Source organism: Babylonia areolata, chromosome 18 (genome assembly GCF_041734735.1).
Source record: "Babylonia areolata isolate BAREFJ2019XMU chromosome 18, ASM4173473v1, whole genome shotgun sequence".
Lineage (NCBI taxonomy): Eukaryota > Metazoa > Mollusca > Gastropoda > Neogastropoda > Buccinidae > Babylonia > Babylonia areolata.
In genome coordinates, this window is record NC_134893.1 from 72466049 (window position 1) to 72538137 (window position 72089).

The 72089-nt window shown below is 44.8% G+C and overlaps 4 protein-coding genes across 5 annotated transcripts in view; 2 read left to right on the plus strand and 2 right to left on the minus strand.

Moving 5' to 3' along the window:
* Window positions 1-3570: 3570 nt before the first annotated feature.
* LOC143293060 (innexin unc-9-like) lies at window positions 3571-16277 on the minus strand. Of its 2 annotated transcripts, none has more exons than XM_076603934.1 (4): window positions 16136-16277; window positions 12885-13092; window positions 10345-10653; window positions 3571-8748 (listed from the first exon to the last, which is right to left on the minus strand). In XM_076603934.1, the coding sequence occupies exons 2-4, from the start codon at window positions 12893-12895 to the stop codon at window positions 7764-7766; spliced, it is 1305 nt and encodes a 434-aa protein (XP_076460049.1). In that variant the 5' UTR covers window positions 12896-13092; window positions 16136-16277; the 3' UTR covers window positions 3571-7763. The 2 variants fall into 2 exon arrangements, with proteins under 2 accessions (XP_076460049.1, XP_076460050.1); XM_076603935.1 differs by having other exon boundaries at window positions 12885-13044; window positions 16136-16259.
* Window positions 16278-17130: 853 nt separating this feature from the next.
* Window positions 17131-33081, plus strand: LOC143293062 (innexin unc-9-like). The gene is made up of 3 exons (XM_076603938.1): window positions 17131-17209; window positions 26728-26804; window positions 29994-33081. Coding segments are annotated over exons 2-3 (1212 nt in total). The 5' UTR covers window positions 17131-17209; window positions 26728-26802; the 3' UTR covers window positions 31204-33081.
* A 15638-nt stretch (window positions 33082-48719) lies between these two features.
* LOC143293064 (renalase-like) lies at window positions 48720-59611 on the plus strand. Its single transcript, XM_076603940.1, has 7 exons — window positions 48720-49012; window positions 50217-50331; window positions 51570-51718; window positions 53018-53191; window positions 53592-53765; window positions 57253-57428; window positions 57862-59611. Exons 1-7 carry the CDS (start codon window positions 48877-48879, stop codon window positions 58027-58029), a joined length of 1092 nt encoding a protein of 363 aa, XP_076460055.1. The 5' UTR covers window positions 48720-48876; the 3' UTR covers window positions 58030-59611.
* Window positions 59612-68181: 8570 nt separating this feature from the next.
* Window positions 68182-72089, minus strand: part of LOC143293063 (uncharacterized) — a 17223-nt gene continuing 13315 nt past the window's right edge. Inside the window, exon 2 of the mRNA XM_076603939.1 lies at window positions 68182-71963. The gene's annotated coding sequence lies outside the window, so the exon portion shown is untranslated. The remainder of the gene's footprint in view (window positions 71964-72089) is intronic.

Below are 72089 nucleotides of genomic sequence, written 5' to 3' on the forward strand. Positions count from 1 at the left end.
CACTCACATCCCCACACTTTGCCTCCACATACATGCACATACAAACACAAACACATGCACACACATTGATCAAAAACAGACAACTTAAACAAACGATAGATCAACTGCCCAGCAAAGTATATAACTCATCCTGAAAAGCATGCTCGATACATTCCATACACCTTACCAATCACAGCACACTGTGAAGTAATGGCTATAGGCTCTGCAGTAAAAGTGAATTCCAACACCCACAGAAACACTGTCCAATCCGTGAGACCAATATTTATACAGGTACTAAAGATCTTGCAAATGCTGCTCCATTTTCCACTCACAAGTATAATGTGGGTAGCGTAAAAAGGTTCTGTTAACCATAAGTAAATGTTTAGACAGAAAGAAAAAGAAAAGAGATGTGTTGCTTTGGTGTGTTTTTATTCAACACTCTCCTAGTTCATCCATGCGTGTGCACGAATTCGCTGCCCTGATGGCAGTAAAATGTTATAGGACGCTTAAAATGAACCTTTTTATCGTTCAGGGGGTTGAGTCCTGAGATCAGTGCATATGCAAGACATTTTATAAGTAAGCTCACCGTTGAATGAATCCTTGAGAGACTGGGTTGGAAATGGATACCAACTAAGTTGATTTAGGGCAGAATAGTTCTTGACATATTTCAACCAAACTGAATACACACCAGAGGTGCATTATTCAATAGTCATAATTAAAGCTTAAAACTTATAGTACTGACTTTGACTGAAGGTCACTGAAGTTGAATAATTAGTAACACACACACACACATGCACATTCAAACACACAAACGCACACATGAAAGAATAAATCAAGTATTAAATTTTGGTACTCATAATGTATTTCCACAGATCAATATTTTGTAAACACACAAAGCAGCAAGAAGAGGCACTGCTTTGTTACTTGCCCCAAAAAACAACAACAACAAATTCATCAAGCAGAATAAACAAACAACAGATGTGATCATACTTTCTGAGCATGAAAGAAGCAAACCTGTGAAATATACTAAATTCATCCACAACCCATTAAAAAAATTTTTTTAAAGCCAAAAATAGGAATGGTTCTCTTCACCCAAAATTAAACCATAATGGCCATAACCATGCAGAAATAAAAAGCAATTATTACAAAGTGATATGAAAAAGTATATAACACTATTATGGGTCACAGAAACTTAACATTAATCTGGAACATGGGTATTCAACTTGTAACAGTCCACTGAAAACAACTTGTGTTTAAATAAAAATATTTTAAAAATGCTTGAAACTGAAATAACATTTTTTTTTTTTAAAGACATTTTTTTTTAAAGAAGGGTTTTTATCTTATCATCATCTGAACAAACTGTTTTCAACAATAATAAATTTAGTAATATCAAGAGAGGACGCTAATGCATACTGACTGACTTTTCAAACGAATCACAGTGTTTAACGTAACAAGTAAATCAGCTGAAACCATGATGCTACAGAGATTCAGTGGGAATAACAACAGTATTTTACAGTCTGCCATAATAATAAAAAATATATATGCAATATAAGTGATTTTCCTTGAAATGCAAGGAAGCAAAGCTTAAGCAATAAGAAGTCTTCTGTAATGGGTTTGAATTACACACACACACATACACACACTCTCACACACACACACATACACACACTCACACACACACACACACACACAGAATGAAAGGCAGAGAGACTGAGAGAGATGGTGAGTTTCTAATTTCATCTCTCTTAAAAATCAAACTTTGCCATAAAACTCATCAGTATCTGTACTTGCAAAATGTGTGACAAAAACAATCCATTGGACACACACATGGCTGCCATTCATCACAAAAGCAAAATGGAAGAATATTCAACGATGTGTACATGCTTCAAAACACCATAACGGAAATATATTAAGTCTCCATTATAAAAAAGAAAATTTCAACCACAGTCAACATAATTTAAGCAAATTCACTTTGTTACAGTCTCAAAAAAAAGAAAGAAAAAAAGTGAACAATTTCATGCAGTTGCTAAAATAAAATAATTTTTCAGTCCATAAAGAATTCCTTAGTGACTGAAATGTATCAATCACCCTGTCTGATGTCATCAACAATCAATGCGTAGCTCTGTTATTCTGTTCTGTTCTGGAGCCATCCTGCCAATACATACTCTGTCAGTCAGTTAACAGCCAGTGCCAATACCCAGACTCTGCTCCAGTGTTACAAAAGAATCATGCCTCCAGCCCACCCTTCCAAGTGCACAGACCATCTCCAAGTCTAAAATGAAATATTCAAAACAAAAAAAACAACAACAAAAAAAAGGAAAAAAAAGGACAAGAAAAGAAAATAGTTCCTGAAGTCAACCCGTTTCAAAACTAACCATCACAAGATGAATTATCATCATAAAGATTGCATGGTGAGCAACTGTATTTATCAATGGACTTTAACTGACTTTAAAATAAAAATATTTTATTCTCTGTTCCACAGACAGAAAAACTGTCTGACACAGAATATTCTACAGAATTTTGCCAGAGGACAACACCACTTTTGTTGCCATTGGCTCTTTTTCAGTGCACTAAGTGCTACACACACACGTCGCTGTCCAGTGGATCCCTGCCCACTGTGGTCTGGCAGGAAACTAGGAGGCAGACAGACTGGCCAAGTCTGGCAGCAGACTGGAGCAGACAAACCAGCCAGTCTCATACAGGGAGGCAAAAACTCTGGTCAAACGAAAATTCAAAAACACATTTCAGCAACAACATAGCCATCCACCTGATGACCAGATGCCTCACCTGCAGCGATTCCAGCAGACAATCATATTCCGACTATGCACGGGGCACTGCCGTCTGCGAGACCACATGTACCGAATAAAGCTGTCACACACTCCTGACTGCCTGTGTAAGACAGGCCTACAAACCCCGGAGCACATCCTGCAGTCCTGCCCCCTGTATCAAGATGCACAGACGCAGCAGTGGCCCTATGGAGCCACACTGGCAGAAAAGCTCTGGGGCACCAAAGAAGACCTCATCAAGACCACCACCTTCATTTCCAGCATAGGACTGCAAGTCTGAGACCATGATCACGGGGAACGCAGAAGAAGAAGTGCACTAAGTGCCTGCCACACATGGGACATTGTTTGTTGTCTCATCTGAGTGACTAGATGTTCACTTTCATCTTCCACTAACACAGGAGAAAAGGCGTGATCAGGATTCAAACCCAGATCCCCTGGCTTATGGCCACAATATTGGCAGATGAGCATCTTAACCATTCTGCCACCTTCGCCAGATGATCACAGCATGTTAATTAGGAAAGACACTTTTTTGGTTTTGTTCATATCAAATCTGCATTTTCAGTTTCTAATATGAAATGTCACTCAGTATTATCACAATGAACAGAGATTTATATAATTTGCAATGTAATCTACATGGGGAAAAGTTTCAGAAAGTATTATGGATCATAAATATATATTTTCTTAAAAACAGTTTCTAATATGAAATGTAAGTCTGCATTACAATGAACTGAGATATATATGTATATATATAAAATTGGAAATGTAATCTGTAGTGGGGAAAAATCATTAGGCATTGTGGTTCATGAATACTGGTCATGGACAATAATGCATTGTGCAGAAATTTTTATCTAAGTAGTATTCTTCCACCAAAGACTAGCAGCAATAACTATCAGAAAAACCACATTTTCCCTAAACATTTCTGATATCTTAAAAAAATTTTAAAAATTTTTAAAAAAAATCACATGTAAGGTGGTTTCTGAAGGGTTTATGGTCAGAACCATTGTTCTGATCAATGCATGGTGCCATTTGAATTACAGGTTCAGAATATAATGCATATGCATCAAATATAGGCTTCAGAAATGGTAAAAAAGAAAAAAAGAAAAAAAAAAGTAGGTTTCTTGAAACATAGTAGCCAAGAAAACATAAGTACAACAGCAAGAGCAAAAACCAAATCTAAAAGCATCACAGATTATTAAAACCATGAAATGGTCCAAACCAATTATCCTAAATTAAAATACTGCATTTCCTTACCTCTATAGTGTTGTCAGAGTAATGCCCCTCTCATTTAATTAGCTGGGTTTTGTTTTTGAATGTGGTCATTTAAACCAAATATTAAAACAAACATTTTAACCTGAAACAAAGAACATTTTCTCTGGAAGAATCCATGCAGAAATGCTGCTGGCAGAGTTTGCCTTCAGTGGTCTTGTCTTTCTGTGAGCACCAGATCAAAATGAACATGTCAAATCTTTGACAGCTGTACCTCAGGGAAATAAGATCACAATGGCATGTGTTTGTAGAGTAGTTACTACTTCGTGTGTGCAGATCAATGATGTAAATGATTTTGCAGAAGAAAAGTAATACAATCCTGTACAGAAGAAGTCCATATCAAAAAACAAACAAACAAAAAAGATAACTGACATTTGGATATGAAAGCTTTTGTTTTATCTCAGTGATGGTACAACCCTTCACTGATGAGTGTAGTCTTCAACAGCAGTCAAGGGATTAAAGATGTTAAACTGTAACCTGTTTAAAGATTTGTCGGAAACGGAATCAAATGAAAAGTCAACATGGGATGTCCCAGAAAACAGAATGCCTGTCTGAGCAACAGGGGAAGGGATACCTATGCATGTACATTCTGTGAACAAAGTTTCATTTGTCAAAACATTTGGACTGACCCATATATACACTACAACATATCTGCTTTTAAAATGCTAAAATCATGTGAGATCTTTTTTATTTCAGGAAAAAAACAACAACAAAAAACAGTATGTAGATTCTTTCACTTTAGAGACAGACAAAAGGTACTGTACAATATACCTCGATGTGAAAAGGCATGGGTATCTGGATATATGATATGTGGGATGACTTGCAGAACACCAAGCCTTCAGCAAAGTCTGTCAGCCTTGACAAAGAGTCAATTTGGGGGAATACCAGTTAGTAAGTAAGTCTGAATTACAATATTCAGTGTCAGTCAATACTGAAGCTTTATTTACAATCTTAATCAAAATATTTACACACACACACACACACACACACACACACACACACACACACACACACACAATCTCAAAAACACATAGTTCATTGATCAAGGCTTTCACAGGATTCTTCACCTTGAAAAAAAAAGGCAAAGTGACAAAATTTTAACTAAACATGACAAACTTTGTTATTAATTTGTAAATTATACAATCCAATGTCAGAAAAAACGGGGGAAAAAAGAAAGGCAACAAGCAAACCTTTCACCAATGCAAAAACATTATTATGCAGTTTTTGTGGTAAAAACAATCCCACCACTGACACCAGTAATCAATGTGTGTAATAATAATGATGATAATGATGATGATGATAATAGCAATGATAATAATAATGGTGTAAATAGATTAATTCTTTATAGATAATCATTACTTATTTCACCACAAAACCCCAGATCAAAATCAGCAAGAAATAAATAGTTACAAAGCAGCAAAAACTGGAAGGCTGACACGTATGGCATGTGCAAAATACATAATCCACAATAAACAATTCACAATACACAATTCACACATGTAAACACACACAAAAAAGAGGGTTCAGACATGAGTGCATCAGCACATCCATCGGCAAAATGAATTTTAAAAAAGCAAAACAAAAAAAAAACAAAAAAAAAAACCCACTACAGAATTCCTTCTTTTTCAGACTAGTTCCAGTTTCAGATTCAAGAAGGCGTCAAATCAGTGTGGGAATCAGCTATACATGCTGCACCACATCTGTGTGAAACAAAAAAGATAACAAACATAAATGGAAACACAAGGAGAGAATCAGACGTAAGGGAACTTTCCCATCATCATTACTGAGATCACTGTTTGCTGACTTCTGTCTAAAAAATCAGTGGGAGCGAAAGCTAGGTATTTATTACAAAAATTCATAACAAAGGCATGCTGGGTATGTTCTTGTTTCCATAACCCACCGAACGCTGACATGGATCACAGGATCTTTAACGTGCGTATTTGATCTTCTGCTTGCGTATACACACAAAGGGGGTTCAGGCACTAGCAGGTCTGCACACATGTTGACATGGGACTCGGAAAATCTCCACCCTTTACCCACCAGGCGCCGTTACTGAGATTCGAACCCGGGACCTTCAGACTGAAAGTCCAACGCTTTAACCACTCGGCTATTGCGCCCGTCGAAAATCCTTTTCAAAGGACACTGCACCATGCTGAAATCAGGTCATGATCCATGATCACCGCTGATGTCAGGTATGTGCTAAAGAAGACCCTGACTGAAATCAGGTCATGATCCATGATCACTGGTGATGTCAGGTATGTGCTAAAGAAGACCCTGACTGAAATCAGGTCATGATCCATGATCACCGCTGATGTCAGGTATGTGCTAAAGAAGACCCTGACTGAAATCAGGTCATGATCCATGATCACTGGTGATGTCAGGTATGTGCTAAAGAAGACCCTGACTGAAATCAGGTCATGATCCATGATCACTGGTGATGTCAGGTATGTGCTAAAGAAGACCCTGACTGAAACTAGCATGGACTGTTATTGGGAAGCAATGTGAGAAGAACAATTCTCACCCCCAGGCTACTAAAGACACGTGTATAATCAGGTCTTGACCCATGATCATCAGTGATGTCACGTATGTGCTAAAGAAGACCCTGACTGAAAAAAGCATGGACTATTATCGCGACACAATGTGAGAAGAACAATTCTCACCCCCAGGCTACTAAAGACACGTGTATGTGAAACTGAAGCTGCGATAAAAGTTAGTAATATCTTATTCTCTCTGTTTGATAAAGAAAGAAAAAGCCAACAAGAAAACACATAGTAATTTGAATGTTTCCGTTTGTATGAATTCCGGGGAAACTAGTATTCAGTATCAACACTCCTTTAGCCAAATTTTAAGAGACACAAGATTTGAGTCTGTCAGCTAATTCTAACGCTGAAGACATGAATTTTTAAGAACAAATTGACAAAAATAAAAAGTCTTTAGTATGTTTTTAATGAGAACCTGATGAGTTTGAACTCTGTAGATGCCAAAGAACACAGACTGCCCCAAACTGTTAAACTTGATAACAATCTTTTCCCTCCATATTGATGTGAAATGTTAGTGCTCTGGGGTACGGATGCAGAGCATAGAAAAGTACCCATTAGTATTCCGAAACAAACTTTCTCCTCAGCTAACAACCCATCTGCTTCTTCTTTACATATATACAATATGATAATTGCCATGAATTCACTTCCCATGTTCCAACTGTTGGTGTCTGTCACTCTGTCTCTCCTTCTCCCTGTTATCATCATCATCATCGTCATCATCATCATCTTCTTCTTCTTCTCTTTTTTTCCCCTCTCTAATAATCATTTCATTTTATAATGATTTGATCTTTCAATGATAATGTGTGTCGTTGCATCGTACTTAGTCAGGTTGTGTACATGCGCTTTATTTTCATGTGTAATTTTGTGTGTGTGTGTGTGTGTGTGTGTGTGTGTGTGTGCCTGAGTGTGTCTGTGTGAGTGTTTTGCCACTGCTTTTTTTTTTTTTTTTTTTTTTCGCTTTTCCTTCTTTTTTTGCCCTTGAGGGCTGGATGTAAAAAATCAGCTGTGCTTACTCCACTACCCTCATGAAATAAAAATTTGTTTCGTTTCGTTTCATTTACATTTACTTCTTTTTATTTAAAGTTTTTTTGTTGTTTTTACAGTTTTTTCTTTGTGAGGACATGGTGAAAAGAAGCCTGTAGCTTATCCATTCACCCTCAATACAACATCTGAGTCCAAGTCTGAGCTCCTTTCAGTTCAAAGGAGGTTTTTCCGGAACAGCATCTTCTCCAACCTCCTCAGCATCCTCAATGTCATCATCGTCATCGTCAGCGGGGGCGGAGGGCTGGCGGTTCAGAGAGTTGGGGGCGCCATTGCGGCTGTCCCTCTCCTCCAGGTCCTGCTGGAAGACCTTCCACAGCTCCCTCACCAGCTCCAGACACATCAGGCTGCTGGTGTTCTTGGCCACCATGCGCAGGATGAAGATACCGTCGCGCCGCAGGTAGTTGAACGTGAACAGGCGGAAGAGTGTTTTCTCATGCGTGCTTTCAATGCCGATCATCTTGGCATAGCGGAACATGAAACGCTCGTTACGCCCAGGCAGGACGTTGTCGATGAACCAGAGGCCCAGGTTGATGATGTTGGCAGCCAGCAGACCGATCATCCAGAACCACAGCACGAGGTACATCTTCTCCAGGAACAGGTTGATGGCCAGCACGCACTGCACAGAAAAGGTCTGCACATTGTTCATCTGCCGGATCTTGTAGTCACACAGCCCCACCCGGGGGAAGGTGTAGTGGTCCTGCCACTTACCTTCCTTAGCCAGCACCGACATGGCGTCAACCCCGAAACTCCAGTAATTGACGCCCAAGAAAGCGCTCAGCATGAAAAACTGACCCAGACTGTTGGCGATGTACAGTGTCTTGATGAACATGTACAGCCCCGTCAGGTAGGTGCCGGTGCGTTTCCCGAAGCAAAACAGAACACCAGACACCTGCTCCCTGACTCTGGCAGCGGTGTTGAAGCGGTACATGGAGTAGGACTTCAGCCAGCGGTGCATGAAAATGGCGGCGTGGGAAAGCTTCTCCACACGCTCTTCTGCAGAAAGCGTGGCGGTGTACTGGATGATGCCCACCACCTTCTCCATGTTCAGGCCGGAGTATCCCTTCAGCTCCCGCCACAGCAGGTTGGGAACCTTGAACAGCAAGGCCTGCAGCAGGAACATCACCGTCACCCACCTGCAATGGGGAAAACCATTGTGAACAAGTTCTGCTTTTATTCAAAATGTTCAAGGTCCCATAGTCTTTGAGGGCCATCAGGGCAGTGAATTCATATTCACTCTGTCTAGGTTTCAGTTTCAGTTTCAGTAGCTCAAGGAGGCGTCACTGTGTTCGGACAAATCCATATATGCTACACCACATCTGCCAAGCAGATGCCTGACCAGCAGCATAACCCAACATGCTTAGTCAGGCCTTGAGAGAGAGAGAGAGAGAGAGAGAGACAGACAGACAGACAGAGACAGAGAGACAGAAACAGACAAACACAGAGAAGGAGAGAAGGAGGGAGAGAGAGAAAGGGCTCGGCATAGGAAGGTGGGGGGCCCAATCCTCTCCTTCCAATGTTTTGACCTTCCATGTTTTGACCTTCCATGTTCTGACCTTCCATGTTTTAACCTTCCATGTTTTGACCTTCCATGTTTTGACCTTCCATGTTTTAACCTTCCATGTTTTGACCTTCCATGTTCTGACCTTCCATGTTTTAACCTTCCATGTTTCATGTTTTGACCTTCCATGTTTTGACCTTCCATGTTTTAACCTTCCATGTTTTGATCTTCCATGTTTTAACCTTCCATGTTTTGACCTTCCACGTTTTAACCTTCCACAGGTGCCCATCCACACCCCGGGTGGAGTGAGAAAAACATCGCTCTGAAATGGGGCCCCAAACCATGGTCACTGGTGAACGCTCCATCTCAACACTGAACCATAACCATGTCCAAACTTGAACCGATTCTGCCACAGAGCTTCAAAGCCTCTGCAATGCGAGGAAACAAAACAATTACGAAAGTATTCCTTTTTTGTTGTTGTTGTTTATAGAAAACAGTAGCAGAAACACATGGAGAAAAAAGACAGACAAGCAAAAGAAGTATTCTAAACTAGGGAGAAATGGCATGAACAATATCATATTTAAAAAAAAAAAAAGAAAGAAAGAAAGAAAGAGAAGAAAAGGCAAGAAATACAGGCACACTGAACAAAAATGTGCAAATTTACATTTTCATTTTTCTGTGTGATGCCCCAGTGACTCTTCACAAAGTTAAAGGAGAAGAAGATGATGATGATGATGATGATGATGATGATGATGAAGAAGAAGAAGATGAAGATGAAATAGAGGAAGAAGAAGAGGAAGAAGAGGCAGAAGAAGAAGAAGAAGGAGGAGGCTAGAAAAAAAAAAGATTAGAAGAAGAAGAAGAAGATGATGATGATGATGATGATGATTGTTGTTGCCTCGTTCATCATTTATCAGATGGATTCCCCTGTCTCCTCGACAAAGGCGGCAGTACGTCACAGGTCCAATGATGAAGATGAAAAAGAGGAAGAAGAAGAGGTAGAAGAAGAGGTAGAAGAAGAAGAAGTATAAAAAAAGAAGGATAAGAAGAAGTAGTCGTAGAAGATGAAGGAGAAGAGGAAAAAGAAGAAGAAAAGGAAGAAGAAGAAGAGGTAGAAGAGGAAGAAGAAGATGATGATGATGATGAAGTAGTAGGAAAAGAAGAAGAAGACGACGACAAAGAAGATGAACAAAGACAAAGAAGAAGAAGCCAGCAGCAGCAAACAGCTCACCGATAGAAGCTGATGTCAACGTCCCATCGGTCCTCCTCCTCAAAGGCGATGGCCTCAGAGAACGGCACGTAGTACATGTGGTGAATCCAGCAGTAGTTGTCAGCGTACTCCTGGTACATTTTCTTCTTGTACTGGGCCGGCAGCCAGCACTTGATGGGGCTGCCCACGAACTGCTTGGCCCCTGTGCCCACAGCCATGGCCGTCAGGAAGCCCACCGTGGCCCAGTGGTTAAGCTGGTCCACTGTGTCGTCGTCGCGCACCTTGTCGCGGGAGGCGACGTTGGCGAAGCTGAGCAGCATGCTTCCCAAGCTGCGAGTGGAACAGAATGTTTCAGTTTCAGTTTCTCAGGAAGGCGTCACCGCATTTGGACAAATCCACATACACATCACCACATCTGCCAGGCACATGCCTGACCAGCAGCATAACCCAATGAGCTTAACCCTCTCCATACGAACGGCGAAAGAGACAACGTTAACAGCGTTTCTCCCCAATTACCACCATCAAAATATTACAAGCGGAAGGCTCTTATACTGAAGAGGTGAATGTTGACAAAGAATACCACAATTCTGACGACAGAAGCTAAAGGCTGGATCATTGAGACACCCACTGGACATCCGAGGGGTCTGTGTAGAGGAGAAGAGAGGACTGGCCGTACTGAGTGAGTTAATCTGGTCTTGACTGCATTCATATGGATACCTGTCCATGGGTTTCTTCCTACAGAGTTTTGCCAGAGAACAACACTCATGTTGCCATGGGTTCTTTTTCAGTGTGCCATGTGTGTGCTGCACACATGACCTCCATTTATCATCTCATCTGAATGATTAGATCATGAGTTCCATTTTCCAGTCAAACTTAGGAGAAAGGGAGAGAGTGGGATTCGAACCCACACCTTCACAGACTCTCTGTATTGGCAGTTGAGCATCATAACCATTCCGCCACCTTCCTCCTAAGGTGCGCCTGAGCAAGAAGAAGAATTAGAAGACGGTTCAAATCCTACTTGGACACTGCAGTGGCAGACAAGCTTCTTAACCATTCTGCTACCTTTTTCCAACCTTGGTTGTGTTTTGACTGTACGTATCATGCTGTAACAACTAGCGGAGAGGTGGCATGGTGTAACTCGTCCACCTAGTACAGCAAGAGAATCTGAGCATGAAGGATCGAAACCCATACACACCAGAATTTCCTCCTCTTCCTCTACACCTTGAGTGGTGGTCTGGACACTAGTCTTTTGGATGAGACGATGAACAGATGTACATTGTGCAACATGCACTTAGCACACAAAGAAGAACCCATAGAAACAATAGAGTTGTCCCTGGCAAAATTTGTTGTAAAATCCACTCTAATATACAAGTGTGTGCATGCGCTTAACTGAAGCCTGACTGAATGATACAGGAAACGAATGATGAGCGCCCAGAGGCAGCTGTCACTCAGCTGTACCCAGGTGGGCAGCCCGTTGTGCAAAATGACTCCAAGTTTATATGGTGCTTAGAGTTTGGTCTCTGACCAAAGATGGGCATTATATAAGTATATCTAAGTTCACTGTGATATATGATAGTCAGTCGTGTCCGACTATGACCATCAGAACAGCAGAGGAGGCAACTGCTGTTCCGACTATTTGGGCTAGAATTTGATTATAGTGGAGAGTGTCTTGCCCAAGTTACATCCCCACGCTCTTGGCCAAGAGGGTTTTAGGACAGTCGGCGTTGGGATGGTTCCCAAAGGCCAACTAGCCCACAAGGCTGCAGCACTAAGAGCCAGTGCAATTTTGCCACCTAGTTTGAGAGTCATAGTCCTTCACAAAAGACTAAGCTGTAAATGATTTCCCATTGACTGGAGAAACCATTGATGATACAGCTCTCACTTTGCTGATGGCCCAAATGTAAAACTTATGTCAATCTGTGATATAACCCGAGTGTTGGGCCGTAAACACTGTGATGGTGACTGCACAATGTTCTCCCCCCCCTGCCCCCACACTGTGATGGTGACTGCACAATGTTCTCCCCCCCCGCCCCCACACTGTGATGGTGACTGCACAATGTTCTCCCCCCCCGCCCCCACACTGTGATGGTGACTGCACAATGTTCTCCCCCCCCGCCCCCACACTGTGATGGTGACTGCACAATGTTCTCCCCCCCCGCCCCCACACTGTGATGGTGACTGCACAATGTTCTCCCCCCCCCGCCCCCACACTGTGATGGTGACTGCACAATGTTCTCCCCCCCTGCCCCCACACTGTGATGGTGACTGCACAATGTTCTCCCCCCCCGCCCCCACACTGTGATGGTGACTGCACAATGTTCTCCCCCCCCGCCCCCACACTGTGATGGTGACTGCACAATGTTCTCCCCCCCCTGCCCCCACACTGTGATGGTGACTGCACAATGTTCTCCCCCCCCGCCCCCACACTGTGATGGTGACTGCACAATGTTCTCCCCCCCCCCGCCCCCACACTGTGATGGTGACTGCACAATGTTCTTCCTTCCCTCCCACACTACTACCATTTTATATGAATTACAGCTTTTGAGAATGACATCACTCACAGCTTAGCCATCCTGGGTGGTCTGAGTGTTCCCTGTTGAGAGCCTGTGTGGGATATATCTTTGCCTGGTCCAAGTGTTCACTGTTGAGAGCTTGTGTGGGATATATCTTTGCCTGGTCCAAGTGTTCACTGTTGAGAGCCTGTGTGGGATATATCTTTGCCTGGTCCAAGTGTTCACTGTTGACAGCCTGTGTGGGATATATCTTTGCCTGAAAAAAGAAAAGAGAGACACACGTTCAAACAAGAGGAAGCAATAAACTGAACGACACAGACAGCTAGCTCTATCCATGAACTCTTGAGCATATTTGACAAAATTAGATGCTGTTCCATGTTTTAAAACCAAAATCTAAGCATGTTCCTGGGTTACTTTTCTACAAGTTTTGATTGTTTTTGTGTTGTTGGTTTGTGTGTGTGTGTGTTATTATTATTTTTTTTAACTCTCTCCACACGAACGGCGAAAGAGATGACGTTAACAGCGTTTCACCCCAGTTACCATCATCAAAATATTGCAAGCGGAAGGCTCTTAGGTGAATGTTGACAAAGAATACCACAATTCTGACGACGGAAGCTAAAGGTTGGGTCATTCAGACACCCACTGGACATCCGAGGGGTCTGTGTAGAGGAGAAGAGAGGACTGGCCGTACTGAGTGAGTTAACATCTTTATAATCACTGTCCACAGTACAGGCCCTTTGTGACCGATAAGGAGAGCTCCTCTATATAATCACTATCCACAGTGCAGGCCCTTTGTGACCGATAAGGAGAGCTGCCAAGCTGTGAATCCCTCCCGTGGAGACATGGCACACCACCAATTTTTATGGCTGACAAGTTTTATGGCTGCCGGCTTTCTGATGTGAAATACATGCAACAACTCTTCTTTCTTTCTGTATGCATGGGCTGCAACTCCCACATTTACTTGCACTGAAGCATGGCTCGTCTTTTTGGTGTTTGACTGTTTAACCCCACCATACAGGCAGCCATACTCTGATTTTTATATGTAAATTATATATACACCTGCAAGTTGAAAGAACTTTATTGCCAGTGTTGTAAAGCCCAAGAAGCTCCATATATAGCAGTGATAGATTTCAGAGCTGGTCTTATCATAAAGGTCATTTTAGTGCTTTCAAAATAAACTGCAAGATTATTGAAATATTACAACATAATGCAGGTTAAAAGCCAAAGACCAGCTACTGCAGTACACTAAAATACTTCATTGTAAGATACTCCCCAAACAGATTCCTCCACATCAGAATAAGATCAATGAAAGCATGAACATACAACCTGTACACCACTGAAAACAGTATGTCTGCCTACATGGTGGAATTAAAACGATCATACATATATATATATATATATGTGTGTGTGTGTGTGTGTGTGTGTGTGTGTGTGTAAGTGAATGTGGAAGCTGCAGTCCATAAAAGAAGACACATCATGACTTTTGAGTATGTGTGTGTTCTGTCATTTGATACTACTGCAAGAAATCCACAGCACCTGGAACCTTAAGGGCAAAAGTTTAAAACAACACTGGCATAGAAGTACAAATGCTGGATACAAAGTCTTCAGTTTGCAATCTGATCCTGTATCAATGTTAATAACAGTGTGAGTGAGTGTGTGCAGTTAGTTCAATCATTAATATAACATATCATAAGGCTGTGTGGTATCTACAGATGTGTGAGAGAGTTGATGCATGTAGTTTAATTTCTTATATAATCAATAATGTCGTAGCATAATAATGTGTGTATCTATGTGTGAGAGAGTGGGTACATGTAATCTAATTATTTACAAAATGAAATCAAGTGATTATGAAATGAACTTCACGAAATTTGAATGGTTCATAGAACTTGGTCCTGATGCGTAGGAATTTAGATTGACAGGTCAAATGACCAAAGCTTCTGTTTTGTTAGAGGATGAATAATTTACAAATGAATGTATTCAAATTATGTAACCAGTGTTTTGTAGAAAAGAATGTTCCCATATGAACACACAGACAGGCATTCACAGACATGTATATACTGCATCAACAGTTCCCCTATCAATAATGTTAGTTGCAATTTTATGGTAAGTCAATATCTGGAAGCAAGAGAGAGACAGAGAAAGAGACAGAGAGAGAAAGAGAGAGAGGAAAAACGGAGAGAGAGAGAGAGAGAGAGAGAGAGAGAGAGAGAGAGAGAGAGAGAGAGAAGAGAGAGAGAGAGAGAGAGAGTTTTAATTTGTTAGGACTACATACAGGTAAGCATGTGCATTTTTTTTCTTTCAGTCCTTTGCCCTATGAATAGGATTCACACTACACAACCACAAAATAATAAATGTACATGCATGATGATACTGAAACAAAACAAAAAGAAAAGAAAAAGAAACAATTTATACACATCAGAATTTAATAATAATGTCACTGGGGAGATAGTTCAGAGAGAGACAGAAACATTTTAACACACACACACACACACACACACACACACACACACACACACACACAGAAACAGAGGTAGAGCAGTGTGTGTTTGTTTGCCGATTGTGTACATTCAACATAATATATGTTTTGTCCATACAATCAGTTGCAGATGGAATGGTGTGTGTGTGTGTGTGTGTGTGTGTGTGTGTGTGTGTGTGTGTGTGTGTGCGCGCGTGCCATGTGTGTGTGTGTGTGTCACTGACAGTGTGTTTGTGTGAGTGAGTGAGTTAGAGTGAGTGAGTGAGGTAGACACTGTGAGTGCCGGAGTGACGGGGAGTGAGTGGGTGAGTGTGAGTGTGTGTGTGTGTGTGTCAGTGTGTGTGTGCGTGCGCGCGCGCACGTGCGCCTATATGCCTGGTGTGTGTGTGTGTGTGTGTGTGTGTGTGTGTGTGTGTGTGCGCGCGCGCGCGCGCGCATAACGAACCCCGCCAGTCAGTTTAGGTGCCAGAATAATCAATTCATATGATTGTGGGCCCTCAACAATGAAGAGGAATGTGTGTACGTGTGTGCTCGTGTGCACGCGCGCATATGCGTCTGTGTTGTCATGGTGTCTGTGTGTACGTTTGCGTGCATAGTCTCAATAAGATCTACTGACCAGTGAACAACAGTCATGCAACTCCTGAAAGACTAGTTGTCAACTTCGTAGTCGCTTGACAAGTTAACTGTCAACTGAAGTACCGTTTGACCGAATGTTGACCTTAATCAATCAATCACTCGTCAACCAAAACAAACGTGTTGTTTTTTTAACATCACTGTGAGTTCTTTAAGATTGAATATCTTTCAAATAACAAAAAATACTCACTGTTAAGAAGACACGGTGAGGGTATACTGTCCTGTACCATAAAGCTTTTTTTTTTTTTTTCTGTCTGGCTGTCTGTCGATCTGTCGTAATGTCCCCAGTTCGTTGGCTCCTCCCCTGCTGTCGAACGTGAAGTGGAGGGGTGACAAAATGCCAAACAGAAAACTTGAGCATGCGCGTCCAGCTTATACCGTTTGCTCTCCCTCAACCAGAAAGTCTACCTGAACCAAACGGTGACTTAAACTGTTTATGTTTGTGTCCTCCGATATTGATTATTTCTTTTCGTTTTATATCAGATAGATAGAAGGACAGGGTTTTTTTTTGTTTTTTTTTCATTTTTAGAAAGTTTGACGTGACTAATATATACACTGGATGATAAAACATTGAATCTTAATAAATCAGTAGACAGATAGATAGATAGATAGATCTTTACACACGGTTCAGTCTACTGACAAAATATCGCCGGCTCTATCTATCCTTCGATCTGTCTCAGTATAATGGTGTAGTGTATATGCTGTGGACTGGTCCACGTGGCCCACTTAGTACAATAATTCCATGAAACTCAACATTTAATTGGAATACACACGTGCGCGCTCAGTCGCGACGGACTCAGGATTCACCGTGATCATCGTGGACTCAGTGCACACACACACACACACACACACACACACACACACACACACACCGCGCACACATACACACACACACTGACACACACACACCGGCACACCTACGCGCACATTTTGAAGGGGACAGTCTTCATGGGTGTAAGTGTTTCAGGAGAGACAGTTACCAAATTCCCTTGAAATCTGATTAATTTGAAATTTGGAACAATACCGAAGTGTTGTTACTTTCTTGCCGTTTTTGCTTATTGATAACGCTTTCCATCAGCTAGCTGTTCCCGAGTGTTTGGTTGTTTCTGTGCTAGACCTTTTCACCACCATTCCTTCTGTGACGTCAGAGGTTGCCGCATTTTTGGTTGGTTCAAGCCATTGTCAACACACCCCTCCGAGGTCAGCAGAGGGGAGCAGCGAACAGCGACGCATTCGGGGGATTGGCACTTTGGCTATGATTCGGGTATGTAAACTTTTCTCATTAATGAAAGTGTAACAATAAGTTATTCGTCTTGAAACAGTGACTGGTTTAGTCGATGTATTGTAGTAGTTGGTGTTGCTTAGTTTTTGAAGGGTGGTATGTTTGATATTCGAGTTGAATGAATGAGACAGTTTTTTTATCCCCCAAAAAGGAAATGGCGAAGTGAAGTCTGCCTGGAAAGTTTTTAAGATGGCGGTCGACGGCTTGATAGACATGGAGTGAAAGAAACTAGATAATTAAAGTTGCATGAAATGCTCCAAAAGCTTAAAAGATCGACTTGTTTATGTCATAAGAAAGAGAACTAATGAATTAGTGAACTGTTGGGTGAATTTAAATGTGACGAGTGAGTTTAACTGAATAACTGATTGACTGACGTTCCCAAAACGTGCAGACAGATTTCCCCCTTCCGGGAATGGGTAAGGTGGTTGTATGGGGGAGGGAGAGGATTGATATTTCGAAAGATTGATAATCGAATTCTGTAGTGTAATATTATTAGCTGAAGTTTGTACATTTAACTGAAAGTGTTAGGAAGCACAGTCCATGTCAGAATGGGGAAAAAAAGGAAAAACAAACAAAAACCACAACAACTGGTGAGTTTAATTGAAAATTACGTCCTGTTTAATTTAAAGCAGCCAACATCATATTTGAATAATCAGAATATGTAGAAGACGTTTAGATAAAAAAAAAAAGAAAAAAAAGAAGAAGAAAAATCTGTGTCATTACATTACTGATTACACTGTAAACTCTTACCCAGCCAACATTCTGTCTGTGTGATAAACACCCCTCAGTAAAAAAAACAACAAAAAAACATGTTAAACTGAGTGCTCTCATTTTGTTTGTGTCAAAACAACACAGTGAATATATCATTCACCCCAGATTTCATCATTGGGGGGGGGGGGGGGGGGTAACAGTAAATTTCTTGCTGTGTGTGGAAATTGGCTGCAGCTGTCCAGCTTTGTTACATTTTTACAAATGTGCAAAACCTTTCATTTAACATGACCCATTGACTACAGTTGTGTATGTTGGTGAAAAAGTTAAAAGAAAATACTGTCTTCGATCTCCAATTCTAAACCACACCAGATGACTGGAAGTGGATGAATGCTCCCTTTCCATTTTGAAATACTTTTAAAATGTTTAACAAAATGTAACAAAAATGATCCAAGCAGTTAAACTTTCAGCTATATTCAAGCCAAACTTTCCAGCTTTATTCACTTATAAGTTGTGAAAATAAGACTGAATTATCAATAATCATACTTAAGGGATGTATCTTTTTTAAATCAGTAAATATTAACAGCACCTTTGCAAGTATAATCTGAATGCCATCATGCATTCTGCCAACAGGTATTGTTGGGACCTGCTTCCCAGGTCATGGCTAAAGTATAAAAATGACTGTTGCATGTGGTGATAATGTTATTGTCATTTTCCTGGAAAGTATTTGATCCTGTTTCTCTTGAAAGACTGGTGATTCTTTAAAGTACACCAGTGTCATCAGTGAGTGATCAGTAAGATACTACTTTTACTAGTCATCAAAAGAACAGTGACAGAAATCCTTAAAAATAGCGAATGCCCCTTCCCTAAAAAACAAAAAGAAAACTAAAAAAATAAAATCAAAACAACCCTTCCCCCACCAAAAACAAAAATAAAACCAAAACAACAAAAACCCAAAACAAAACCATAAAAAACCAACCCAAACAAACCAATAACAAAAACAACAACAAACAACAACAAAAAAACAACAATCATCCCTTCCCCTCACACCTCTCAAAAGTGATACAGAGTTGTGTATGCTGTTCACTAAAACAATTACAACACAAGCTGTAAAAAGAAATTTAGGAGGAAAATTTCATATGAATGGGAAACTGTTTTTCAATAACATCAACAGTAATAATATGAACACATAGATTGTACCACTACCAATATGACCTTATCTGTATATATGTATTTGAGTAAAGCATGCTCAGTTGCTCAAGTTGTCAAATTTTCAGCAGATACATCTACTCTCTTAGTGATTGATAAAAATGATGGATACAGATGGACAGACAAACAAATATGTTTTAAAATTGATAACAGTAAAGTTTGGATAATTGTGGAACAAGATTGACTACTTACAAGTTACATTCAAAATGCACAAAATATGAAGATTTCATGAAAAAATTTTTTTTGATGAATGAAAGAAATTTGAAACTGAGTATAACTATACAGAATGTAAAAAGATAGAAAGTAGTGTGTAGAAAGCCATGAAAATTAATTATGAAAGACCCTATAATTATCAGATAAGGTCTGATACTGACTGCATAAATTACACACTTCCATTTCCACCAGACTGGATTTGTAAAGTTGAGTTAATGTATCTATGTACTATTGACTGGAGATGTAACTTAGCACAAAGAAAGATCTCAGTTGCTGTACTCATAAGATAGGCTGCATGAAAAAGGATTGGCTCTGCATATATAAAAGGATTGTTGACTTGTTTTAGCCTTTCTTAAAAAGAGGTGAAAATGTTTCACAATGGCATTGGTGAGTCAAGTCACAGCACATAATCGCTTTGTGGGCTTGGTGGGTGACACTGTTAGTGACAGTAAGTTCAGTCATGCATGAGAGCCAATGAGTAGAGATTTCTTGAAATTGGCTGGACTGATTCTGATGTAGCTGGAAACATTTTCACTTCTTTCACACACACCCACCATTAGTTGAGCGTCCTTTGTTCTTGTTCAAGAACAGGAAAACATGCTTCGAGAAAGTGTTAATTCTGAACTTTTAAGAATGCCAGTAAGGTAGGGGCTGTGACAGTATGGGTTGGGAGATGGAGAGAGAGAATGGAAGTATTATCACCATTTGAATATGTTTATATTGTATATGAAAATGTAGGGTCATGGTAGAGTTGGTTAGGGCTGGACATTTGTTCACCAGTGATCTGGGTTTGAGGCCCCATTTGGCAGTGTATTGTACTCTGATTTTCCTTACCTATATTACTCTTATTTTCCTTACCCCACCTAGGTGTGAATTGGCACCTGACTTTGGTTGGGGAAAGTTAGAATGGTGGAGGGAAAGGATTGGGCCCCTGCCTTGCAATGTTGAGCCCTGGACATAGTGGATATGCTATTGTGCAGTGGCTTACACATATGGGTGACTGTTTGACCGTCGGATGGGTTCAGTAAGTGAGAGAAGAGGATAGAACTGAACATGAGATATAGAAATACAGAAATACATAGCTATGTAAAAATGTAACAAACATGGACGGATAGCAAAAAAGCGCCGAAACCTACAATGTAGGCTCTGTATATACACAGGGCTGCGGTGCATGCTGGGAGGTCGCGCGCCCAATGACGTAGGCTGGACGTTGGTCACTTGACGACGTAGGCTGGACGTTGGTCTCTTGACCTACAGCACTGCGCAGGTGGCAATCCTCGCTTGCGGGCAGCCTGTCGCGAAGTTTCCCCTTGTTATACAAGACTCGGTGGAAGAGAGAGTATTGCAAATACCCATATGTGTAAGCTATTGCACAATAGTGCAGAAATTATCCATAACCCCTTTGGAAAACAACAACATACACTGGCTTTGGATCCGCACGCTAGACTGGGCCCTATGTGCGATGCGTCCGTGGCGGCGGCCGTGACATTGGCTCACGTGCCCCCCACGCAGCATGCCTCTTCCGTCTCGGATCCTTTGGCGACCGAGGCGCTTAGGGATGCCCTCCCCAGGGGTAGGGAGGAAGGTGGACCACTAGGGGACACGCTTGCCCATGCGTGTGCACCCTGCCCATGTCCGATTTTCCAATCGAAGGGAGACAACTCCTGCTTCGGCACCCTTGCCGGTGACCGCCACAGTTACTACCCTTTACCGGCACAGCTCCTCGCCAACAGTGCAGGTGCGTGCTCGGTCCCTTCAAGCTTTGCGGGGCCCTATGTGCGATGCGTCCGTGGTGGCGGCCGTGACATTGGCTCACGCGCCCCCCACGCGGCATGCCTCTTCCGTCTCGGATCCTATGGCGACCCAGGCGCTTAGGGATGCCCTCCCCAGGGGTAGGGAGGAAGGTGGACCACTAGGGGACATGCTTGCCCATACGTGTGCACCCTCCCCTTGTCCGATTTTCCGATCCAAGGGAGACAACTCCTGCTTCGGCACCCTTGCCGGTGACTGCTGCAGTTACTTCCCTTTACCGGCACGGCTCCTCGCCAACAGCACAGGTGCGTGCTCGGTCCCTTCAAGCTTTGCGGTGATGACCCCATTTGCCACACCGCCGGTTGCTGCTGTTTCCCATCCACCAATGGCGTCTCAGCAAGCTGCTCAACCAAACAACCAGCAACCCATTGGGAACTTGCTGTGGCAATTATGCACTGGTGCCACACCTAGCGCCTGCTCCACCCCTTGCGCACAGAGCAGATGCGTGCACAGCCCATTGAACTTTGGCAGTGCCAGTTTTTTTCTGCCCCACTGCATATCTCCACTGTTAACCAGACTAATATCGGCAGTTCCACGTCGGAGTGCCTCTTGATAACTCGATTCTGCCACTCAGCAGTGCTCGGGCCAATCTTGTCTGGTTACGGCGCCATCATGCCACATGTCCCCACCGTCTCGTGTCCGATGGCGACCGATTCGGGTTGGGATGCCCACGGCACTAAGGGACATTATTATTATCGGTTAAGGTGGCATAGAACCACGCACTCTCGCACGCAGCATGACGCTCCTCCCTCTACAGCGAGGAAATGTCACACCGGGGGATATGTGCTCCAAAGACACCATCCTTTTCGCCGAATATCGGCGCCAAGGGAGACAACTCCGCATTTGTAACCGACACAGCACGTCACTCCTGCCCCCCGTGCTGTCCACCAACAATGTTTCTTCGAATTCTCATTGGGTCCTCATGCCCATTCATGGACTTTACACATCTTTGCACAGCAACTACACCTTTCTTGCTGTTTCTCAGGCTATTGGCGACTGAACTTTGGGGTTCTTCATCCCCCACACACGCACACAGCCCTCTGCAGGCAACCAGTCCTATTACCATTCTCTTCTTGTGATACACAATAACAGGAAATAAATCACAATATTTCCCCTTATGTCCTTTTGATTTTTATCACAATCAACTATCACAGAAATATATATATATAGCTATATATATATATATATATATCTGTATGTATGTATGTATATATATACCAAAAAAAACCAAACATGCCCATATATATGTATATATATATATGTAGGTATATGTGTGTGTGTATGTATATATCTATATATATACACACACATGTACATATATATCTATGAGATATTTCTATCTCTATCCATTGACATCTATTCATTGAGATTCCCTACATAGCAATATAGGCACACTCGCATTTGCGGCCTTCTGTCCACAATGCCCTGAACTCTCTGCGCCTACGTACTGCACTTTATTCATATGTGTATGTACATCTCATATTTAGGTGCATGCACAGATTCCTTTCCATTACTGATTATGCACACTTACCCATTTACTTGGCTATATCTGTGCACGCTACACGTATGCTTATACAGCCGCTTATTTCTTGTGTTTCGATCCCTTGTCATTGGCATATTTCTGACATCAATACTTGAGCTGATGGAAGTTTATATTCCCTTTGCACATGTATGTATTCATTTTCATAAATTCATCCTTACCTTGCTTTCGGAGGACGACTGCACTAACAGACAAAACTGCCTCATTCACGCCTGAATGTATGCTCCTTTTCATTTTAGTAGTGGCTGGTCCTTAGGGACCCACACACCCCCTTCCCACCCACAGGGCTAAGAATGCCCTCGCTTGGCGCAAGGAGGGACAAGGCAACCCAACTCATTTGCCTACAACAATCAACCATAGGGCTGGAGATGCCCTAACTTGGCACAAGGAGGGATGAGGCAGTCCAACTTAGAAGTGCCACTCCGGACGCACGTGCCCTTCATTCCTCCCCAGTTTGTAAGGCATCCCTTCTTCCCCCCCCTTGCCAACAACAACCTTTGCTTTGCACCACTGTGGTTGTGACAACAGCTCCACACGGGCCCTACATCCTAGCCAGCCTTCCCATGAAGGGGTGTCAATCTTTTATTCCCAAAAGTTTTTGCGGACCCAAAAACTGCCCACTGGGCAGAAGACAAGTACCCTAAGCCCACCTCTTCCACTCCTCTCCAGTAGGAGAAGGCCTGGGTCATAATTGTTTTCCTCTACATTTGGGAGAAAGGCTTATTGACGAGGATGGATGCGTCTCACAGAGCACAACGAACCGTCCATTAGCCACAGGGGTGTACCTTACTGCCCACTCATACCAGCACGGCAGATGCCGCATTCAAGCACATCAGTTCGCCCCATCACCTCGCTTGAACAGAGATCCAGCATCAACGTCTCAAACAATTGGCGTTTGAAAGCACTTTCTACACTTGGTCTTCCCTGCCCGATCCTTTCAGCCTCAACACACAACCACTGATGTGGTTACAGATGGCCACTCCTTCTCAAGCACTGTCTTTCCAATGAGACACTTCCAGGGGTTTCTAGCCTAGGCAGGCTATCCCATCATGGAACCCCAGCCTTCAGTCAAGGGCCTGTCAGAGGATGACTTTGTTGTCACTTCAGAAGCAAGCACCATGCCTTTCAGACACGTGGTTGCACCACAAGACCCCGTCAACTCTTTCCGGCTCCTTACATTGCAACATAACCTGCATGGTGGACACCTTAATCCCTCAAGCACACAGCAGCTGTTTCCTGACTTACCCATGCTGATTGGTGTCCTCCTAGGAACAATATATGATAATCAGTCGTGTACGACAGTCACCATCGGAACAGCAGAGGAGGCAACTGCTGTCCCAACTATTCAGGCTGGAATTCGATTATACAATTTCCAGTAGAGAGTGTTTTGCCTAAGTTGCATCCCCGGTCCCTCGATCAAGAGGGCCTTAGGACGGATCCCAATGGCTAGTTAGGCCCAAGGCTACAGCACTAAGTCCCAGTGCAATTTGACTTCCTGTCTCAGAGACACAGTCATTCATGAAAGGCTAAGCTGCAAATGATTTCCCTTTGCAATTAAGAAACCACGGATAATACAGCTCTCACTTTGCAGTTGGCCATATTGGAAACGTATGGCAGATCAGTGCTTTGATGTCAATAGCCAGTACAACACATCTTGAGCCACTTACCTCCCTGCCCCCGCCCAGCTCCATTCCAGACTCAGTGCGCACCATACACAGCCAGAGGCCTGTCATGGATCTGGTCCCCTTTCTCACTACAGAACCTTCAGCAAAAAATTGTTCCCCATGGAAACCCTCTTCCATTTGGTATTCCACCACAGAATGAGACTGAGTGACCTGTGGGTGCATGAAATGCACTTCCACAGCATGATCCAACCCAGCCATTGACCACCGACAACTATCTGCAGGTGGTTCCAACATGCCACACTCGGGTAGAGAAGCCACCAAGCCTTCCGTAAACCCCTTCGTGATGATACCTACTTGGGCAATTACACAACCCTGTCCCAGAGGCACCAGGGACATCAAGTCTTTTGTTGCCAAATGTCTGCCATTCTGTGCATAGGCAACATACCAGTGCTGTCATTTTTTGGCAATGACAAAAAAGTGGTGGGGGGAGCGCCCATTGCCTGTCAGCTCGCATGGAGGAGCTCTACAGATCTGGCTGTCATGTCTAAGGCAAGCCCAACATGGCAACCTACCTCTGTCTCGTGCCACAGTTTCCCTCAAAACCAAAGATCACTTCCACTATCGGCCCACATCCGATGTGGAATCATCAGATCAAACCACATGTACACCTCCTTGCATTGACGCTCAACCGCACTCAAATGGGACAACCCTATAAGGGTACGTGTTTCCTTCCCTTCCTTTGATTCGAAGGGCTCTCAGTAAAGTGTGGATTCAACCCACCGACTCGATTTTCTTTGCCCTACGTTTATCAGCACGGCTGTGGTCCACAGACCTCCCACACAATACAGCTGCAGACTTCTGTCTTCTTTGCCCGCACCAATATCCTTAGGTGGCACAGTACACTCTACTTTCGTCGAATTCTACTTAGGGACATCTGTCGCTTTAGGGATGATGGCTCATCAACTTCTACCAGAGAGACGTCGCACGCCTACGGGATGATGGCTTAAGAGGCATCGCTTCTGCGCTAGTTGCACAACAGGCCATCACAGCACACAGACAGTAGAACAGGCGAGCCCTCCACCTTGTCGCGCTATTCTGCACTAGTTGGGTCACGGTTAAGTATGTGTAATTAAAAGGAAATTTTCTATCTAAAATTACGTTTAAATAACATACTTACCGTGACCCAAATTTAAGACCCTCCCGTCCTCCCCGCTTCCTGTTCTCCCTGCTCGCTGCGCTGGTGATGGCATATTGCCGTCAAAAGAGGGCGCTAGCCAGCGGGACAAAGGGGAGGTTACCTACTTCCGGGAGGTTATCGGCCGTAGTTTCATTTTCTCCGCACAGGCGGATAGTAGTTTGCACAGGCAAGAATGTCAGACCCCTGCCGGAGTCTGCACTAGTTGGGTCACGGTAAGTTTGTTATTTAAACGTAATTTTAGATAGAAAATTTCCTTTTTATGTCGTTACACTTTAAAATTTTTCAATTCACTGCCCCACTAACCATACAAGGTTATGAGACCTTTTACTCGTTACCTGTGAAAATGATCAGTCATGATGATAACAAGTGGATGATAACAGAATATTTCAGTTAAAGTATTGATTCCTCTGCCCTCCCTGCACTCCACCCCCCCTCACCCCCTTCCCGTCCCCCCCACTCCCCCTCCAAAACTGTTGAATGAAGTATGGTCACGTGACAGTTTGTGTAGCTTCTGTGGGACTACATGCTTCCAACACTCTCAGCAAGTTGAGAACTACTGGGCAATTAGTGGGCAATATCATACTAGGAAACATGATGGTTGTGGTGTGACATAATTAGTTGATAATTTTGTGGGCTTATTGCACATGCTCCTTTTCTCTGAGTAAATGTCTGCCATACCACAGGCGTATGGAATGAATTTGTGTAGGTTATGTAAAAGATATAACAAAAACAAACATACTCATTCACACACAAGCATGCACGCACACACACACACACACACACACACACACACACACACACGCACGCGTATGCACATACACATACACACACATTCTCTCTCTCCCCCCCGCCCCCATCTCTCTCTCACACACATATCAAAAAAAAGAAAAGCAAGATGATGTTCTCATTCTCTTTCTCCCTCTTTCTCTCTCTGTGTCACACACACACACACACACACACACACACACACACACACACACACACACACACACACACACACACACACACACACACACACACACACACACACTGATTTGGTTTGATTTGATGGTAGTCATAGCATTCTCAGAAAGTCAACAGCTGTGTGTATTTATATCAGAGATATAATTTACTTGTAATACTAATTGTAAAGCATGACAATCTTTCTTTTGCAGTTTATTATTTTAATGTGTATATTTTGTTTTATTTTGCTCAGGTTTGAATTTCGAGTGTGAATCTGCTGCCTGTTATTTTGACTTGACGAGCGTGTGGTCTACAGAAAGCTGTCACAATGTAAGTTTGTAGATTATGTGATAAAGTTACCAATGACTTGTGTTTGCCTTATAAAACAAGCTTGTGTAAATGCAGGCATAGAAATTAGAGTATGTACATCAGTAATTTTGTGTGTCTGAAGAACACACATGGTGTGTTTGTGTTGTTTGTAGGTGTGTGTTGGTGTGGTGTGTTTTGGTTGGTTGAATATATTTGTGTGTATGTGTGTGTGTGAATATATTTGTGTGTGTGTGAAGGGTGTGTGTATTGGTCAATTGAGGGTTGGGCCTGGGTGTCTTAAGACTGCGGATTGTTGCATGTGCTTTCGGTATCTGTGTGTGTGTGCATGCATGTGTGTGTGTGTACATGTGTGTGCGTGCGTTTGCATACTTGTGTGAGTGGGCATGTGTTTGTGGGTGCACCAAAGGCAGCTGAACACGGCTCATTTAAAAAAATTCTTTTTATAATTTGTCATTTGCCTTCTGCATATCTTTCATTTATTATAATCCACTTGCTTGTTTTATTATCATTATCTTTTTAAAAATATTTTGATGTCCTATAAAAACATAGGGTAGACTCTCAAGGCCTGACTAGCACATTGGGTTTATGTGAAGGTGATGCATCAGTCTCTCTCTCTCTCTCTCTCTCTCTCTCTCTCTCTCTCTCTCTTAAGCAGATGTGGTGTAACATGTATCGATCTGTCTGCACACTTTGACACCAGTAATTAATGTGTTAGACATATAACATAAATGATAAATGCGCAGAAAACCTGCCTCAGTAAATGGGCAGCATAAGATTACCATTAATGTGAAGCCTGCTTGCATTTGATGCCTGCAGAACAGTAGATTTTCATTCAAGCTGAATGAATGGATTTGCACCTGTAGCTTTCTTCTTCCTGCTAGCACTGCTGAGAAGTGAGATAGAAAAGATTTGGTGGTGTGCCAGGCCCAGGAATTGTCAGAAGAGCATTAGGCATTGACAAGTTTTGTGAGAAAATAATCCAAGAGTCGGGATGAATTGCGTGGTGGAAACGGTAGACAGAATTTGTTGGTCTTTTTTATTTTGCTGTATTATTTTATGTCACAACAGACGTCTCAGCGTCAGTGTGTGTAATTTGGGCTGCTCTCCCTGGGGATAGGACATTGCCACAGTGCAGCACCACCCATGTATTTTTTCTCTTTTTTTTTTCTTTGGTCTGCAAGTGTTTTTGTTTTATTACCAAAGTGGATTTTTGCTACACTTTTACCAGGGACAATCCTTCAGCTGCCGTGGGTTCTTTTATGTCCACTAAGTGCATTTTGCACATGGAACCACAGTCAGTTTATTGTTTGATCCAAGTGACTAGCACCTAGACCATGTCTCAAGGTCTTGTGGAGGGGGAATAAAAGCCTTGTTTATTTATGGGGGTTAAACTCTTGGAGTTGGACTCTGGCTACCTATTCAGGCACATTACCACTAGGCCACTGCTGGACATATGGACATGTTCTGACAGATAATCTGTACCCTTTTCCCCTGCTGTATGGGACTGGGAGCACAGGCTTCTTTCTGCTTTTTGAACACTTCTTTATGATTTTTGTATGATCAAATTGTGTTTCCAAATAGACTGTAGTTTCCAAATAGACTGTAAGGTGTTAAAACACTGATCATTGCTTTTTCCACTTTAACAGTGTCCCTCAACACATGCAGAATCTAAAGTGTACAAAATTGTGTTACACTTACAGGACAGTGTTATCCATGTTGTATGTTGATGGCTCATTGCTAATGTCCTTGGTATGCTTTGAATCGGACAAGAATACCATTGTTAAATGTGGCAGTGTTTGAGTGTGTGTCCTGTCTATCATGTAATATCAGACATTATGTTTCAGGCATTTGTAGTTTTTGCAGCCCAGTCTGTACATTCAGATATTGCTTTGAAAGTGTGTGTAGGCCCGTAAACAGTGAAATGTTGACATGATTAACCCCTTTGAGTGCTGAAGGCTGGTGTTATGAGATCAGTTTAGCTCAAATTTAAAAGGCAGTCACTTTTTTGTGTACCGTCAAGTTCGGTCTATTGAGCACACTGGTATATGAGCCCACCCACTAAAAAAAAAAAAAAAAAAATCATATACACATAAACCACACTGGCTTATAAGCCGCACTTATTACTGGTACCGGAATACATACCAATACTGCGGAAAAGCTCTCAATACTGTAGGTTATGAAATAAACACAAGCGGAAACAACACAAAGAAAAGCAAGCGAAAATACTGCAAGTGCCACAAAAAACCTAAACACAGCGAAAATGAGATCCATAATTTAGGGATAGTCACATTTACTCAATGTCGTCCTGCTCACTGAATCCACTGAAATCTTTGTCTTCAGTGTCTGAGTTGAAGAGAACCAGCACAGCTTCCTCCACCATCTTGTCACTGACTTCAGCCTTGTTTTCACTAGATGAACATGAATGCAAGGTGGAGATCACTGCTGGTTTGTCGCTTGCACTGTTGTCTGCTAGGTCGATCGCCTTCAATTTGAAGGCTGTATCATAGGCATTACATCACGTTTTCGGCATGATGAGGGTGTGCACTTGAGCAGAGTAGAATTTAATGCTGATCTGAAGGCTTTAATGTGTGCGGATTTGATTTTTAAAACGTGAACAGTTAGCACACAAACCAGAAATCATGATTTTGGTGAGTTTAAGGGCAGCTAAGAATAGACAAGATCGTGACACTCCCAGGACCGTTAAAATCCTCAAATAAGCTGCATCATTGTGTAAGCTGCAGAGCTTGAAGCTGGGAGAAAAAATCATGGCTTATTGACCAAACTTTACGGTACTTGGCAGTGGTGTCTTTTTTTTTTTTTTTTTTATCAAAAGTAATTTCCAATGAAGTGGAAGAAGAACAAATACAGAATGGTGGCTGACATTCCGATCTGTAAAATATATGCTCAATCTGCATCTCAGTGAGGTGAGTGTCCTTCACTGGCTCGTTAGTGGCAGCCATGGGGTTAATGGGTTGTAAAGGTGCATCATTGTGGTCTCTATACTTGTCCTGCTGAATCCTGTCCCATTCCCTCTTTCCTGTTCTGGAAGGACAGAACTCAGCATTCAATTGTACCTGGCAGCTTTAGAAATAAGGATTTTTCTTTATTAAACACCCTTTCCCCTCTACCCTTTGTCTCATATGCACTGAGAGAGAGAGAGAAATGATACGATGTTGTTGATTGTTCCAGGTGGGAAAGTATATTGGAGGCCCTGTCCCAGGTGACACTGTCACGGGGGGCCCGGGACGACGATGGTGTAGACCAGCTTCACCACTTTGGAACGGTAGCTCTGCTGGCGGCGTTTGCCGCCCTGGTGGGCATGAACCAGTACGTGGGTGACCCCATCCACTGCTGGGTGCCTGCCCAGTTTGCGGACTCCCACCAAGACTACACAGAGAACCTGTGCTGGATCTCCAACATGTACTACGTGCCCATGGAGGAGGCCATTCCCTTCATGAAGGAGGACAGGATGGAACGCGACATCAGCTTCTACCGCTGGGTGGTGGTGATACTGCTGATCCAGTGCCTGCTCTTCAAGTTCCCCAACATGTTGTGGAAGGAGCTGAGGGGCTACTCTGGCATCAATGTGCAGAAGATTGTCAACATGGCTGAAGAAGCCAGCACGACCCCGCCTGATGAAAGAGAGGGAAAGGTGAAAGATATAGCCCACTTTATCGACCGCTGGCTGAGCGCCTATCGCGTCTACAAATATAATGTCTTCATTCGCGTGCGGGAGAAGGTGTCTGGGGTTTGCTGCTTCTTTTTTGGAAAGCGTCACGGCACGTTCCTGACTGGGTTGTACATGTTCACCAAGATTTTGTACCTGGTGAATGTCATCTGTCAGTTTGTCATGCTCACCACCTTCCTGGGCTTCAACTTCTACTCCTACGGCTTTGAGATCCTGGCCAACCTCAATTCCCACGGGGAGTTCCGCGACTTTGACCACTTCCCCCGGGTGGTGATGTGCGACATCGAGATCCGGCAGCTGCAGAATGTGCAGACCTTCTCCACACAGTGCGTGCTGTCCATCAACCTGTTTGTGGAGAAGATCTTCGCCATCATCTGGTTCTGGCTCTTCTTCCTCACGATTGCCACCCTCATCAACGTGGGCCACTGGCTCTATGACATCTTCTTCAACCACCGCCGCGAGCGCTTCATCCAGAAGTACCTCATCATGCTGGGAGTGGACGACCGCTCACGAGAGCGCAAGCTGTTCAAGCGGTTCGTGTCACACTACCTGCGTGACGACGGCGTCTTCCTGCTGAGGTCTGTGGGCAACAACGCCAGCGACATCATCCTGCTGGACCTGGTACGCGCCCTGTGGACCACCTTCAAGAAGCAGCACGCCCCGCCAGAAGAGGTGGTCGCTCCCACCACCCGTGATGAGTCCTACACATAAACTTGGAACCTTGCTGTCTAGTGTCAGCATTATGAAGAGCCACAGTGAGAAGTCCAGCAAAATCTGTGGTTTTCCTCAAATGTCTTTGAAGAGAAAAAAAAAATTGTGGCAGTTTTATGAAAATTTGTTATATTTGAACACAATCGATTCAACCATTCCTGTGATTTTATGAAAGTATATGAGGAAAACATGAAAGAACATGAGGAATGAAGGATAATTAATTTACAAGTTATGCCATAGCATTAGATGGAGAGTTGTTGACTTTCATTATTATGTTTGATAATCAATGGAAGGTACAGATTTGAGAAAAAATTGTTTCTATGTACATAAATTTATCTAGATAGAAACTTGTATGATTAGACATTTCTTGGAGCTTAAACTTTATTTGAAGGTGTTATCTTGAAATGTAATAGTAAGTAGTTTGTGCTTTAATAGGTAATGTTTATTTAAAATCAGTGATCTTGAGAGATGGAAGAACAAGCAAAATAGAACAAACATGATATGGAACACCAAGCGTAAGTCAAGTGGAACCCATTGCCATGAAAATGTAAATTTTGACCAGGTTAGACAGAATTCAGACTAAAAAATGTGAATGTTTTGTATATTTGACACATGTATGGCAAAGCAGATTACGGCTGTAGTGGTTGTATTGTGTGGTTGACTGACATAATAAATATAACAGGTAAGTTAACACTAGCTGAAGTGATTGCCAACAATGGAAATGGAACATCTCTTAGTCTTAGTGCTTTTAAAAGTTATCTTAAAAATGACAGTGATGCCAGTCTGATTAGTCTGCTCTGCTCTGATTTGTTCTGGTTCATGATGAGACTTTGAAAGAAACGAAAATTGCTCGTCTCATGAGTAATGAAGGACTTTTTTCGCATTGTGTGCATTCCTGGATGCCACTGCCAGCCATTTCTTTTGGGGTCTCAGCTTTTTTTTTTTTTTTTTTTTTTTTTTAAATTGATGGCCAGCCAGATTTTTCATCTTGATCTTTTTGGAGAGACGGTTCTTCCAGCTTATTTTCTGGGTTATTTTATTTTATTTTTATTTTTTTAATTGTTTGTCTAACTGTGCCAGATTTAGAAAAAATACAAAAACTTGCATGTGCACATCATAATTGTTGTTTTTTTGTTTATTTGTTTTATGCTTATGAAATACATTTTGTTTTTTAAATTTTGACATTCAATTTTTGCAGATCTGACAAGTTTCAGATATTAAATTGTTTTAGGTTATGAAGCAGAATTGCAATGTGTAAGGTGTTTATATCAATATTTTTTTCAAAGTACTGATCATTATTTTGTAATGGAGTCAAATGAAAATTGTTCAGCCTCTTTCTCATTACTAAGTTGTTCACAGATTTAGAAAGAATAAACTTCATACACTTGATAAATGATAAGAATACAATACAGTGTGATCAGTATGGCTATGAATCCTAGTCTTCCAAATGTTGCAAGTGCTTAAAACTCGCATTTCTCTTATGTCTTTTATTCTTGTAACATTACATGTTCCATTTTCAAACTGCTGGTACATAAATTCATAATATTGGGATGTCAGTCATTTGTTCATGTGTGTGTGCATGTGTCTGTATTGATGAACATGCAAATTGAGTAAAACAGATTTCTTCTACTTTGTATACAGTGGAAAAAAACCCAATACAAATTGTGTGTGAACTGAATACAATGGATTTTTACTGTTTCATTAACAGTTGAAATAATAATCATCATATGTGCATGTGTCTTTGATTAATAATTTCTTGATTGCTTTATGCTTATCACGTGAAGTGATTTGAATTGTGATTTGTATGTTGGTGTTTGCGAAGAAATATGCTGAGAACCAGAAGGCTGTATCCGTTTCCCTGTATCAGGATTTTGTCCCCTTTCTTCCAGTGGAATGTTGTTGTTTTTCTTTCTTTCTTTCTTCCATGGGCATATACTTCTGTTTCCTGTAATAAGAAAACTCATTTGCTGTCGTTAAGTCATTCCACATTGTACTTCCTGGTTTTGTTATTCCAGTTTACTGTATAGTTACCGTCAGGAAAAAGTTGTTTTGTCTTTCATTTTAGCTTTCATTTTTTTTATTTCCAGCATGTGAATGATTCTAGATTAACAACCTCAAAGCAAATAGTCTTTAGCTGTTGAAGGTCAGGGCAGTCAAAAAGAGGTCATTTTCTGGAGTTGTGTTTAAGACCCATTGGCTTGCAGTGTTGCTTCCTTAATGTCAGGTTGTTCAGAACTGGGGTCTTGGTATTGTTGAGAAGGGGTTGGGGGGGAGGTGTTCTGGGTGTCCAGTTCAATGTTCATAAAGCGTTCCAAGGGAACAGAATGAAGAGGGGTCCAGTTCAATGTTCATAAAGCGTTCCAAGGGAACAGAAGGAAGAGGGGTCCAGTTCAATGTTCATAAGGCGTTCCGAGGGAACAGAAGGAAGAGGGGCTCAGTTCAATGTTCATAAAGCGTTCCGAGGGGACAGAAGGAAGAGGGGCCCAGTTCAATGTTCATAAAGCGTTCCAAGGGAACAGAAGGAAGAGGGGCCCAGTTCAATGTTCATAAGGCGTTCCGAGGGGACAGAAGGAAGAGGGGTCCAGTTCAATGTTCATAAAGTGTTCCAAGGGAACAGAAGGAAGAGGGGCTCAGTTCAATGCTCATAAAGCGTTCCAAGGGAACAGAAGGAAGAGGGGTCCAGTTCAATGTTCATAAAGCGTTCCAAGGGAACAGAAGGAAGAGGGGTCCAGTTCAATGTTCATAAAGTGTTCCAAGGGAACAGAAGGAAGAGGGGTCTAGTTCAATGTTCACAAAGCGTTCCGAGGGGACAGAAGGAAGAGGGGTCCAGTTCAATGTTCACAAAGCGTTCCGAGGGGACAGAAGGAAGAGGGGTCCAGTTCAATAATAAAGTAAAGTGTTCCAAGGGAACAGAAGGAAGAGGGGTCCAGTTCAATGTTCATAAAGCGTTCCAAGGGGACAGAAGGAAGAGGGGTCCAGTTCAATGTTCATAAAGCGTTCCAAGGGGACAGAAGGAAGAGGGGTCCAGTTCAATGTTCATAAGCGTTCCGAGGGGACAGAAGGAAGAGGGGTCCAGTTCAATGTTCATAAAGTGTTCCAAGGGAACAGAAGGAAGAGGGGTCCAGTTCAATGTTCATAAAGCGTTCCAAGGGAACAGAAGGAAGAGGGGCTCAGTTCAATGTTCATAAAGCGTTCCAAGGGAACAGAAGGAAGAGGGTCCAGTTCAATGTTCATAAAGCATTGCAAGGGAACAGAAGGAAGAGGGGTCCAGTTCAATGTTCATAAAGCGTTGCAAGGGAACAGAAGGAAGAGGGTTTTTTGGGGATAGGGGGTCAGTTCTTCTGGTTCTGCTTTGTTTAAACAGATTTATTTCTCTTCCAGCTCTTTATTGAAATGTTTTACAACATTGTCTAATTTTTCTCAATGAATTGTCAAAGCTGTTGATGGCAGTAAATACAGCTTTTCACCAGACATTGTCTTGTGATGGAAATATACAGAGATGCACATTAATTTTAATAAGGGGAGATAAGTATATAATGCATTTGATCTTCCTCCTTCAACTGTTTTATAGAAGTTGTAAAAAAAAAACAACCAAAAAACCTAACCTCCTTTGTAAATTTTATCCTGTGATAAACATCATTTATTGTTGATTTTTAAAATCAAAAAGTTTACCCAGTTGTCATGTTAGCAGTCTGTTTTGTGTTTTTTAAATTTATATGTCCTGTTCATTTATTTTCCAGGACAGAAAAAACCTGTCATTATGCCTCAGGGATGGTGTGACAGATTTATTTTGCTGATTACAATGCTCCCTTCTCCCCCAATCCCCCTGTCCCAACTCCCCCCCCCCCCAATCCCCCTGTCCCAACTCCCCAACCACATTTCCCCTGTCCCAACTCTCCCCCCCCCCAATCCTCATGTCCCCAACCACCAATCCCCCTGTCCCAACTCCCCCCCCCCCAATCCTCATGTCCCCAACCACCAATCCCCCTGTCCCAACTCCCTCCCCCCAATCCCCCCTGTCCCAACTCCCCACCCACCCCCAATCCTCATGTCCCCAACCACCAATCCCCCTGTCCCAACTCCCCCCCCCCCCAATCCTCATGTCCCCAACCACCAATCCCCCTGTCCCAACTCCCTCCCCCCAATCCCCCTGTCCCCCACCCCCCCAATCCTCATGTCCCCAACCACCAATCCCCATGTCCCCAACCACCAATCCCCCTGTCCCAACTCCCTCCCCCCAATCCTCATGTCCCAACTCCCTCCCCCCAATCCCCCGCCCCCCCAATCCTCATGTCCCCAACCACCAATCCCCCTGTCCCAACTTCCTCCCCCCAATCCTCATGTCCCCAACCACCAATCCCCCTGTCCCAACTCCCCCCCCCCAATCCCCCCTGTCCCAACTCCCCACCCACCCCCAATCCTCATGTCCCCAACCACCAGTCCCCCTGTCCCAACTCCCCCCCCCAATCCCCCTGTCCCAACTCCCCCCCCCCCAATCCTCATGTCCCCAACCACCAATCCCCCTGTCCCAACTCCCCCCCCCCAATCCTCATGTCCCCAACCACCAATCCCCCTGTCCCAACTCCCTCCCCCCAATCCCCCACCCCCCCAATCCTCATGTCCCCAACCACCAATCCCCCTGTCCCAGCTCCCCCCTCCCAATCCCCCCTGTCCCAACTCCCCACCCACCCCCAATCCTCATGTCCCCAACCACCAATCCCCCTGTCCCAACTCACTCCCCCCCAATCCCCAACCACCAATCCCCCTGTCCCAACTCCCTCCCCCCAATCCCCATGTCCCCAACCACCAATCCCCCTGTCCCAACTCCCTCCCCCCAATCCTCAGGTCCCCAACCACCAATCCCCCTGTCGCAACTCCCCCCCCCCCAATCCTCATGTCCCCAACCACCAATCCCCCTGTCCCAACTCCCCCCCCCCCCTCCCAATCCTCATGTCCCCAACCACCAATCCCCCTGTCCCAACTCCCCCCCCCCCCCAATCCTCATGTCCTCAACCACCAATCCCCCTGTCCCAACTCCCCCCCCAATCCCCCTGTCCCCACCCCCCCCAATCCTCATGTCCCCAACCACCAATCCCCCTGTCCCAACTCCCCTCCCCACCAATCCCCCTGTCCCAACTCCCCCCCCCCAATCCTCATGTTCCCAACCACCAATCCCCCTGTCCCAACACACCCCCCCCCCAATCCCCCCTGTCCCAACTCCCCACCCACCCCCAATTCTCATGTCCCCAACCACCAATCCCCCTGTCCCAACTCACTCCCCCCAATCCCCCTTCCCCCCCCCCCCCCCAATCCCAACTCCCTCCCCCCAATCCTCATGTCCCCAACCACCAATCCCCCTGTCCCAACTCCCCCCCCCCCCAATCCTCATGTCCCCAACCACCAATCCCCCTGTCCCAACTCACTCCCCCCAATCCTCATGTCCCCAACCACCAATCCCCCTGTCCCAACTCACTCCCCCCAATCCTCATGTCCCCAACCACCAATCTCCATGTCCCCAACCACCAATCCCCCTGTCCCAACTCCCTCCCCCCAATCCTCATGTCCCAACTCCCTCCCCCCAATCCCCCACCCCCCCAATCCTCATGTCCCCAACCACCAATCCCCCTGTCCCAACTCCCCCCCCCCCAATCCTCATGTCCCCAACCACCAATCCCCCTGTCCCAACTCCCCCCCCCCCCCAATCCTCATGTCCCCAACCACCAATCCCCCTGTCCCAACTCACTCCCCCCAATCCTCATGTCCCCAACCACCAATCCCCATGTCCCAACTCCCTCCCCCCAATCCTCATGTCCCAACTCCCTCCCCCCAATCCCCCACCCCCCCAATCCTCATGTCCCCAACCACCAATCCCCCTGTCCCAACTCCCCCCCCCCCCTTTCCTCATGTCACCAATCCCCCTGTCCCAACTCACCCCCCCCCCAATCCCCCTGTTCCCCCCCCCCCAATCCTCATGTCCCCAGCCACCAATCCCCCTGTCCCAACTCCCCCCCCCCCAATCCTCATGTCCCCAACCACCAATCCCCCTGTCCCAACTCACTCCCCCCCAATCCTCATGTCCCCAACCACCAATCCCCCTGTCCCAACTCACTCCCCCCAATCCCCCTGTCCCAACTCCCTCCCCCCAATCCTCATGTCCCCAACCACCAATCCCCCTGTCCCAACTCCCTCCCCCCAATCCCCCACCCCCCCAATCCTCATGTCCCCAACCACCAATCCCCCTGTCCCAACTCCCCCCTCCCAATCCCCCTGTCCCAACTCCCCCCTCCCAATCCCCCCTGTCCCAACTCCCCACCCACCCCCAATCCTCATGTCCCCAACCACCAATCCCCCTGTCCCAACTCACTCCCCCCAATCCCCCTGTCCCCCACCCCCCCAATCCTCATGTCCCCAACCACCAATCCCCCTGTCCCAACTCCCTCCCCCCAACCACCAATCCCCCTGTCCCAACTCCCTCCCCCCAATCCCCATGTCCCCAACCACCAATCCCCCTGTCCCTCCTCCCTCCCCCCAGGTCCCCAACCACCAATCCCCCTGTCGCAACTCCCCCCCCCCCCCAATCCTCATGTCCCCAACCACCAATCCCCCTGTCCCAACTCCCCCCCCCCTCCCAATCCTCATGTTCCCAACCACCAATCCCCCTGTCCCAACTCCCCCCCCCCCCCAATCCTCATGTCCTCAACCGCCAATCCCCCTTTCCCCTATTCCCCCCCCCCAATCCCCCTGTCCCCCCCCCCCCCCAATCCTCATGTCCCCAACCACCAATCCCCCTGTCCCAACTCATCCCCCCCCCAATCCCCCTGTCCCCCACCCCCCCAATCCCCCTGTCCCAACTCCCCCCACCCCCATCCCCCCTGTCCCAACTCCCCCCCCCAATCCTCATGTCCCCAACCACCAATCCCCCTGTCCCAACTCCCCTCCCCACCAATCCCCCTGTCCCAACTCCCCCCCCCCCAATCCTCATGTCCCCAACCACCAATCCCCCTGTCCCAACACACACCCCCCCAATCCCCCCTGTCCCAACTCCCCACCCACCCCCAATTCTCATGTCCCCAACCACCAATCCCCCTGTCCCAACTCATTCCCCCCAATCCCCCTGTCCCCCCCCCCCCCCCCAATCCCAACTCCCTCCCCCCAATCCTCATGTCCCCAACCACCAATCCCCCTGTCCCAACTCCCCCCCCCCAATCCTCATGTCCCCAACCACCAATCCCCCTGTCCCAACTCACTCCCCCCAATCCTCATGTCCCCAACCACCAATCCCCCTGTCCCAACTCACTCCCCCCAATCCTCATGTCCCCAACCACCAATCCCCCTGTCCCAACTCACTCCCCCCAATCCTCATGTCCCCAACCACCAATCCCCCTGTCCCAACTCCCTCCCCCCAATCCTCATGTCCCAACTCCCTCCCCCCAATCCCCCACCCCCCCAATCCTCATGTCCCCAACCACCAATCCCCCTGTCCCAACTCCCCCCCCCATCCTCATGTCCCCAACCACCAATCCCCCTGTCCCAACTCACCCCCCCCCCAATCCTCATGTCCCCAACCACCAATCCCCCTGTCCCAACTCACTCCCCCCAATCCCCAACCACCAATCCCCCTGTCCCAACTCCCTCCCCCCAATCCTCATGTCCCCAACCACCAATCCCCCTGTCCCAACTCCCCCCCCCAATCCCCCCTGTCCCAACTCTCCCCCCCCCCAATCCCCCTGTCCCCCCCCCCAATCCTCATGTCCCCAACCACCAATCCCCCTGTCCCAACTCTCCCCCCCCCCCCCCCAATCCTCATGTCCCCAGCCACCAATCCCCCTGTCCCAACTCCCCCCCCCCCCCCCATCCTCATGTCCCCAACCACCAATCCCCCTGTCCCAACTCCCCCCCCCCCATCCCCCTGTCCCAACTCCCCCCCCCCCGAATCCCCCTGTCCCCCCCCACCCCACCCCCCAATCCTCATGTCCCCAACCACCAATCCCCCTGTCCCGACCCCCCCCCCCCCCAAATCCCCCTGTCCCCAACCATCGATCCCCCTGTCCCCAACCACCAATCCCCCTGTCCCAACTCCCTCCCCCCAATCCTCATGTCCCCAACCACCAATCCCCCTGTCCCAACTCCCTCCCCCCAATCCCCCACCCCCCCAATCCTCATGTCCCCAACCACCAATCCCCCTGTCCCAACTCCCCCCTCCCAATCCCCCTGTCCCAACTCCCCCCTCCCAATCCCCCCTGTCCCAACTCCCCACCCACCCCCAATCCTCATGTCCCCAACCACCAATCCCCCTGTCCCAACTCACTCCCCCCAATCCCCCTGTCCCCCACCCCCCCAATCCTCATGTCCCCAACCACCAATCCCCCTGTCCCAACTCCCTCCCCCCAACCACCAATCCCCCTGTCCCAACTCCCTCCCCCCAATCCCCATGTCCCCAACCACCAATCCCCCTGTCCCTCCTCCCTCCCCCCAGGTCCCCAACCACCAATCCCCCTGTCGCAACTCCCCCCCCCCCCAATCCTCATGTCCCCAACCACCAATCCCCCTGTCGCAACTCCCCCCCCCCCCAATCCTCATGTCCCCAACCACCAATCCCCCTGTCCCAACTCCCCCCCCCCTCCCAATCCTCATGTTCCCAACCACCAATCCCCCTGTCCCAACTCCCCCCCCCCCCCCAATCCTCATGTCCTCAACCGCCAATCCCCCTTTCCCCTATTCCCCCCCCCCCCAATCCCCCTGTCCCCCCCCCCCAATCCTCATGTCCCCAACCACCAATCCCCCTGTCCCAACTCATCCCCCCCCCAATCCCCCTGTCCCCCCCCCCCCCAATCCCCCCTGTCCCAACTCCCCCCCCCAATCCTCATGTCCCCAACCACCAATCCCCCTGTCCCAACTCCCCTCCCCACCAATCCCCCTGTCCCAACTCCCCCCCCTGTCCCAACTCCCCTCCCCACCAATCCCCCTGTCCCAACTCCCCCCCCCCCAATCCTCATGTCCCCAACCACCAATCCCCCTGTCCCAACACACACACCCCCAATCCCCCCTGTCCCAACTCCCCACCCACCCACAATTCTCATGTCCCCAACCACCAATCCCCCTGTCCCAACTCACTCCCCCCAATCCCCCTGTCCCCCCCCCCCCAATCCCAACTCCCTCCCCCCAATCCTCATGTCCCCAACCACCAATCCCCCTGTCCCAACTCCCCCCCCCCAATCCTCATGTCCCCAACCACCAATCCCCAATCCTCATGTCCCCAACCACCAATCCCCCTGTCCCAACTCACTCCCCCCAATCCTCATGTCCCCAACCACCAATCCCCCTGTCCCAACTCACTCCCCCCAATCCTCATGTCCCCAACCACCAATCCCCCTGTCCCAACTCCCTCCCCCCAATCCTCATGTCCCAACTCCCTCCCCCCAATCCCCCACCCCCCAATCCTCATGTCCCCAACCACCAATCCCCCTGTCCCAACTCCCCCCCCCATCCTCATGTCCCCAACCACCAATCCCCCTGTCCCAACTCACCCCCCCCCCAATCCTCATGTCCCCAACCACCAATCCCCCTGTCCCAACTCACTCCCCCCAATCCCCAACCACCAATCCCCCTGTCCCAACTCCCTCCCCCCAATCCTCATGTCCCCAACCACCAGTCCCCCTGTCCCAACTCCCCCCCCCAATCCCCCTGTCCCAACTCTCCCCCCCCCCAATCCCCCTGTCCCCCCCCCCCCAATCCCCCCTGTCCCAACTTTCCCCCCCCCCAATCCCCCTGTCCCCCCCCCCAATCCTCATGTCCCCAACCACCAATCCCCCTGTCCCAACTCTCCCCCCCCCCCCAATCCTCATGTCCCCAGCCACCAATCCCCCTGTCCCAACTCCCCCCCCCCCCCATCCTCATGTCCCCAACCACCAATCCCCCTGTCCCAACTCCCCCCCCCCCCCATCCCCCTGTCCCAACTCCCCCCCCCCCCCCGAATCCCCCTGTCCCCCCCCACCCCACCCCCCAATCCTCATGTCCCCAACCACCAATCCCCCTGTCCCGACCCCCCCCCCCCCCCCAAATCCCCCTGTCCCCAACCATCGATCCCCCTGTCCCCAACCATCGATCCCCCTGTCCCAACTCCCCCCCCCCCAATCCCCATGTCCCCAACCATCAATCCCCATGTCCCCAACCACCAATCTCCCTGTCCCAACTCCCCACCACCCACTCCCCTTGTCCCAACTCCCCACCTCCAACCTCCCCCACAAAAATGGAAAGCTGCCTCTTCCAAACTAATGGAATTGTTTGTTTTTCACCAACACGTTTGCTTCTTAGGTTCTTGCCAACTTGGTCTTAAGTTTTGGACTTACATAATTACATTGTGCAGTGGTCCCTTTTCCAAACGTGGAGAAAACTGATTAATATTGATTGGAATGCAGAAGGAGGTCTACCCTTGATTTATGCGTGGGGAATCTCCACAGGAAGGCTGTTTATATGTATATGGGCGCAAGGAATGCTGGAAATCAGGATAGCCAATGGCATGGTGCCAGAGCTGTGCATTCCTCATGAGCAGGTCCTCGTCAGGAAAGATTTTCTTTGGTAGGGCTTGGTAAACTATAAGGTTATTGCAGATACCTACATGTGGAAGCCATTGCACAAAAGTGCAGGAAACAAATTTTTCATTTATTATCTGTTTTATCTTCATCGCTTGTCTGTGTTGTGAAGTATACAGAAAGCTAGTGATCATGGTTTAGTTTGCTTATGTACTGTAGTTATGGTGGCTGGTGCTTGTCAAATTGTGATTCTTTCTCCCCCTTTTTTTTTTTTTTTTTTGTTTGTTTTTGTTTAGTTGTTTTGAAGCTAGATTTGTGAGTTTAAAGTCTTGTGAAATAGAGTATATATAGACATTATATAGTCTGAAAAGTATGATTTTTAAATGAATATTTTGGTGCTGTTTTGGTGCTTATGGATCAGCACATTGTTATTTCATCAGTCTTGTGATACAGCTACAGTGCAGTGGGCCATGGGGTGGATAATGTTTTTGAAATGTCCAATGGTTGGGGTATTATCATCTTTTTTTATTTTGCAGAGTTAGTTGAAGCCATAGTTGTTTATTTTGATTAACGTACTGTTTTTAAGCGGTATAGTTTATTGGTTGAACGTTCACCTGAACACCATGCAACAAAGTCTGTCATGTGCACATTTTACCACGTAGCCATGCGATATTATGTGGAAAACCGAGGTTAATAAAAAGAACATTTTCCTGTGATTTCCCAGCCAGTAGAATTGGAAACTTAATGATTTTCTGATATCAGTTTCTTATTCTTTCTTTGCTGCCGCCTTCTGTCTTCTCTCTCCTCTCTCTTGGTTGATTCCTTTGTCTCATTCTCTCTCTCTCTGCTGCAGCCCTTAGAGTTTTTCTTATTACCTTTCTATAGTTTATCTTTTTTTTTTTAAATTTTTGTGCCGTTTTCATGGACCAGTTAATTTAAATTCTTTCAAATTTATAAATTTCTGGACTCTTGGGTCACATTAACTATACTAATTCAGTCAGTGGTTGTGTCAGTTTGTGGTTATGATGTACAGGTATTTTACTTGTTAGATTTGATTTTGATCACACTAAATGGAATGGTGTATATTTTTGAAGGCTTGGATTTTGTTCAGATATGTTACACATGATTGTGATGTATATATTTTGTTGTTGTTGTTTTTAAGAAAAAAGGGACTCTCCATCACAGAATGAGTCAGAATTCACCTTTCACAGTTTTGATTGAGGAAGACAGACTCTGTCTGAGCTTACAGATGATTGATTTTAGGATTTGAGTTATACCTTTTTTTTTTTTCATTGTTTAAAAAAAAAAAAAATCACTTTCATATGGAATATCACAGAAAATGATATATTTATTTTTAAGACTTCAGTGTAAAAATGTCATTACATTTCCAATGTAAACTTTCTAGTGAAGTTGTTCAGAATCTTCAAAGCAAGTTTTCCTAAAAAAGATAGTCTTTTGGATGGTGGTGTTTAGGCACTGTATAGTATCTAATGTTTATAGAAAAGTTTTTTTCTATATTGAAAGACCATTAATGAACACCCTAAGGAAAATTGATACAGAGGTGACATCACTCATTTTGTGGATGATGGTAACATTACTTGTTATTCTGAGTTGTTTGAAACACGGTGTATTTTAAAGACCAACAACAATGAAAAGCCACTGTCAGATGTTATTTAAAATATTGTACATATGATATATATCTGTTCTGTGTATGTTTATTTTTTGCTTTTTCACTTCGAAAAAGAATTTTTGCTGCTATTCCAGTCTTGGCACAATTGTTTAATTGAACTTTTGAAATAACTAATCTTGCCATCTTGGCTGTGTTGTGATGATTGGCTTTCATATGATTTGCAATCAAACAAATGGACCATGATTGTTTTTAAATAATGGGAGAGGTTGCACTGGCTGTGTGTATTCACATTTGTTGTATTTGTCGACCAGCGCCCCCCCTCTCTCTGGTCACATAAACTTGCACAACACAGTGCGTGTACACTTGCACATACACACACTCACTCTTGAACACAGTACGCACACAAGCTGATTAAAAAAAAAAAAAAAAAAACTTTTGCAAAGGTTTTAAAAACATTCACACACATGAAAGAAAGCATGCACCGTGAAATAGTGTTTAAGATAATGAACATTCACTGTCTGTACATAAATTACATACAGATAAACACATTACAAGGGATATTTTTCTTCCATTTGTACCATATAATCATTCCTTTTTTATGCTTGAATTTGAAATAAAGAATCTTTTACTTGCTATTTCTGTGTTTGAATGTTGCTGGCCCATTTTGGGACACTTAGACATCTGTTGACCACCTTTTGAATGCATTCCCCCTAGAAAATATGCTCTTTCCTATAGAGTTCTGCTAGTTTCCTGTCCCTTTTCTCCCTGTCATCTCTTCCTTTCCATCTTCTTGATACATTTACCTTAGTTTGCTTACAAGAAAACCTTCCTTTACGATTGTGGAGTTGTTTGCTTGACTGCCATACACTGATGTCTAAATATCGTAATCCACTGTTTTATAATATTGTGGAAGGAGAGGATTGGGCACCATCTGCCAATGCCGAGCCCCAGAGACAGTGAACATGAATTCTCTGCCCCTGCTGCCACAAAAGCCTAAGCTTTTAACTCTCTCCATACGAACGGCAAAAGATACGACGTTAACAGCGTTTCACCCCACTTACCACCATCAAAATATTGCAAGTGGAAGGCTCTTATACTGAAGAGGTGAATGTTGACAAATACTACCACAATTCTGACGACGGAGGCTAAAGGTTGGGTCATTCAGACACCCACTGGACATCCGAGGGGTCTGTGTAGAGGAGAAGAGAGGACTGGCCGTACTGACTGAGTTAACCTTTAGTTTTCATTGTGTCAGGCTTGATCATACTATTGCACAGTCTGACTTACTCAAGTTACTGGATACAGGTATATCAGTCATTTTAAACAACCCAAAATTCTGACAGCATATGGCAGTGCGTCAGTCAGGTCTTTTGTTCCTGCCAACCACCATAGGTAAACAACACACGGGCAGACAGTGCAAGCAAAGACAAAGACACAGAAACATGACACCAGTATTACTTGATGGCACAATTTGATTGGCAATGATGCATCCCTTCTGTTGATTTGTAGAACAAGTTTGATCTTCATGAGAACTCCCCCTTGAAATGCCAGATGGACCTAACATCTAGAACGACAGACATCCAATACTCCACCCCCTGAAACAGAGAAACCTCCACAAAGCCAAGACCCCAGCACTGAGTAACTTGACCTCAGTGCAAAAGGCAGTAGGTCATTGTTATCATCTCCATGAGACATCCAATCCAGTAACAATGTGATCTTTGGCATCAGAAACTAACTTATCAAACAGGTGCAAACCATAGCTGGAAAGGTTGCTCTGCAGTCCTGATTATGGCCCTGTGCAGATGGCTGGACCATAAGCAACAATGTCAAAGTTTGCTCTGTTTGCTAGTTGTGTATATGTGTGTGTTGGACATTGTACTAAAATGCTCCTGCCTCCCTCTCTCACAACACACCAGCTTGGGAAGGGAGCAAATTGTGCTGATTGGCTGAGCCAGAAATACGCCTTTGGATTGTCTTGGTACTGCTTTTGCAGCAAACAACTGGCCAAAAGAGCAAACTACCAGCTAGCTATAGTTTGCAACAGTTTGACACAGTAAGGCATTTGTTTAAAAAAACATTCTCAGTAGGCCTCCTTCGGTCATGACTGACCATGGATAGAGTATATCCAACCTAATGTCTAACTGGGCTGCCTGCTTGGACCAAGCAGTGTTGCCTGTGACTGTAGAGACTGATGCAAGAGAGACAGTCTGTCGCAGTGGTCACATGTGTAAGCTGATGCTGGTCTGTTGGCTGCCGTCCCTTTTCTGCGAGCTCACTTTTCTGCTGCAGCAGCTGACAGTTTGTCCTCACCAATCCGTAGCTGATTATTGAGAGTGCTTCTCCATCTGTTGCGGTCATCTGCAAGGTCCTCCCAGGACTCGGTGTTGATCTCAAGCGCCTTCATGTCACGTTTACAAACGTCTTTGTATCGCAGCTGTGGGCGGCCGATGCTTCTCTGCCCCGTGGCGAGCTCTCCATAAAGGATGTCTTTTGGGATGTGACCATCTTCCATGCGGCGAACGAGGCCCAGCCAGCGCAGCCGACGCTGTCTCAGCATGGTATACATGGTTGGGAGGCCAGCGCGAGTCAGGACTTCAGTGTTTGTCACCTTGTCTTGCCAGGAGATGCTGAGTATGTGCCGTAGGCTTCTCAGGTGGAAGGTATTGAGCCTTTTCTCCTGACGAGCATGTGTGGTCCACGCCTCACTGCCACACAGCAAGGTGCTGAGGACGCAGGCGTTGTATACAGCCATCTTTGTCTTCGTGGTCAGCTTGGGATTTGTCCACACTCTCTGTGTGAGGTGGGCTAGCGTTGTGGCTGCCTTCCCGATCCTCTTGTCGATCTCGGTGTCAAGGGAGAGGTTGTCGGTGATGGTGGATCCAAGGTAAGTGAACTGATGGATGACTTCAAGCTTGTAGTCATCAATGGTGATGGCTGGTGGAGATGGCGTGTCTTGGCCTAGGACATTTGTCTTCTTGAGGCTGATGGTCAGACCGAAATCTTTGCAGGCCTGGGAGAAGCGGTCCATTAGTGACCGCAAGTCCCGCTGGGTGTGGGTCACAACTGCAGCATCGTCGGCAAAGAGCACGTCTCTGATGAGGGCTTCGCAGACTTTAGTCCTTGCTCTGAGGCGGGCGAGATTGAAGAGCCTGCCATCTGATCTGGTCCGCAGGTAGATCCCTTCTTGCACTGACAAAACATTAACACGGAATAAATAAACAAGTGAATCTATCATTCTATGAAATATTAACCTTCGCTGGCTGTCGCTTTTGACAACACACGGAAGCTTATGTGGGTCGTCCACGACCCAATCTTCATAGATGACATCGTCAGGGAACTGCCAAGAGGGGTCAGAGGAGCGATCTACGCAGATGACCTGGTACTCTGGTGCTCTGAAGAGTACACCACTACAGCACAGGTACGCCTCCAGACTGCGCTCAACAAGATCAGCATCTGGACCAAGGAATGGCTTGTCTCTCAACTCAAGCAAAACAACCTACACAGTCTTCAGCCTATCCAGCAAGAAGCAAGAGGCGAAACTGACACTGAACAACCAAAGGCTTGCACAGGAACCCACACCTACTTACCTGGGAGTGACCTTTGACCGCAGGCTCACTTGGAAACAGCAGATCACCAGATGCTGTAGCAGGGCCAAGCTGAGACTGGCGATCATGAAGAAACTTGCAGGGACGGACTGGGGGGCTGATGAACGTATCCTTAAGAGACTCTATACGGGGAGAGTCCGACCTGTAGTTGAGTACGGGACGTCAGCATGGGCATCAGCTGCAAAGTCTAACCTCGACTATCTCAACAAGATACAGAACCAAGCTCAGCGTGTCATAACTGGCGCCATGAGATCCATCCCAATCCTGAAGATGGAGGAGACCACTGGGCTACAGTCATTGGAGGACAGAAGGGACACAAAGATCCTCATCCAGGCAGCAAAATTCGAACAACTTGAAAACCATCCAATGAACGACAGAATGAGCAGACCCACCAAGAGCCGGCTGAAAAGAGGCAGCTTCATCCACCAGTCAAGACGCCTTGAAAGAAAACCCCCAGCCACGGTCTTGATGGAACACGAGGCAAAGCCTATCTCGGCAAATGTCACCCACCCATCTTGGAAGAGGCAGGTGTTCCCAACAGTCATCACCAGCATTCCCAGAGTGGAGAAAGGAACGCAGTCAGACACCCAAAGGAAGGCCCTGGCCATGGAGTACATCTGCAACCAGTACCCCCAGGAAGAGTGGACCCGTGTCTTTACAGATGGCTCCACCACAGAAGCAACGAGGGATGGTGGAGCTGGAATCTTCCTCCGATACAAAGACGGAGATGAAGAAATTGCAATCCCAACAGGAAAATACTCCACGAACTTCCGAGCTGAGCGAGAAGCCCTTTGTGAGGCGGCCACAACAGTCTCGCAGAACTCCACAAGAACAACAGGGCAGGTCTCAGACGCTCTCTCCGTACTCCAAGCCCTCAAGAACTCCCTCTACAAAAAAACAAAAACAAAAACAGAACCATCTCACTTCGGCCCTTGTTGACCTGAGTGCCAGAGTCAGTGGAGAAAGTAGTGGAGAATGTGGTGATACAATGGGTACCAGCACACTGTGGCATCAGAGGCAACGAAAAAGCGGACATTCTGGCAAAAGACGGTACACAGAAGGAGCAGGCCAACAAACTGGTGTCATACGATGAAATCAAGACAATCATCAAGGCACAGCAAGGAATAAAGTGGCGCCTCCAGCACTCCAAATATCACCCAGAAGACAGATACCATTTGCTGGAACTGAACAGGTCAAAATCTTTCGCCTGAGGATTGGTCACAACCGCCTGCTCCACCACATGCACACAAAATTTTGCATTGGACAGAGTGGAGAGTGCCCTTGTGGTGAGGGACCAATGACAACCGACCACATCCTTCAAAACTGTAGGACGCTTGCAGCATCCAGGAGAAAGTACTGGCCAACACCGACAGCAGCAGAAGCCAAACTGTACGGCACCCTGGAGGAGCTGCGACGGCGGCAGCCTTCATCGAGGACACCGGGCTGCTTATCTAATGGGAGGCGAACGAGGAAGAAGAAGAAGGAGGTCAATTATGAGAAAGGGAGATAGGGGATGGCGGGAGAGGGGGGGGGAGGGGGGGTTACAAGTCATTCTTCCCCCGGCCATCCAGCCCTGCCCATTTCTTATTCTTGCCCAGTTTGTTCGCACAAATCATAATGAACCAGAGATCCAATCCAAACTACACAACATAAAAAATTTTGTAATAAACAACTAAAGAAACTTGTGTACATGTCACCGTTCATTTAACATCGTATCTGCACAAGTTTTGTGTTCAAGAGAGTGTGGAAAAAGTAAATGAAGCATGTGTTCGTGTATCCACACACGTGCCACAGAACGTTAACCAAGGTCCATCAGAGTAACGTCCCATGGTGACCCTGGGGAGAGGTCGCGCAAGAGTTTGCAAACAAGATAAAGAGCAGCAGCAGTCAGCACATTGACAGACTCATGTCAGCGTTATCCAACATGGCCAAAGTACTGGTGGTCGGTTCTGGGATGACTGGTTGTGCTGCTGCCGCCTTGCTACGACAGAGACTGCCCACGGACACGGACATAACGATATGGGACAAGGCGAGAGGGACAGGTTCGTACCTGTGTGGAGTGAGTGAAAACTGGCACTTTTACAGGGTTTTTATTTATTTTTTATTTTTTTAAATCTTTTAGTTCAACAAGTCGACGTTCACCCCATTTCATGGATTACTTTTTCAGGGTGGGACACACACACAACACGTATACACAGTGACAGTTGATATTGGGAACTCAACACTTGTTAGTTGTTGTAATTCGCTTGAAGCATTGACACTGAAATCCCTTGATATATTAGTGTCTGTGCTTGAAGTTTCAGAGAGGGATCGAGATGTTCTCGTCTGCTGCAGGAACACATGCAAACTACACGCCCTCATTCACGCGCGCACGCGCGCGCATACACACACACACACACGAATCCTTAGACTCCTTTTCATTGCCTTTGGATCATCAGTTCTCATTATCATCAGTCCTCATGTAATAGAACTATCATCCTTGCTGATGCATTTCACAGTCTCACAGATCAAAGTGCAATGTGTGTGTATTTGTGTCACCCCCACCTCCTCTCATTCGTCCTTCACTACAGTACTCTGTCATCATCCAGCAACACTGTCCTACAGGAATGTTTTGCACATGACATACAGCTGAATCAAACTGTATCTCATATAAAATACCACCAAAACCCTGCCTTACAGACCTGCCAAAATCTTAATCCTTTCCTCTTTTTTTCCAGGGTTCATGGGCTGGAACTCCCATGTTCACTCAAAGAGTCGTAGTCATTTACGAGTGGGCTTTCACGCGTATGATCATCTTTACCCTGCTATGTAGGCAGCCATACTTGGTGTTTGGGGGTGTGCATGCTGGGTATGTTCATGTTTCCATAACCTACTGAATGCTGACAGGGATTACAGGATCTTTAATGTATTTGATCCTCAGCATGTGTATACACATGAAGGGGGTTCAGGCATGTCTACCTATATATTGACCTGAGAGATCAGAAAATTCACCACCCTTAACACACCAGGTGTGCCAAAACTGGGGATAAAACTCAGGAAATTCTGATGAGAACCTAGTGCTCTTATCATTTGGCTACCACATACATCATCTTTTACTTTATACCATCCAGTCAGCATTTCTTCTTAGGCTTTTACATGTATGACTGTTTTTACCCCACCATGTAGGTCGCCATACTCCGTTTTCAGGGGTATCAGCTATAAATCCACTTTCTCTATGCTCACCCGCTGTACTTTTTCGCCCCACAGGAGGTCGCATGTCGACGAGTCGCAGCAGTACTGGCCCCTCAGCTGGCAAGTGTTTAGCGGACCTCGGTGCCCAGTACATCACCCTCACTGCAGAGTACAGACAGAAACGACAACAGTATGTGGACGTGATCTTTGTCACTGAATCTGCCTTTTGTCTTGCTGTACATGTTGTTTTGTTTCTTCATCATTTTCATTCTTGCTTGCTGTCTTTTTAAATTTTGTTTCTCTGTTAGAATAAAAAAGAAATATCCATTGGTTGAGTTTCTTGTTTTAAAAAAATTTTTTTAATTAATTAATTTATTTTTATACATTATTCATGTTTAAAAAAATATTTTAAATTTCTTATATCATGTTCAGTTTATTAACCTCTTTAGTGCTGGGTGTTATTTTGGTTTGTGGTGTCCAGTTCAATTAATTAAGTTCATTGTGCTTAATAGTTTGGCTGTATACAACATACATTTGCATTTATCACATTTTGAACTGGGATGTATGTGTGGTCTTGAAATAAGTTAAGCAGATGCCTGACCAGCAGCGTAACCCAACGCGCTTTGTCAGGCCTTGAGAGAAAAAAAACAACAAGAGAAAACAACAACAACTAACTAACTAACTAAATAATAATAATATAATAAAAAAAAGAAGATAATGAAAATAAAATAAATTGATTAAAAAAAAAAATGATGATAGAAAAGCAAATAAATGTAAAAAAAAAAAAAAAGAAAAAAGAAAAAAAAAGCAAACACACATTCACACATATACACACATATGCATAAGAGATATGCACCAAACATGCAGTTTCACAGATATGAAAGATATGAAAGCAGATATGAAAGCAGACATGAAAGATATGAAAGCACAGTCAAATACACATAAACTTGGGAGAAATGACGAGACTGGGAATCAAACCCAGACCCGCACAGATACTGTGTCGGCAGATCAGCATTTTCAACCATTCTGCCATTTGTTGATACCACTGTCTTTATGGTTGTGTTGTTCATGTGAAGTCAAATAAATGATTTTATCTAATCTAAAAAAGAAAAGCTTATTTCCTCAGAGCAGGCCGATAGGCCTAGTTTGCATCAGTTTGACATGGTACAGTATATGACACCAAAAGGAGGAGTTTGTCACCAAACATGGAGTTTGGCCAAAGGAATGATTCAGCGCTTATAGCTTTTAGAGGCGTTTGATCGGCTAAGAGCGGACTGGGCAAGACGGCTCGTCTTTTCACTGTTAGCCGCGCGAAATTTGGCCAAGCAGAGAAAACCGATAGGCCTAGTTTGCATCAGTTTGACATGGTAAGTATATGTATCACCAAACATGGAGTAGAATACAAACTCCTCCTTTCCCTGTGTCCAGACTGTACTCAGAGCTGCAGTCCAAAGGCGTTCTGGCGCCTCTGAAGGGACAGATTGAAGGGCCCAACCGCTTTGATCAGGACGGAGCGCAGCATTTCGTCACCCCACAAGGAGTAAGCTCCCTTGTCAAGTACTTCCTGCAGCAAGCCAGTAAGTCTGCTGATGATATATTCATTCTTGACTTCCTCGTCTCTGAAGAGTCATTTGCAGCTTCCCACAGAAGAACTGTTCACCAGATTCTTCCAGGTCCGTCGGTCGTGTGTCGACCCTGGGTCCTGGGTCTCCGCAAATGGTTTTCCTGTCCATTCTGTAAATTTGTCACACACGCGCGCGCACACTCACGCACATGCACACACACGCACACGCACACATACATACACACACACACACACAATCATAATGTACTTCCATTAATTTGTTCAGCACACACGCACACACACGCACACACATGATAATAATTACTTCCATTAATTTGTTCACAACACACACACACACACACACACACACACACACGCACGTGCATACACACGCAAACGCACACATACACACACACACACACAATCATAATGTACTTCCATTAATTTGTTCAGCACACGCACGCGCGCACACACACACACACGCACACACACACAGAACAAGTCACAGTACCACTCCCCCTTTCACTCACTGTCACACACTTCACCATCATTCAACACCCAGGAAGATCAGGGGAGTGAATTCTTCTTGTCCAGAGGACAACTTTTCTGCCATGCTGAGCAAAACACAGCGTGAAATTTTGGACATTCTATGTTCATTAACATAGTGCAGTCAAGGGGTTAACATGCTTTCATAATGTGTTATTATATAGCACTTAGCCTGCACTTCTTAGTGTGTTTAACAATCCATGTGACATAATTAGAGTGTAGGGGTATGAAAAATATTAACCCTTTCAGTTCCAAGCCAATTTTATACTCAATGAAACTATCAGCCAAGGTATGTTTTGGTCACGGAGGGTAATAATAATAATAAAAAGATTATAGCATGCAAACTACTAAAAGAAAATGAATGTAATCTATACTTTTCTCAAAGGAAAATGAACACACTTTCCAGTGATGGCAGTTTCACACGAATTTAATGATTTTGTGACAGGAAAATATCCCCAATGATGTGGACGGAAATTTCCATTCTGGAACACTTCTTTGCACACCAGACGTGGGCGGAAATTTCCATCCTGGCGCACTACAGGGAAAACAATGTCAAATGATAGGAAAAACAAATAAAACTGCACGCAGGAAAAAATACAAAAAAATAGGTGGCGCTGTAGTGTAGCGACGCGCTCTCCCTGGGGAGAGCAGCCCGAATTTCACACAGAGAAATCTGTTGTGATAAAAATCAATACAAATACAAATACTAAGGGGGTTAAACCGAGTATTGAATTTCAAAAGAAAAAGTTCACGCTTTCTGTGACAGAGGCGACAGTGGAGTACAACCACCAGGTGAGCAGTGTGGAGGAGGAGGAGGGGGGAGTGGGAGGGGTGAGGGTGACAGACACCAACGGCGTCAGCGCCTCCTTCCAGGCAGTAGTGCTGACCATGCCGGTGCCTCAGATCCTACAGCTGGCAGGCACCGTGCAGAAACGCCTGGGTGAGTACACCTCCATGCGTGTGCACGCAGTTGCGCACATGCTTGATTGTAGGTGTGCATTCACGCATATAGATGCTCGAGTACGTGTGTGCGTGTGTGTTATGGTGATTGTGCAAGGGCTTTCTTTCCCTCATACACTCTCTAACTCAACCCCTTACCTGTACGCTCCGTGGACCACATGTGTATGGATGAATTTTCTTGTGCTTTAATTCTATGATGAAATGAGTGTTTCCTTTAACTGAAAAAAAAAGGAAAAAAAGTTTAAACCTTTCTTTTTTCACTTATGATGAGCCTGAAGGTAAATTTCTGCTCTCTGTATGTTTCAGACGCAAGTGATTGATTGATTGATTATTCTTTCTTTATTTCATTTTATTTGTTTTATTGTTGTTGTTTTTTAAAGCTGACCAGCCAGAGGTGAGAGAGAAGCTGTGTGGTGTGTCCTACTCGTCACGTTACGCCCTGGGTCTGTTTTACCCCCCGGGCACTGAGCTGCCCTACACCTGGTGCGCCAAGTATTTCGACAATGATCCCTGCATCCGCTTTGTAGCTGTCGACAACAAGAAAAGGGGCATCGGTGAGTTCATGTCATCAGCATAATTTTATTGCTATTGACAACAAGAGATGGGTTGTCGCTGAGTTCCTATCATTATCATAATTTCGCTCTATTGACAAGAAAATGGGATGCAAGTGAGTTCCTGTCTTAAGTATGATTTTGTTGTTATTGACAACAAGAAAAGAGGGTGTTGGTGAGTTTTATGTCATCAGCATAATTTTTTTGCTATTGAAAATGATAAAAGGGGCGTTGGTGAGTTCATGTCATTAGCATAATTTTATTGCTGTCATCAACAAGAAAATGGGCGTTGGTAAGTTCCTGTCATTAGTATAAATTTGTTGTTATTGACAACATGAAAAGGGGCATTGGTGATTTCATGTCATAACCATAATTTTGTTGCTATAGACAACAAGAAAAGGGATGTTGGGGAGGTCCTGTAATTATCACAGTTTTGTTGCTGTTTACAATAAGAAAAGGGGCAGGGGTGTGTTCCTGTCACTAGCATCATTTTGTTGCCATCGACAACAAGAAAAGGGTCGTTGGTAAGTTCTTGTAATGAGCATAAATTTGTTGCTATTTACAATAAGTTTCAGTTTCAGTTTCAATTTCTCAAGGAGGCGTCACTGCGTTCGGACAAATCCATACACGCTACACCACATCTGTTGAGCAGATGCCTGACCAGCAGCATAACCCAACGCGCTTAGTCAGGCCTTGAGTGCATGCTTACATATTTGTGTACCTATGAAAGTGGATTTCATTTTACGTAATTTCGCCAGAGGACAACACTCTCGTTGCCATGGGTTCTTTTTCAGTGCGCCAAGTGCATGCTGCACACGGGACCTCGGTTTATCGTCTCATCCGAAAGACTAGACGCTCAGTTTGATTTTCCAGTCAAACTTAGGAGAAAGGGCGAGAGCGGGATTCGATCCCACACCCTCACGGACTCTCTGTATTGGCAGCTGAGCGTCTTAACCATTCTGCCACCTTCCTCCTTTGCAATAAGAAAAGGGTAATTGATATGAGTTCCTGCCATTAGCATAATTTTGCTGTTGCTGACAGTGAGAAAGGGATATTGTTGAGTTTGTGTCACTAGCATAATGTTATTGCTATCGACAACAAGGAAAGAGGCGTTGGTGATTTAATTTCATATGCATAATTTTGTTGCTGTTGACAACAAGGGGCATTGTGAGTTTGTGTCATAAGGATAATTTTGTTGCCATTGAAAACAAAAAACGGGGCACAAATATCATGAGCGAAAATTATATAAGTGTGCTCAGTGTTTCCTATTAAGCGTGTTCGTGTTTGAATGGTGCATTGAAGGCTATTATGACTCACAATCATCTTAGTGTGTTTCAGTGACGTTACTTACAAAAGAAAAACAAAACAGTCGATTACTACAGGAAGCATTGCTATTTGGATATCTCCTGCTTGGCGACTGAATGTTACAATGTTGCATCAGTAAGGCCACACATTTAATACCTGGAGTTTTCTTCCATCCTGTGATCATGGGCTACAACTCCTGTGCTAACTCACAAATACAAATGGGGCTTCATGTGTGCAACAGTCTTAAATCCACTATTGAAGCAGCTATAGTCCATTTATTCGGGTGTGCATGCTGGGTATGTTCGTATTTCCACTGAATACTGACATAGATCATGGGGTCTTTAACATGAGCGTTTGATCTTCTGCATGTGTTTACACACAAAGGTGGATCAGTCACTAGCACGTCTGCTTATCTGATGTCCTGGGAGGTTTCCAGCGTTAACCCATCGAGCACCATGATTATCTGATGACCTGGGAGGTTTCCAGCATTAACCCATCGAGCGTCATGATTATCTGATGACCTGGGAGGTTTCCAGCGTTAACCCATCGAGCGTCATGATTATCTGATGACCTGGGAGGTTTCCAGCATTAACCCATTGAGCGTCATGATTATCTGATGACCTGGGAGGTTTCCAGCGTTAACCCATCGAGCGTCATGATTATCTGATGACATGGGAGGTTTCCAGCATTAACCCATTGAGCGTCATGATTATCTGATGACACGGGAGGTTTCCAGCGTTAACCCATCGAGCGTCATGATTATCTGATGACATGGGAGGTTTCCAGCGTTAACCCATCGAGCGTCATGATTATCTGATGACATGGGAGGTTTCCAGCGTTAACCCCATTGAGCGCCATGACATGATAATCTGATGACACGGGAGGTTTCCAGTGTTAACCCATTGAGCGTCATGATTATCTGATGACATGGGAGGTTTCCAGCGTTAACCCATCGAGCGTCATGATTATCTGATGACATGGGAGGTTTCCAGCGTTAACCCATCGAGCGCCATGATTATCTGATGACATGGGAGGTTTCCAGCCTTAACCCATCGAGCGCCATGACAGGGATTTGAACCCAGTACCTTCAGACTGAAATTTCAACTCTTTGGTTTGAACAGTATTTTTTTTTTTTTTAAATGTCACAATACAAACATGGTGAATTCAATGTGATAACAAAAGGCTAGTCCTGACTTAATGTACATATATACAAATGCTAATTAAGTGACAGATATCTCTGCAGGCAGAAAATTAAACATTTTAGCATGAATTATATAAGCAGAAGAAAAATAAGAGCAATGGAACTGACAACGCTTAGACCACTCGGCTGTTACGCCTGTCAGAAGCAGACTCTGTTTTGGTCTGGATGCTAGTCATTCAGAAAAAGATGATAAACCAAGGTTTTGTGTGCAGCATATAGTAAGCACAGGTAAAAGAACCCACAGAAAACAGAAAGGTTGACCCTTGCAAGATTCTGTAAAGAAATCTACTCCAAAAAAAAAGTGTGTGCATGCATGTGACTGAAGAATGACTCAGGAAACGAATGATGAGCGCCTGAAGAAGCTTTTAGTCAGCTCTGCCCAATTAGTGCAGCCTGTTGTTCAGTAACGTTCTTTGTAAAGTGCTTTAGTTTTTGGTTTCTGACTGAAGATAGCTGCTGTATAATTATCAGTCATTATAATGTAACTTACATGACTCTGACCAGGTAGTCAGCCTGTTGTGAAAAACACTCCATGTTTGTAAGGCGCTTAGAGTTTGGTCTCTGACTGAAAATAGGCACTGTGTGAGTAATAATGAAAATAATGGATGTTTGTATAGCACACTATTCAGAAATCTGCTCTTGGCGCTTTACAAAACAATTTTGCTTATATAACATATTACATCAATGTTATGCACTCATCAAAAATGAAAAAAAGTATAGAAAATAATTATTATGATATATGATAGTAATGATAATGATATTAATAATATTAATGATGATGAGAATGATAATAGTTACAATGATGATGATAATAATACTACTACTAATGATGATGATAATGAATAAATGGTAATAATATCAACAATATTAATGATTGTAGTAATGATAATACTGATGATGATGATGATAAGAATAATGATAATAAAATTAGTAATAGAAATGATAGTAATGAAAATGATAATAATGATGATAAAAAATGAACAGACGCCAGCAGCACCGGCCCCTCAGTGGTGGTGCACACGGTGGTGCCGTTCGGCCTGAAGCACATCGACGAGGACAAGGAGAAGGTCAAGGACATCGTCATGGCAGAGGTCACCCGACACCTTCCCGACCTCCCCCCACCTGCTGAGGTCAAGAGTCAGAAGTGGAGGTATTCACAGGTAATGGAAACATCAACAACAACAATATTCACAGTTAATGGAAACAACAATATTCACGTGTGGATGCATTTGTGTCTGTGCATGCATGTGACTTATTAACACTAATGTGTTGATGAGTGTCAAATGCATATGTGTGCAAAGTGTAAACAATATAGTTTTGTTGAGTTCTTGTGAAATCTACATTTTGTGACATGGTGTGTGTGCGTGCACGCGGGCACGTGTATGTGTGTGTCATATTTGACACAATTCATTTGTCTTGCTTGAAAGTCTTGATTATATGTATAGTGCCCTGGGTTGTACATTTCTGTATCCAATCTTTTTCAATATATTGATGTTAACTGTTAGTGCTATTGGTACCAGTGCTGAGGAGATAGAACTCATTATGAATACCCATATGGAAATTGATAATCTTATCATTATTGTATGTTGACAGGTGCACCGTGCATACCCAGGTAAACCTGGGTGCGTCACCGTACAGGAACAACCACTAATCGTGTTGGGGGGTGACGGGTTCTCCCTCTCCACCTTTGACGGGTGTTTGGATTCGGCAGAAGCCATTGCTGACACTGTGGTGGACCGTTTCACGGCTGGGAAGTTATGAGGGTCAGCCAAAACCAAGCAAAAACAAAAAAAATGAAAACAACAACAACAACAAAAAGCAAACAACCCCAACTGTGTGATGTCTTATTTTCCACATGGTTTGATTTTTGAATTGTATCTTGAATGTTCCTGTTGAAACTAGCTTCATTGCATTTATTGTATTGTATCATGTTGTATTGTACTACACTGTATTGCATTTTTGTCACAACAGATATCTGTGTGTGAAATTCTGGCTGTTCTCCCCAGGGAGAGCGCATCACTACAGTGCAGCACCATGTGTACTTTTTTAGGTTTTTTTTTTCTGCCTACAATTGTATTTCTTTTTCAAAGTGGATTTTCTACACAATTTTGCCATGGACAACCCTTTTGTGTCCGTGGGTTCTTTTATGTGTGCAAAAAGCATGCTACAAATGGGACTTTGGTTTATAGTCTCCTCTGAATGACTGATTCTACAGTCAGTACTGTCAGTGGCAGTTTATTCTCTAGGATTCATTGGTGGAGATGTTGACGACTGAATCATGTTCTTGGATGTATTTACTGGTCATGTTAAGTGTATTCTGTATTTGTACATTAAAAGAAAATTATTTAAATCGCTTAGACAATACAGAACAAATGCATGTATTGTATCGAGAGAGTTATCACTCTTGATTATTTGTTAATTGCGCTGAATGTTGTGTGGGCATAAATCAGACTGCCTTTCACTCCTGAGTTTTTTACGCTTGCACAACTCTGAACCAGAGAGATGAAAGACAACACTTACAAACACTTGTAGACAGATAGCGAGGGAAACGATGGACAGAAAGATAGAGGGAAGGAGGAAAGACAACACTTAACAAACACATGTAGACAGATAGCGAGGGAAACCATGGACAGAAAGACAGAGGGAAGGAGGAAAGACAACACTTAACAAACACATGTAGACAGACGACGTAGGAAACAATGGACAGAAAGAGGGGGTGGGGGGGGGGGGGGCTGCTTTGGAGAGAGGCAGGTTATAAGGCCAGCCCTGAAAGAGCCCAGTGCAGTATTTTAACAAAAAGAAAGAGGGAGATTGTTCCAAGTGTATGGTTTAGAGACAGAAAAAGAGTTTCGGCTGACTGTGTGGTGTTTGAATCTGTGAATGTGGAAACAGAGTGGGTCTGAAGCTGATTGTGTGCAGCGAGATATGGGGTAAAGAGGTGAAGGCAGTTAGGATGGGGAAGATATATTTTTGCATTTATGACAGAGTGCTGATGGTATATTTTATTCTGTGTGAGTCAGGTAGTCAGTGGGGGGATAGCAAGAGAGGAGTGATGTGCTCAGATCTTGTCTTCTGAGGAAGTATAATGGTGTGTGCATGAGCGTGTATTGTAACGACGCAGTTTTTTGTATGTGAGTCTGTTCATGTGTACCTTATGCATACGTAGCAAATGACCGTTTTCTTATCTCAGGTATAAAATGATAAGTTGCTCACCCCATGCATTTAAATTAAGCGTGTTTACAGACATTAATTGTGAGATATGTGTTATAGTATGAAAGCGTTAAGAGTTGCGAGTGAAGGATAAATAAAGATGTACAAATTGTAACTGAAATGGAATGAAAGATTCTGATGTCAGTTTCATGCTATTTTATTTTGTTTTATGTCTGTTCTTATACTCAACACTTTTTTTTTGAGAACAAGTGTGCTTTCTGCTACATTTTGAGTGATTTAAAAAAAAAAGATATTTTGTTGTTGTTGATTGAGATTTATTACCTGCAGGTATCAAGCAAGCACCTTAATGTGCAGGGAAGCGTTTTTTTTTTTCTTCTTCTTCTGCGTTCACTCGTATGCACACGAATGGGCCTCTATGTGTATGACCGTTTTTACCCCGTCATGTAGGCAGCCATACTCCGTTTTCGGGGGTGTGCATGCTGGGTATGTTCTTGTTTCCTTAATTTGATTAACTCTCTCCATACAAACGGCGAAAGAGACGACGTTAACAGCGTTTCACCCCAATTACCATCATCAAAATATTGCAAGCGGAAGGCTCTTATACTGAAGAGGTGAATGTTGACAAAGAATACCACAATTCTGACGACGGAAGCTAAAGGTTGGGTCATTGAGACACTTCCTGGACATCCGAGGGGTCTGTGTAGAGGAGAAGAGAGGACTGGCTGTACTGAGTGAGTTAATCTGGTTGTTTGTGACTTTGTGATAAAGGCAGTGAGCTCTGTTCTGACAGCCAGGCAGCACTATGTTATCATTTCAGGAAAACACGGCTTAACCCATTTCTGACTGGCTGCCTTGGTTACCTCAAGGGCCATTGAATATTGATCCAGTCCTGCTGGTTCCTGTCTGTTGTGTATGGCTCTCTGTACCCCCTTTTATAAGTTCAGCATTTGAACTTGCTGGGGATCGGGTGAAAACTTTGGTAATGATGATGATCATAATGATAATACTTGGATGAAAACAGTGATAACAATAGTGATAATAAAATAATAATAATGATGATTATGATCAGAAATATGATGAAGACGATAATGATGATAATGATATTGATTATGGTAATGGTAACAGTGATAATGGTAACAACAACAATAATACTGTTGGTTATAATAATAACAATAATGATAAGAACTATGATGATGATAATAATGGTAATAGTAATAATAGTAACAAGAACAATAATAATAATGATGACGATGATGATATTGATAATGTGCATTTGTTTAGTGTGCCTAACAGCACATGTAATATGAATGTTACTTGGAATATAATTTCTAATAGAAAAAAAAATTAAGATACAAAATATTATTTTAAAAGCAGTGTTACATCATCGACAACTCACACACTTCCCCCACCTCACCCCCCACGCCCTCTGATGCATGTACATATACTAAGACAGTCTGGATGCTGGAAGAGTGGTGGAGAGGGTTGGTGGGGAGGGGGGGGAGGGGGTAAGAAAGCTCTGTTGTGTAAAATGTTGTTTGAACCAATATGTTTTAAGATAAGATTTGAAATACAATAAAATTAAATGAAAAATGACATAAAAGTGGGGTGAATCTTGAAGCCCAGTTTTCAGTGAAAGATTCAACTGGAAAGCAAGACAGCCAGACAGTACACAGCATGTGAAAATTAGTTTGATTTTCTTTCGTTTTTATTCTTATTTTTCATTTTTATTTATTTCATTATTATTTATTGAAAACCTTTGCGGACAACAAAACAAATGGAAAGACTATGCAAGGTGCATAACTCTTGCATACTGAAATGTCGGCTGCTGGCCAGTTCTTTCCCTTGTTACGAATTTACTTTTTTTGAGAGCGTGATTCACCAGAACTCGATAATGAGCCACTCCATTTGACAGTACAATAAATAATACACATCTTGATCATGAGTCGCCTTTCTAAAACGCCCCACATTTATATGCACAGGACACACGGTCGCCTTAAATACTGTCGTCCCAACACCTATCATGATACGTAGCTGGGGTTTTTTTGGGTTGGGGGGGGGGGAGATGTTTTCGTCTGAATTATATATATATATATATAAATATATATAAAAGGAGAAGAAAAAAAGAGAGAGAGAGAAAAGTGAACGAATGAAAACAAAGGCTTACGGATACAATCATTCAATATATTAGAAAAACAAAACAAAAAACAACAACAAAATCTTTTGGAATATTTATACGTGCATTGTTGATCTCTGTAAAATTCTTCTTCTTCTTCCATTAATGCTCAGCGGTCATAACTTTGACCATCACTAGCATTTTATGCGTGCTGGGTATTTTCGTGTCTCCATAACCCACCGAACGCTGACATGGGTTACACTGAGGATCTTTAACGTGCGTATTTGATCTTCTGCGTGCGTATACACACGAAGGGGGTTGAGGCACCAGCAGGTCTGTACACTATATTGACCTGGGAGATGGGAAAAATCCCCACCCTTTTCCCACCAGGCGCCGTCACCGTGAATGGAACCCTCGGATCCTCAGATTGAAAGTCCAACGCCTGAACCACTTGGCTATTGCGCCCGGTCTTCGGGCCGCTCTTCCCACTGGCAGGGAAAGCCCGTTGTTTCAGTGAGAGCGCCAGCTTTTTTTCTGCCTGCAAGTGTATTTGTTTTCTTAACAAACAATTCCTTACAGAATTTTGCCAGGGACAGCCCTTTTGTTGCTGTGTGTTCTTTTACATGCGGTGCTGCACTCGCCAGGACCTCGGCTGATTGTCTTATTCGAATTTCAAGCGTCCAGACCACCACTCAAGGTCTAGTGGTAGGGCTTGAAAGTAGTGATGAGTGTGGTGTTTATTTATTTATTCATTTATTTACTTTATTATTGATGTTTTATTATTATTTTTTTGTCCGTGATGGCCAAGTAGGTTGCCAAGCCAGGTGTTCGCTGCCAGGGGCACACGTTGCAGCAAGGAGTGAGTGAGAGGGGGGAAGGGGGGTGGGGTGGAGGGAGAGAGGGTAGAGAGGAGGGGATGGGAGGGGTGTGGAGGGAGGGGAAGGAAGGGGGGACAGCTGGGCAAGTCAGTCTAGAGAAAGAGAGAGAGAGAGAGGATGGTGGTGGTGGTAGTAGTGGTGGTGGTGGTGATGATGATGACAGGGAAGTACAACTTGCTCTGTGCTTGTTAGTTTATCTTGCAACAGCTGCGAGGGGTGTGGAAGAGGGGGAAGGGGGGGGGGGGGGGGTCATACCGCGCGTGCACACAAAGAGAGACAACTCTTAATCTCTTTCCCTGCTGCTGCTGCTGCTGCTGTTGTAAGCAAAGCCGTTATCATTGTTCTGTTTCGGAGCCAAGTCAATGTTTTTGACTCTCTCTCTCTCTCTCATTATATCTGGTGCTTGTCTTTGCGCCAAAATCCTCATTCTCTCTCGGTGTCTTTTTCCTCCTTTCTTTGTGCTTTCCTGTGTTGCTTGTATCATTCAGCCTTCGTTCCATCCTACCTTCCTTCGTAAACCGATGTTTTGAGAGACCCCCCCCCCCCCCACTCTCTCTGTGTGTCTCTCTGTGTGTCAGTCTCTGTGTCTGTCTCTCCCCTCCCCTCTCTCCCCCCTCTCTCTCTTTCAGTCTCTGTCTGTCTGTCTGTCTCGCTCTTCCTCTCCTTCAGTTAGTCTCCCCCTCTCTCTGTCTCTCTCTCTCTGTCTCTCTTTCCACAGACACCCCCCCCACTCCCCGCGCCCCCCAATCACCCAGCCCGAGCGCACGCGTGCGTGTGTGTTTGGGTGTGCCGCGTGTATGTGTGTGCACGCGCAAGCGTTAGTTCCAGCGGCATATTCGTGCCTGCTCTATCACTATTTTAATACTAATCATCATTATGAAATTAACTGATAAAAAGGCTGTCAAGGAATTGCTTCCACGTGCAACTACTCTGGCTCCTTCACTTCGACACGCACGCTTTCTTCTCCCCGCCCCCTCCCCGCCACTTCCTCTCCCTACTGACTCTTGACACCTCAGTCAGGGTATGTATCTGCTGATCCGTCCCCCTCCACCCCCGGGCCACCCCTACCCCAGTCGTCTCCCTCTCTACCTCCTCCCCCGCCCCTCCTCCCCACAATATCATTTCCACCAACTGTATCACAAGACCCGTTACGTGAGTTCCAAAAAGGCGGCTGGCTTCATCGTTTTGCCAACACCGCTACAAGCTTACATACCCGTCATTGGAAAGATAGTGTGTGGCTTTCAGTTAGTTTCCTCGCAACTGTCTCTCTTATGTTACACGCCTTGGTTTGGTTCGTTTTGTTTTCACGTAGTTTTTTTTTTTTTTTTTTTGCTGGTGCGTGTGTTGGGGAGAGTATAGGGCTTACACCGTCTGCCTGTCTGTCTGACAGAGGACAGACTGAGCTGAACCCTACGCACGAGGCACGTGTTTTACTGATCTCTAAGCTCCAACTAACATGTGACGTATACAATGACCAATAATTGCGACACAGATTTTATGATAATGATGTTAACAGCAACAAATACAATATATAAAAAAATCATGATGCCGATGATGATGATAACAGTTGTCATAATACATTCATAAAATATCAGCAGTTGTCATTAGTGGTGGCATTTCAATTTAACGTTTGAGGCGATTTTAGGGTTGATCCACTTTTTAGCTGAGGAATCATGGTAAGGCCTAGTTCTTCCCTTTTCGTCTAATGTCATCTAGAGCGGAAAGACGTAAAACGGAAGACTGCCACTACTACTACTACCACCACCACCAAAGAGCCTCTTTGCTGCTGTCCCCACTGATACTACTACGACCGCTTATGGCGGCTTGTATCAGAGACTGACATAAGCTTTCAGTTGGGCCGACAGTTCACTGATAGCCGGGCTGGGATCGATTGTTTCCGAGTCTCAACTGCATCTGAAAGGGAAGTCATTCACAGCTTGTCCGTCTCTGTGAAGGACCACGACTCTCAAAACCAGGAGACAAGGTTGCACTGGCTCAGTCAGTGCTGCAGCCTTGGGGACTGAGTGGCCTTTTGGGATTATCGCCATCGCCAACTGACTAAAAGCCCTCATGGCTCAGAGAGTGGGGATGTTCCTTGGTAAGACAGGCACTGTACTCAGAGAGTGGGGATGTTCCTCGGTAAGACAGGCACTGTACTCAGAGAGTGGGGATGTTCCTTGGTAAGACAGGCACTGTACTCAGAGAGTGGGGATGTTCCTTGGTAAGACAGGCACTGTACTCAGAGAGTGGGGATGTTCCTCGGTAAGACAGGCACTGTACTCAGAGAGTGGGGATGTTCCTTGGTAAGACAGGCACTGTACTCAGAGAGTGGGGATGTTCCTTGGTAAGACAGGCACTGTACTCAGTGGAGAGGAATCAAAAATAGAAGACCGTGGTTATCAGCCCAGATAGTCGGGACAGCAGTTGCCCCCCGCCTCCTCTGCTAGTTCTGATGGTTAGTATTCGGACCCCCCACCCACCCACCCAAACACCCACAGAGGGCAGCCTTGTTTGTCAGTTGTTCGATCTTCTTTCTCTCCCCTCCCTGGTTCCTTTCCAACGTGTCACTGTGCTCAGTGGGTTCCTTTCCAACGTGTCACTGTGTCACTGTGCTCAGTGGGTTCCTTTCCAACGTGTCACTGTGTCACTGTGCTCAATGGGTTCCTTTCCAACGTGTCACTGTGTCACTGTGCTCAGTGCAGCGGTTCCTTTCCAACGTGTCACTGTGCTCAGTGCAGCGGTTCCTTTCCAACGTGTCACTGTGCTCAGTGGGTTCCTTTCCAACGTGTCACTGTGCTCAGTGCAGCGGTTCCTTTCCAACGTGTCACTGTGCTCAATGGGTTCCTTTCCAACGTGTCACTGTGCTCAGTGCAGCGGTTCCTTTCCAACGTGTCACTGTGTTCAGTGCAGCGGTTCCTTTCCAACGTGTCACTGTGCTCAGTGGGCTCCTTTCCAACGTGTCACTGTGCTCAGTGCAGCGGTTCCTTCCCAACGTGTCACTGTGCTCAGTGCAGCGGTTCCTTTCCAACGTGTCACTCTGCTCAGTGCAGCGGTTCCTTTCCAACGTGTCACTGTGCTCAGTGCAGCGGTTCCTTTCCAACGTGTCACTGTGCTCAATGGGTTCCTTTCCAACGTGTCACTGTGCTCAGTGCAGCGGTTCCTTTCCAACGTGTCACTGTGTCACTGTGCTCAGTGCAGCGGTTCCTTTCCAACGTGTCACTCTGCTCAATGGGTTCCTTTCCAACGTGTCACCGTGCTCAGTGCAGCGGTTCCTTCCCAACGTGTCACTGTGCTCAGTGCAGCGGTTCCTTCCCAACGTGTCACTGTGCTCAGTGCAGCGGTTCCTTTCCAACGTGTCACTGTGCTCAGTGCAGCGGTTCCTTCCCAACGTGTCACTGTGCTCAGTGCAGCGGTTCCTTTCCAACGTGTCACTGTGCTCAGTGCAGCGGTTCCTTTCCAACGTGTCACTGTGCTCAGTGCAGCGGTTCCTTTCCAACGTGTCACTGTGCTCAATGGGTTCCTTTCCAACGTGTCACCGTGCTCAGTGCAGCGGTTCCTTTCCAACGTGTCACTGTGCTCAATGGGTTCCTTTCCAACGTGTCACTGTGCTAAGTACAGCGGTTCCTTTCCAACGTGTCACTGTGCTCAGTGCAGCGGTTCCTTTCCAACGTGTCACTGTGCTCAATGGGTTCCTTTCCAACGTGTCACCGTGCTCAGTGCAGCGGTTCCTTTCCAACGTGTCACTGTGCTCAGTGCAGCGGTTCCTTTCCAACGTGTCACTCTGCTCAATGGGTTCCTTTCCAACGTGTCACTGTGCTCAGTGCAGCGGTTCCTTTCCAACGTGTCACTCTGCTCAATGGGTTCCTTTCCAACGTGTCACCGTGCTCAGTGCAGCGGTTCCTTTCCAACGTGTCACTCTGCTCAATGCAGCGGTTCCTTTCCAACGTGTCACTCTGCTCAATGCAGCGGTTCCTTCCCAATGTGTCACTCTGCTCAATGCAGCGGTTCCTTCCCAATGTGTCACTCTGCTCAATGCGGTTCCTTCCCGCCAGAAAACAAAGTCCACCAGCAACAAGAAGGAAATAAAACAGCCAACAACATCCACCGCTGAACTGAAAGCCGAGAGGGATAGGAGCACTCTGTTTGTGCAGCTGTATCCAGCAGACAGGCTGTCAGGACAGATGTTCCAGCAGTCTGCATGCCTTCTTGCAGACATCTCGCCTTTGTCTCCCACGGGACAGGGAGAGGGGAGAGGGGAGGTGGAGGAGTTAGGGCAGGGAGGGAGATGGAGAAGGAAAGTGGTATGTGTGTGGGTGTGTGGGCAGACGCGTGGTAGAAGGCCCAAACAAAAAAAGGAATAAGAATAAATGAATTGAAAAAAAAAAAAAAAAAAAATCCAAAGTACACGCTTCAAAATTACGTTCTTTTCACATTGTACCCCAAAGAAATTGCACTGATCATACTGATCTGATAATAATCTTGATCAGTGTAGGGGGGAGAGGGATGGGGGAGGTGTGTGTGTGTGGGGGGGGAGGGGGGCTGGGGGGGGAGCGGGGTGTGTGTGTGTGTGTGTGTGGGGGGGGGGGGGGTCGGGGGGGGGGGAGTTCCGGACGCCGGCTGGAAAATGAATTTGGTGTTGAATTTTTACCTACCACCTGTCATTCACACTCCGTGTCGAGATCGGGGGAACTTCAGAGGGTAAGGCTGGGGGAGAGAAGGGAGTGAATCACTCACTGAACATCTGCCACCCCCCCCCCCTCTCCCTCCCTCCATCCATCCACACAGGACACAGCTGCACTGGGCAATATTCTGTATTAGCCACGAACAAACCAGCACTGTGTGAGAAACACAACTGTAGAAACTTTTTATTATATTTTATCATTTTGATAGAGGGGTGTTGGTACACTCTCAACACAAATTACGAAGGTCAGTTTCAGTTTCAGTTTCAAAGCGTGCGCCGGGACTAATCGATGTACGATACAACACATCTATTTCAAAATAAAAGAAGAATAAAAAAAAAAAGAAGCAGATGCCTGATTTATTGTAAATCAAACACGCTGGTCACACCAGCACACACACACACACACACACACACACACACACACACACACACACACACACACACACACTCATACACACACACACACACACACAAACACACACACACACACACACACACACACACACACACACACACGAATGGAACAAAAACTATTGTGATCTGGCACTTTTTTTTTCTTTAAAAAAAAAAATAAACAGAGCACTGTATCACTGCCTGCCATCTGTGAACTGCAATAATCATACACGTTCAGCGTCATGCAATGAGCCACAGCATCAAAATATTCTCTCTCTCTCTCTCTCTCTTTCACACACACACACACATACACACACACACACACACACACACACACACACACACACACACACACACACACGCATACACACAGGACACACACACACACACACACCGGCACACACACACACACACACACACACACACACACACGTGCGCGCACGCATGCATGCATGCACAACATTGTCCGAATCAGTCCATAACATTACAGAAAGAAATAGAGATTTTTTTTTTTACCTTGACCAAGACAAATGAAAGATGACGACCTTCAACATGCACAATGCTATTCACATTCAACAAGAATTTTACGCAGTTAACTCTCTCCATACGAACGGCGAAAGAGACGACGTTAACAGCGTTTCACCCCAGTTACCATCATCAATATATTGCAAGCTCTTATACTGAAGAGGTGAATGTTGACAAAGAATACCACAATTCTGACGACGGAAGCTAAAGGTTGGGTCATTCAGACACCCACTGGACATCCGAGGGGTCTGTGTAGAGGAGAAGAGAGGACTGGCCGTGCTGAGTGAGGAGAAGAGAGGACTGGCCGTGCTGAGTGAGGAGAAGAGAGGACTGGCCGTGCTGAGTGAGGAGAAGAGAGGACTGGCCGTGCTGAGTGAGTTAACCCTGCTGGCTGCTGTTGACAGGTATGTTCGGCAGAGAAGGGCTGTCACCCAGGGAGACAAGACTCGGATTGCAGGTCAGTCTGTCAGTCACCATTCTGTAGTGTTCGCTTTTTCCTCTTGGAATAACATCACCTTTGTTCTGTAAAACCATCTACATCATTGAAATGTTCACAAAAAAAGTCGGAAATGCAGTTTAAACTGATGCCAGAATGATCTCATTTCCAAATCCAACGGTGAATGGGTTAATTTCGCTAAGCTCCACACGTGAAGACTATAGCGTGCAGCAGTGCGGTTTTAGGGTGAGTTGGTGTATTTACAGTTATCGTTCACGTCAAAAAACAAACAAACAAACAACAACAAAAAACAAACAAACAAACAACAACAACAACAAAAAAACATGTGTTGATGTCGACGATGTAATGAAATTTCGACAGCAATCAGATACAGCATAGATGTCAGAAACGACGCCTTGATAACATTGAGATCCATAAGTAATAGTACTGAGGTAAGAAATGACGACAGAATTCAGTTCAGCAAACATAACGACCACAAGTGTAGTCAGAAATGAGACAACAGTGGTGGGAAACGACCCAAACTTGAGAAGAATCAAAGCCACGCACAGGAAAGAATAATAATAATAATGGTATTTATATAGCGCTGAATCTTGTGCAGAGACAAATCAAAGCGCTTTCGCTCCAGTCATTCACACGCATGCATAACTCTAAAACTGTAGAAACTAAAGACAAGGAAGGGCAGGCAAGGGAGGCTATTTTGGGAAGAGGTGGGTTTTAAGGCCAGACTTGAAAGAGCTGAGTGTGGAGACCTGACGAAGCGAAAGAGGAAGTTCATTCCAATCGCAAGGTCCAGAGACAGAGAAAGAACGGCGGCCAACAGTCGAGTGTTTGAATCTGGGTATGCGTAAACAGAGTGGATCCGAAGGAAGTGAAACAACGGCTTCAAAACTGACAACAGATACTGCAAGAAATAGGGCATGGCAACTTGACACGATGCTGGTATCAATGCCAGAGCCCTCTGGTCAGTGACACCACTCAGATAACACATGGTGACAGTGCAGTGACATCACTCAGATCACACAGTGACAGTGACATCACTCAGATCACACAGTGCAGTGACATCACTCAGATCACACATGGTGACAGTGACATCACTCAGATCACACATGGTACAGAGCCGTGAGATCGAGAGTGACGTCTGGAGATCAGAAATGAAGAACAGCACCGAGATAATGCAATGTATTGGATCATAAACGGTAACAGTCAGAAATAACACTGTGGTCAGAAACAATGAAGGCAGGGGTGAGACATGACGAAAGTACTGAAGTCAGAAAGAACAAAAGCGCAGAAGTTAAAAATGGTGATAGCATAGGTCAGAGATCACAGAACCAAAGCCAGAAATAATTAATAACACTGAGGCCAGAAATGACCATAGCGAAGTCAGAAATTGAATGGTGTTATCAGAGATCAGAAATGATAGCACCCAAGCCAGAAATATTATAGCACTAAGGCCATAAATAATGATAGCACCCAAGCCAGAAATATTATAGCACTTAGGCCATAAATAATGATAGCACCCAAGCCAGAAATATTATAGCACTTAGGCCATAAATAATGATAGCACCCAAGCAAGAAACAATAATAGCACTGACATCAGAAATAATGACAGCACTGATGTCAAGAACGACGATGGAAAAAGTGTCAGAATCCATGATAACACTATGGTTAGATACGATTATAACACGAAGTCAGAAAAGATGATAAATGTGGGTCAGGAATGATAACATGGAAAATCTGAATTGATAACACCGAGGTCAGAAATCATGGCACTGTGGTAAAATAAAAAGCACAAAAGAGGTCAGAAATGATGATTACAGTGACAGATTGCATAAAAAGCATTGTTAGTATAAATGGAATGAGCAAAATCACAACAGCGCTAAGCTAAGCGCTAAGGTCAGAAATGACAAAGGTGTTTCTATATCAGAAATGACGTCAACACGATCAGATCTAATGACGGTACTTAGTTCAGTTGGTGTCAGGGCAAGTTACAGGACGCAAGTTATTTCTGAGGTTAAGAGTTTCAGTTTCAGTTACAAGGAGGCAGCAAAGCGCGAGGAGTGATCCATATACGCTACACCACATGTGCAGAGCAGAGCAGATGTCTGACCGACGCATAAAGTCAACAGGCTGGTCAGGCCTTGAGAGTCTATCACATGAGTGATGTTCATTAAAGATCCCCCCTGCACCCCTCACCCCCACCCCCCGACCTACCTCCTTTGTTGTACGAGTCTGAAACTGCACATTTATGATAATACATAGGCCTACATCTATAGTTCACGTGGTAATAGGCCTACATCTATAGTTCACGTGGTAATAGGCCTACATCTATAGTTCACGTGGTAATTTGCCGCTCTGAACACATAACAGTTTCTCAGTAGGATACAACACATTAGCCCCAAATGAAGCAAGACAAATAAACAGACTGAACATGAGGTAAGGAATGATGATAAAGACTTCAGAAGTGACAACAAACCAACACACTTTACGATGAGTAATGCATGACTGCACTGAAATCACACATGACAATCACAAAGATGACACAAGAGGCGATAAATGTTGATGAGCACAATCAGTACAACACTGCCAGAAACGAACCCGAGCGCAATATGATCCAAACTTCTGTCAGAAAAGATGACTACAAGGGTCCAGAAATGCAAACACTGACGTTCGACATAACTAAGACAAAAAACAATTTTAAAAATGACAACAGCACCACAATCAGAAATCATGATACTGAGGCTTGAAGTAATATTATCACATCAGAAATTACTTGCATACGAAAAAGTCTGAGATTGAAAGATAATAGTATAAAGACAAAAGTAACCATATTTCTGAGGAAAGTATCAGCAACAATAATCAGGTAAGAAACGTAGTTCAACTGACTGTTAGTAATGGCCATTACAATGATAAAAGTAATCGTATTTTTTTAAGGAAATCATTGATAACAATACTCTGGTAAGAAACATGATACCACTGATACCAGAAACTAACACAGCAAACACAGAGACCACAGCACCAGGATACATGATATCAACAGCAATTAGACCGAGTCTTAAAGGTAAAGGGGTTAATGTTTAGGGTCATAAAGACTTAACTCTCTCCATACGAACGGCGAAAGAGACGACGTTAACAGCGTTTCACTCCAATCACCATCATCAAAATATTGCAAGCGGAAGGCTCTTATACTGAAGAGGTGAATGTTGACAAAGAATACCACAATTCTGACGACGGAAGCTAAAGGTTGGGTCATTCAGACACCCACTGGACATCCGAGGGGTCTGTGTAGAGGAGAACCGAGGACTGGCCGTACTGAGTGAGTTAACGATCACTGAGGCACTGAATTCATATCCGGTGTGTGTTGGTTACGGCACAGGAAGGTGGGGCCTTACCTTCTTTTAACACCGTCCTGACTTCCTCAACCACCAAAGTCACGTCATTCACACCTGGGTGGAGTGAGCAAAGTCACGTCATTCACACCTGGGTGGAGCGAGCAAAGTCGAAGAAAAAGTGCCTCTCCCCAAGGACACACCACCGTGATGAACCGGGGCCTCGAACCTTGATCACTGGTGAACACTGCATCACAAGTCCAACACCCAACCGATC

Bases quoted from the DNA above. Each gene is read 5' to 3' on its own strand.
- LOC143293060 (XM_076603934.1), bottom strand. The intron at 8,749-10,344 runs GTGAGCTGTTTG...TCCCCATTGCAG, and splicing joins GTTGACATCAGCTTCTATCG to GTGGGTGACGGTGATGTTCC.
- LOC143293064 (XM_076603940.1), top strand. From the start codon at position 48,877: ATGTCAGCGTTATCCAACATGGCCAAAGTACTGGTGGTCGGTTCTGGG. The intron at 53,192-53,591 runs GTGAGTACACCT...TGTTTTTTAAAG, and splicing joins CACCGTGCAGAAACGCCTGG to CTGACCAGCCAGAGGTGAGA. The intron at 53,766-57,252 runs GTGAGTTCATGT...AAAAATGAACAG, and splicing joins CAACAAGAAAAGGGGCATCG to ACGCCAGCAGCACCGGCCCC.